This window comes from Rutidosis leptorrhynchoides, chromosome 1, assembly GCF_046630445.1.
Source record: "Rutidosis leptorrhynchoides isolate AG116_Rl617_1_P2 chromosome 1, CSIRO_AGI_Rlap_v1, whole genome shotgun sequence".
Taxonomy (NCBI): domain Eukaryota; kingdom Viridiplantae; phylum Streptophyta; class Magnoliopsida; order Asterales; family Asteraceae; genus Rutidosis; species Rutidosis leptorrhynchoides.
In genome coordinates, this window is record NC_092333.1 from 415365378 (window position 1) to 415437466 (window position 72089).

At 34.4% G+C, this 72089-nt stretch overlaps 1 protein-coding gene across 5 annotated transcripts; it reads right to left on the reverse strand.

Annotated features, from left to right (window-relative positions):
* Window positions 1-17377: 17377 nt before the first annotated feature.
* LOC139871936 (uncharacterized) lies at window positions 17378-21554 on the reverse strand. Of its 5 annotated transcripts, none has more exons than XR_011766811.1 (11): window positions 21471-21549; window positions 20693-20771; window positions 20460-20601; window positions 20117-20387; window positions 19969-20041; window positions 19192-19884; window positions 18635-18716; window positions 18464-18563; window positions 18160-18317; window positions 17782-18062; window positions 17378-17695 (listed from the first exon to the last, which is right to left on the reverse strand). XR_011766811.1 is itself a non-coding variant. In XM_071859706.1 (6 exons), the coding sequence occupies exons 3-6, from the start codon at window positions 20475-20477 to the stop codon at window positions 19716-19718; spliced, it is 531 nt and encodes a 176-aa protein (XP_071715807.1). In that variant the 5' UTR covers window positions 20478-20601; window positions 20693-20771; window positions 21471-21549; the 3' UTR covers window positions 18727-19715. The 5 variants fall into 5 exon arrangements, 1 of the variants encoding a protein (XP_071715807.1); XR_011766812.1 differs by having other exon boundaries at window positions 17379-17695; window positions 17782-18048; window positions 20715-20771; window positions 21471-21554; XR_011766809.1 differs by having other exon boundaries at window positions 17379-17695; window positions 17782-18048.
* Between the last annotated feature and the right edge of the window lie 50535 nt (window positions 21555-72089).

A 72089-nucleotide genomic window follows, 5' to 3' on the forward strand; every position in this document is an offset into this window, starting at 1 on the left:
AAACTTAGATCCAACAAAGTGATGAAGATTTAAAGCTAGAAAGCTTGAATCTTTTATGTTCTTGAAGATTTCCAATCAAGGTTTGAATCTACAAGATATAACATGATCAAAAAGCTAAAAAGCTTGATCTCATGATGATGATGATGATGTCGTGACTAAGAAGAAAAAGAAGAAGAAAGAAATTCAAGAACTTACAATTCTTAAGCTTTTAGTGTGAGAAAGACTAGAGAGAAAATTAGAGAGAAAGTGTGTGTGAAATGAGAAATGAAATGAAGTGTGAAATAAGGATGTGTAGTGACCCGAACTTTTCCATGATTATATATTATATGAGATTAATATTTACATGAATAAATGTTTCCAACATGTTAAGCAATCAAACTTGTTAAGACTTGATTATTTGGAACGGTTTTTGTGTTAACGTTTGACCACCCAGTTTGTCCGATGATTCACGAACGTTATAACTTGTATATGACATGATATTATATATATGAACATATATATATATATATATATATATATATATATATATATATATATATATATATATATATATATATATATATATATATATATATATATATATATATATATATGTTTAACATGATGAAATGATAATTAATGTATCTCATTATATATATTAACAATGAACCTTATACATAAAACAAGACTACTAACTTAAGAAATTCAAAACAATATCTATACGTAACAATTATCGTTGTAATAACGTCTTAATATTTATATATCATATTAAGATATATTAGTACATCATGTTATCATTATAACGTAATAATTTAACATCTCATTAAATATAATAACAATGGGATTAATTACAATTAACGAAATCGTTAACTTAAAGGTTTCGAAACAACACTTACATGTAACAACTAACGATGACTTAACGACTCAGTTAAAATGCATATACATATAGTGTATTAAGATGTATTAGTATACTTTTGAAAGACTTCATGACACATATCAAAGTACTTCTACTTAACAAAAATGCTTACAATTACATTCTCATTCATTTTCATCAACAATTATACTCGTATGCACCCGTATTCGTACTCGTACAATACACAGCTCCTAGATGTACATACTATTGGTATATACACTTCAATGATCAGCTCTTAGCCGCCCTTAATGAATCATCAAATATGTGGGAACCATTCTTTGTAATCTAGTATGAATTATTTAGCAAGATTGCAAAAATATTATTAATCATTCATGACTTATTTACAAGAAAACAAACTTACATATCCTTTATATCTAATCCATATATCACGACCTAAAACACATACAAACACCTTCATTCTTCAATTTACTTCATCTAATTGAACTCTCTCAAGTTCTATCTTCAAGTTCTAAGTGTTCTTCATAAATTTATAAGTTCTAGTTTCATAAAATCAAGAATTCTTTCAAGTTTGCAAGTATACTTCCAAGCTTTCTAATCCATTCCAAGTAATCATCTAAGATCAAGAAACCTTTGTTACTTACAGTAGGTTATCATTCTAATTCAAGGTAATACTCATATTCAAACTTTGATTCAATTTCTATAACTATAACTATCTTAATTCGAGTAGAAAATCTTACTTGAACTTGTTTTTATGTCATGATTCTACTTCAAGAACTTCCAAGCCATCCAAGATCCTTTGAAGCTCTAGATCATTTCTTGTTATTTCCAGTAGGTTTACCTACTATACTTGAGGTAGTAATGATGTTCATAACATCATTCGATTCATATATATATATATATATATATATATATATATATATATATATATATATATATATATATATATATATATATATATATATATATATATATATATATATATATATATATATATATATAACTATTTTATTCGAAGATTTAAACTTATAATCACTAGAACAAAGTTTAGTTAATTCTAAACTTGTTCGCAAACAAAGTTAATCCTTCTAACTTAACTTTAAAATCAACTAAACACATGTTCTATATCTATATGATATGTTAACTTAATTATTTAAATCCTGGAAACACGAAGAACACCGTAAAATCGGACATACGCCGTCGTAGTGAAACCGGGGGCAGTTTTGGGTTAGATAATTAAAAACTATGATAAACTTTGATTCAAAAGTTGTTCTTCTGGGAAAATGATTTTTCTTATGAACATGAAACTATATCCAAAAATCATGGTTAAACTCAAAGAGTAAGTATGTTTTTTCAAAATGGTCATCAAGACGTCGTTCTTTCGACTGAAATGACTACCTCTTACAAAAATGACTTGTAACTTATATTTCCAACTATAAACCTATATTTTTTCTATTTAGTTTCATAAAGTACAGTTCAATATGAAACCATAGTAAGTTGATTCACTCAAAACGGATTTAAAACGAAGAAGTTATGGGTAAAACAAAATTGGAAAATTTTACTTGTTGTAGCTACGTAAATTTTATAACAAATCCATACTAACCATAATTTAACTAACTTATATTGTATTATACATGTCTTGATAGACCATAGACACGTATATAATATTTTGACATATCATATCGATGTCATCTATATATATAATTTGGAACAACCATAGACACTCTATATGCGGTAATGATCGAGTTAGCTATACAGGGTTGAGGTTGATTCCAAAATAATATATATACTTTGAGTTGTGATCGAGTCTGAGACTTGTATGCACTGGGTCATGGATTTATTCAAGAAATTATATTGATTTATTTCTGTACTACTAACTGTGGACAATTAATTGTGAACTACTAACGTTGGACTGATAACTTAACAACTTAAATCGTTAAAAAACGTAAATAAAATATGTTGTAAATATATTTGGTTAAAGCTAAAAATAGGCTACAAACTTACACAAATGTACCGATGTCACCCACAAACTCATTTCCGTCCTACTGTCGCCTACAAACTTTCAAAAAGTGTACCGATGTAAACAAAAACTTTCAAAAAGTGTACTAATGTAAACAAAAATGACTTGCTACTGGCTAAACTGGTTAAAATCAACACGTGTCGTTCGTGGATTGGATCTTAATTCTTAAAAAAAAAGTATTAGGTCAATATTAGTATGTAACAAGTTAAAACTATAAAATGTTGATATTAGCACATTTTTTGAAAGTTTGTAGGCGACATTAGGATGAAAATGAGTTTGTGGGCGACATCGGTACATTTGTGTAAGTTTGTAGCCTATGTTTGGCTTTAACCCAATATATTTTGATCATACTTTGATATATATGTATATATTTGTTATAGGTTCATGAATTGACCAGTGGCCAAGTGTTATTTTCCTACGAAGGAAAAATTTGTGAAAGTGAGTTATAGTCCCACTTTTAAAATCTAATATTTTTGGGATGAGAATACATGCAGTTTTATAAATGATTTACAAAATAGACACAAGTACGCGAAACTACATTCTATGGTTGGATTATCGAAATCGAATATCGCCCTTCAAGTCTGGTAGCCTAAGAATTAGGGAAATGACCCCTAATTGACGCGAATCCTAAAGATATATCTATTGGGCCTAACAACTCCCATTCATGTCTATGGATGGGTTTAGTACTTCGAGATTATTATTATACAGACGACGATGTCTGTGGGGATATTCTATGCATTAAGGTTAATGTCGGTTACCAGGTGTTCAATCCATTTGAATGATTTTATGCAGATGGCTATATGCATGCATGATGTTTATGAGAAATGGAAATATGAAATCTTGTGGTCTATTATTATGATTTGATAAATATATAGGCTAAACCTATAATTCACCAATATTTTTGTTGACGTTTAAAGCATGTTTATTCTCAGGTCATTATTAAGAGCTTCCGCTGTTGCATGCTAATTTAAGAACAAGAATTGGAGTCAGCATGCTTGTAATATATTGTTTACAAACTGCATTCGGAGATTTAAATCGATGTGTAATATTATTGTAAACCATTATGTAATGGTCGTGTGTAAAACGTTATCTTTTAGATTATCATTACTTGATAATCTACGTTATGGTTTTAAACCTTTATCGATAAAATAAAGGTTATGGTTTGTTTTAAAAACGAATGCAGTCTTTGATAAACGTCTCATATAGAGGTCAAAACCTCGCAACGAAATCAATTAATATGAAACGTTTATAATCGATATGAACGGGATATTTCAGTTGGTATCCGAGCGTTGGTCTTAGAGAACCAGAAATTTGCATTAGTATGTCTAACTGAGTTTGTTAGGATGCATTAGTGAGTCTGGACTTCGACCGTGTTTACTTTAAAAACGATTGCTTAACACTTTTTGTTGGAAACTATATATTTTTACATGTAAATATTATGTGCTATATTAATCTCTTAACGTGTTTGATATTGTGTGATGGATGTCTACGTCTAGTACAAATCCCATCGACTCACCTAATAATAATGAAGAGTCGAACGTATTTTGGAAAGATTCACAAATTCCCGTAGAGGAACCGGAAGAAGAAGAACCGGAAGAAGAGGAACCGGAAGAAGAAGAGGTTCCGGAAGAAGAAGAGGTTCCGGAGGAAGAAATATTAATAACTATAGAAAAACGGTTAAATAAAAGAAAATCCTCAACCAATGGACCAAAGTTAAAAATGGTCAATGGTGTTTCCGCCGAGGAAGAAAAATATTGGGAAAATTACCAATTTTCTGATGAATCGGATCCCGACGAGAATTCGATGATGTTATAGAAATTACCCCGACCCAATTTAAGAAAGAAAAAGAAAATAATAAGGGAAAAGGTATCAAAATAGAGAAACCTGATTCCAACCCCGATGAACTTTATGTTAACATCAAGTACCCTGATGGAGTGTATCGTAAACACCCGTATTTCTTAAATTTTAACTATAACCCGGGAACACCGAAGCCACCAGGTTTTTCTAAACCATTTGTGAAAACGATGACTCGTATTAGAGGAGCACCATGTATCCCTAGGAAATTAGCAAAACGAAACGAGTCCGAAGAGGAAGAAACAAGTGAGTCGGAATAAAGAGTTGTAATCATATTGTGTAATATATGTATTGTAGTGTGCTTGTACTTTTATGATATATGTAAATATTGCTTGTATTGTTTGTTAATTATCTTTTACGAATCTAATCCTCGTCTATTTTACAGTATAAAACACAAAATGGATGTTAAGAATAGACAACCGAGTATTTTAGAAGACCTACCAGGGGATATGATTGATGAAATCTTGTCCAGAGTCGGTCAGAATTCATCGGCACAATTATTTATGGCGAAATTAGTGTGTCGAACATTTGAAAAACGTTCAAGGCATGCCTTAGTTTATAAAAGGCTTTCCTTTGAGAGATGGGGTATATCACATTTGGAAGACCTTAAGTTACGCCGTGTTTTCTTTAAGGCATTAAGTGCGGGGAACCCAAATGCAATTTTACGCTAAGGGTTGAGAGCCTATTTTGACTTCACATATCCCAACATAGGACTTTGTTCTTTAGAAAGAGCTTCCAACTTGCAACTTAAAGAAGCATGTTATGCTTACGGGTTAGTGATGTTCGCTTCTCACCAAATTGAGAAAAAGAACATCGGATTGCAACTGTTAAACAAAACATTCCCACAAGTGACGGATTCAGTAGTTGGAGTGAGAGACAAGGTTTTTAAATTGTTACGGGGTTGTTGGGCATTACGTAACCCTCGTTCTTTTGACGATGTTACAACATGATGTCTTGCCAACGACTACAACGGTTATTTTCCACAAGACCAAGAATGGGAAATAATACTAGTAAAACCCAAATGCATGACTTGTTTCTGGACCTACGAATTACGCGTCTTTATTACCTTTGTTGAACGACTTGCGTTTAACTAGAATTGACTTCACAACTGCCTTGTATCAAAGTTATTGTGTGCTATATTTCATGATATATGTAAAATAACTGTATTGTAAGTTTGTAAAATATTGTATAAAAGTTTGAACGCGAAATATTATTGTAATCAGTTTTTCATATAGAATTGTAGTAGTTGAATTGTATATTAGCTACTAAGTATGAACTTAACGGGTAGGTACTACCCGAATGAAAAATTATAAAACGCTAATATGAAGAAAATGCTTTTATAAATAAGTTCATATTATGCTACGAAATACTATTGACTACTCTTAATATTCTATATGATTAACTTAATTCTTTTGGCTATTTTTGAAGGAAATGGCACCGACTACTCGTCAGAACTTGAATTTGAGCGAGGAAGATTTCCGTGCATTCCTTGCTGCAAATATAGCCGCAGTACAAGCTGCGATTCAAAATAACAATAACTCTGAATCCAGCAATGGAACAAATTTCACAAGAAATCTTGTAGGATGCTCCTACAAGGAATTCACTATCTGTAAACCTCTGGAATTCGATGGAACCGAAGGACCAATCGGATTAAAACGTGGACCGAGAAGGTCGAATCGGTGTTTGCCATAAGTAAATGTACTGAACAAGACAAGGTAAAGTACGCTACGCATACCTTCACTGGTACTGCGTTAACATGGTGGAACACTTATCTTGAGCAGGTGGGACAAGATGCTGCTTAAGCATTACCGTGGTCAGCATTCAAACACCTGATGACTGAACAGTACCGTCCCAGAAACTAGGTCAATAAGCTCAAGGTAGAGCTTAGAGGATTACGAGTGCAAGGATTCGACATTACCACGTACGAACGACGATTCACAGAGTTGTGCCTATTATGTCCAAGAGTGTTCGAAGACGAAGAGGAGAAGATCGACGCATTTGTAAAAGGGTTACCAGAAAGGATTCAAGAAGATGTGAGTTCACACGAGCCCGCCTCCATACAAAAGGCAAGTCGAATGGCTCACAAACTCATAAATCAGATTGAGGGAAGAATTAAAGAGCAGGCGACCGAAGAAGCCAAAACGAAACAAATCAAGAGAAAGTGGGAAGAAAACGGTGACAAGGGTCACCAATACAACAATAACAACAACAACAATAATCGCAATCACAAACGTAACAACAACCACAACAACCGCAACCTTAACCGCAACAACAATAGCAGTCCCAATCACAACTACAACAACTACAACCACCGTTCCAACAATAATAACAACCGCAACAACAACAATCCCAACAATAACAACCAGAGGCAGAAACCATACCAGAGGTATGATGGATACCATCCGACTGGGCTCTGTACGACATCGTGTACTAAATGTAATAGAAAGGGCCATGGTGCGACGAAGTGTGAAGTTTATGGATCAGCGGCTAGAGGAACAAATAATGCCCACATTACTTGTTTCGGATGCGGGAAGAAGGGCCACTACAGAACTACATGCCCAAATCAGGAAACTAATAATGGGCAAAACCGAGGAAGAGTCTTCAACATTAATGCGGTTGAAGCGCAGGAAGACCCGGAGCTTGTTACGGGTACGTTTCTTATTGACGATAAACCTGCTTATGTTTTATTTGATTCGGGGGCGGATAGAAGCTATATGAGTAGAGATTTTTGTGCTAAATTAAGCTGACTCATTAACACCATTGGATAATAAGTTTTTACTCGAATTAGCAAACGGTAAATTAATTACAGCTGATAAAATATGTCGGAATCGAGAAATTAAACTGGTTAGCGAAACATTTAAGATCGATTTGATACCAGTAGAGTTAGGGAGTTTTGATGTGATAATTGGCATGGACTGGTTGAAAGAGGTGAAAGCAAAGATCGTTTGTTACAAAAATGCGATTCGCATTATGTGCGAAAAGAGAAAACCCTTAATGGTGTACGGAGAGAAGAGCAACGCGAAGTTAAATCTTATTAGTAATTTGAAGGCGCAAAAGCTAATAAGAAAAGGTTGCTATGCCATTCTAGTACACATCGAAGAAGTCAAACCCGAAGAAAAGAACATCAATGATGTTCCCGTTGCAAAAGAATTTTCTGATGTATTTCCGAAAGAATTATCAGGACTACCTCCACACCAATCTGTTGAATTTCAAATAGATCTTGTACCAGGAGCTGCACCAATAGCTCGTGCTCCTTACAGACTCGCACCTAGCGAAATGAAGGAATTACAAAGTCAATTACAAGAACTTTTAAAGCGTGGTTTCATTCGACCAAGTACATCACCATGGGGAGCTCCGGTGTTGTTTGTCAAAAAGAAGGATGGTACATTCAAGTTATGTATCGACTACCTATGAAATGTCCCGTTCATATTGATTATAAACGTTTCATATTAATTGATTTAGTTGCGAGGTTTTGACCTCTATATGAGAAGTTTTTCAAAGACTGCATTCGTTTTTAAAACAAACCATAACCTTTATTTTATCGATAAAGGTTTAAAAACCATAACGTAGATTATCAAGTAATCATAATCTAAAAGATAATGTTTTACACACGAACATTACATATTGGTTTACAATAATATTATACATCGATTTAAATCTCCGAATGCAGTTTTTAAACAATATATTACAAGCATGCTGACTCATATTCTTGTCCTTAAATTAGCATGCAACAGTGGAAGCTCTTAACAATCACCTGAGAATAAAAATGCTTAAAAAGTCAACAAAAATGTTGGTGAGTTATAGGTTTAACCTATATATTTATCAAATTATATTAATAGACCACACGATTTCATATTTTCATTTCTCATAAACAACATGCATGCATAATAGCAATCTACATAAAAATCATTCATATGGTGAACACCTGGTAACCGACATTAACAAGATGTATATAGAATATCCCCCTCATTCCGGGACATCCTTCGGACATGATAATTTCGAAGTACTAAAGCATCCGCTACAACGGATGGGGTTTGTTGGGCCCAATAGATCTTTCTTTAGGATTCGCGTCAATTAGTAGACTGGTTTACTAATTCTTAGGCTACCAAGCAAAAAGGGGCATATTAGGCTTCGATCATTCAACCATAGAAAGTAGTTTCACGTACTTGTGTCTATTTTGTAAAACATTTATAAAACTGCATGTATTCTCATCCCAAAAATATTATATTTTAAAAGTGGGACTATAACTCACTTTCACAGATTTTTCCTTCGTCGGGAAATAAGACTTGGCCACGGGTCGATTCACGAACTTATAACAAATATGTACATATATATCAAAGTATGATCGAAATATATGCATAACATTTTTTATTACGTTTTAATGATTTAAGTTTATTAAGTTAGCTGTCCAACGTTAGTAGCCTACAACTAGTTGTCCACAGTTAGCAGTACAGAAATAAATTAATATAAATTATCTTGGATCAATTCACGACCCAGTGTATACAAGCCTCAGGCTAGATCACAACTCAAAGTATATATATTTTTGGAATCAACCTCAACCCTGTATAGCGAACTCGAGCATTACAGCATATAGAGTGTCTATGGTTGTTCCAAATAATATATATAGATGGGTCGATATGATATGTCAAAACATTGTATTCGTGTCTATGGTATCTCAAGATTACATAATATATGTTAGAGTACATGTATAATACAATATAAGTTAGCTAGGATATGATTAGTATAGATTTGTTACAATTTTCACGTAGCTAAAACTAGTAAAAATATCCAATTTTGTTTTACCCATAAATTCTTCGTTTTAAATCCGTTTTGAGTGATTCAAATTGCTATGGTTTCATAATGAACTGAAATTTATGAAATTAAACAGAAAAATTATAAGTTTATAGTCAGAAATATAGGTTACAAGTCAATTTTGTAAGAGGTAGTCATTTCAGTTGAAAGAACGACGTCTTGATGACCATTTTGAAAAACATACTTCCACTTTGAGTTTAACCATGTTTTTTGGATATAGTTTCATGTTCATAAGAAAAATCATTTTCCCAAAAGAACAACTTTTAAATCAAAGGTTATAATAGTTTTTAATTATCTAACCCAAAACAGCCACCGGTTTCACTACGACGACATATGTCCGGTTTTACGGTGTTCTTCGTGTTTCCAAGTTTTAAATCATTAAGTTAGTATATCATATAGATATAGAACATGTATTTAGTTGAATTTAAAAGTCAAGTTAGAAGGATTAACTTTGTTTGCAAACAAGTTTAGAATTAACTAAACTATGTTCTAGTGATTACAAGTTTAGATCTTCGAATAAGATAGTTATATATATATGAATCGAATGATGTTATGAATATCATTACTACCTCAAATTTAGTAGGTAATCCTACTGGAAGTGACAAGAAATGATCTAGCTTCAAAGGATCTTGAATGGCTTGAAAGTTCTTGAAGTAGAATCATGACACGAAAATAAGTTCAAGTAAGATTTTCTACTCGAATTAAGATAGTTATAGTTATAGAAATTGAATCAAAGTTTGAATATGAGTGTTACCTTGAATTAGAATGATAACCTACTGTAAGTAACAAAGGTTCCTTGATCTTAGATGATTACTTGGAATGGATTAGAAAGCTTGGAAGTATACTTCCAAACTTGAAAGTATTCTTCATTTTATGAAACTAGAACTTAAAGAATTTATGAAGAACACTTAGAACTTGAAGATAGAACTTGAGAGAGATTAATTAGATGAAGAAAATTGAAGAATGAAAGTGTTTGTAGGTATTTTTGGTCATGAATCATGGATGGGATTTAAAGGAAATTCTAGTTTGTATTTTAGTTTAATAATTCATGATATGAAACATGTAACTTGTTTTCTAGTTAGATATTTGGTATTAGATGACAAAGCTTTGAGTCCCACATGTTATTAATCATTTAGGCTGCTAAAGAGCAGATTTTTATGTATATATAACAATAGTATATACATCTAGGAGCTGTGTATTGTACGAGTACGAATACGGGTGCATATGAGTAGAATTGTTGATGAAAATGAATGAGAATGTAAATGTAAGCATTTTTATTAAGTATAAGTACTTTGGTATGAGTCATGAAGTTTTTTAAAATTGTACTAATACATCTTAATGTACTACATGTATATACATTTTAACTGAGTCATTAAGTCATCGTTAGTCGTTACATGTAAGTGTTGTTTTGAAACCTTTAAGTTAACGATCTCATTTAATGTTGTTAACCCAATGTTTATTATATATAATGAGATGTTAAATTATTACATTATAGTGATATTATGATGTATGAATATATCTTAATGTGATATATATACATTAAAATGTCGTTACAACGATAATTGTAACATATATGTCTCATTTCGAAATTCTTAAGTTAGTAGTCTTGTTTTACATATGTAGTTCATTGTTAACATACTTAATGATATATATAATTATCATTTTATCATGTTAAATATAGTGTAACAATATCTTAATATGATACAAATGTATTTAATTAGACGTTGTTATAACGATAATCGTTATACATATCGTTTCGAGTTTCTTAACTTAGTAGTCTCATTATTATGTATATAACTCATTGTTAATATACGTAATGAGATATTTACTTATCATAATATCATGTTAACTATATATATATATATATATATATATATATATATATATATATATATATATATATATATATATATATATATATATATATATATATATATCCATATACATATATATCATCATATAGCTTTTACAAGTTTTAACGTTCGTGAATCGCCGGTCAACTTGGGTGGTCGATTGTCTACATAAAATTCATTTCAATTAATCAAGTCTTAACAAGTTTGATTGCTTAACATGTTAGAAACATTTATTCATGTAAATATTAATCTCATATAATATATAATCATGGAAAAGTTCGGGTCACTACAACCGAGAGTTAAACAAACTTACCATCAAGAACCGTTATCCACTACCGAGAATTGATGACTTATTTGATCAACTACAAGGTTCGTCTATTTATTCGAAGATTGATTTATGTTTCAGGTATCATCAAATGCGGGTGAAGGAGGATGATATTCCAAAGACTGCTTTTAGAACTCGTTACGGTCATTATGAGTTTATGGTTATGCCGTTTGGATTGACTAACGCACTAGCTGTGTTCATGGACCTCATGAACCGAGTGTGTGGACCATATCTTGAAAAGTTTATTATTGTTTTCATTGATGACATACTTATTTACTCAAAGAATGATCAAGAGCACGAAGAACATTCGAGAAAAGTGCTAGAATTGTTGAGGAATGAAAAATTGTACGCTAAATTTTCAAAGTGTGCATTTTAGTTGAAAGAAGTTCAATTCCTCGGTCTTATAGTGAGCAAAGAAGGTATTCAAGTTGATCCGGCAAAGATTGAAACCGATGAGAAGTGGGAAACACCGAAAACTCCTACGCAGATACGCCAATTTTTAGGATTGGCTGGTTACTACAGAAGATTCATCCAAGATTTTCCAAAATAGCAAAACCCTTGACTGCATTAACGCATAAAGGGAAGAAATTTGAATGGAAGGATGAACAAGAGAAAGCGTTTCAGTTGTTGAAGAAAAAGTTAACTACAGCACCTATATTGTCATTGCTTGAAGGGAATGATGATTTTGTGATATATTGTGACGCCTCAAAGCAAGGCCTCGGTTGTGTATTGATGCAACGAATGAAGGTGATTGCCTATGCGTCCAGACAATTGAAGAATCACGAGTAAAATTATACGACTCATGATTTGGAATTGGGTGTTGTTGTTTTTGCATTAAAGACTTGGAGGCACTACTTATATGGGGTCAAAAAATATTATATATACCGACCACAAGAGTCTCCAACATATATTTGATCAGAAACAACTGAACATGAGGCAGCGTAGGTGGATTGAGTTGTTGAATGATTACGATTTTGAGATTCGTTACCACCCGGGGAAGGTGAATGTGGTAGCCGACGCTTTAAGTAGAAAGGACAGAGAACCTATGCGGGTAAAAGCTATGAATATAATTATTCGTACTAACCTTACTACTAAAATAAAGGAGGCGCAACAGGGAGTTTTAAAAGAGGGAAATTTGAAGAATGAAATACCCAAAGGATCGGAGAAACATCTTAATGTTCGGGAAGACGGAACCCGATATAGGGCTGAAAGAATTTGGGTACCAAAGTTTGGAGATATGAGAGAAATGGTACTTAGGGAAGTACATAAAACCAGATATTCAATACATCCCATAGCGGGAAAGATGTACAAAGATCTCAAGAAATATTTTTGGTGGCTGGGTATGAAAGCCGATATTGCTAAATACGTAGGAGAATGTTTGACGTGTTCTAAGGTAAAAGCTGAACATCAGAAACCATCAGGTCTACTTCAACAACCTAAAATCTCGGAGTGGAAATGGGAAAACATTACCATGGATTTTATTACTAAATTGCCAAGGTCTGCAAGTGGTTATGATACTATTTGGGTAATAGTCGATCGTCTCACCAAATCAGCACACTTTCTACCAATGCGAGAAGATGATAAAATGGAAAAGTTAGCAAGACTATACTTGAAGGAAGTCGTCTCCAGACACGGAATACCAATCTCTATTATCTCTGATAGGGACGGTAGATTTGTTTCAAGGTTTTGGCAAACGTTACAACAAGCATTGGGAACTCGTCTAGATATGAGTACTGCCTATCATCCACAAACCGAAGGGCAGAGTGAAAAGACGATACAGACTCTTGAAGACATGCTACGAGCATGTGTTATTGATTTTGGAAATAGTTGGGATCGACATCTACCGTTTGCATAATTTTCCTACAACAACAGTTACCACTCGAGTATTGAGATGGCACCGTTTGAGGCACTTTATGGCAGAAAGTGCATGTCTCCGATTTGTTGGAATGAGGTGGGGGATAGACAAATTACGGGTCCGGAGATAATCCAAGAAATGACCGAGAAAATTATTCAAATTCAACAACGGTTGAAAACCGCCCAGAGTCGACAAAAGAGCTACGCAGACAGTAAAAGAAAAGATATAGAATTTGATATTGGAAAGATGGTCATGCTTAAGGTTTCACCTTGTAAAGGCGTTGTTCGATTTGGTAAACAGAGGAAACTAAATCCAAGGTACATTGGACCATTTAAAATTATAGATCATGTCGGACCAGTAGCTTACCGACTTGAATTACCTCAATAACTCGCCTGCGTACATGATACTTTTCACGTATCGAATCTGAAGAAATGCTTAGCCAAAGAAGATCTCACTATTCCTTTAGACGAAATCCAAATCAATGAAAAACTTCAATTCATTGAAGAACCCGTCGAAATAATGGATCGTGAGGTTAAAAGATTTTAGCAAAATAAAATACCAATCATTAGGGTTCGATGAAATGCTCGTAGAGGACCCAAGTTCACCTGGGAACATGAAGATCAGATGAAGAAGAAATACCCACACTTATTTTCACATGATACGTCAACACCTCCAACTGCTTAAAATTTCGGGGCGAAATTTATTTAACGGGTAGGTACTGTAGTGACCCAAACTTTTTAATTATTATATATTATATGAGATTAATATTTACATGAATAAATGTTTCCAATATGTTAAGCAATCAAACTTGTTAAGAATTGATTATTTGAAACGGTTTTTGTGTTAACGTTTGACCACCCAGTTTGTCTGATGATTCACGAACGTTATAACTTGTATATGACATGATATTATATATATGAATATATATATATATTTAACATGATGAAATGATAATTAAAGTATCTCATTATGTATATTAACAATGAACCTTATACATAAAACAAGACTACTAACTTAAGAAATTCAAAACGATATCTATACGTAACGATTATCGTTGTAATAACGTCTTAATATTTATATATCATATTAAGATATATTAGTACATCATGTTATCATTATAATGTAATAATTTAACATCTCATTAAATATAATAACAATGGGATTAATTACATTTAAAGAAATCGTTAACTTAAAGATTTCGAAACAACACTTACATGTAACAACTAACGATGACTTAACGACTCAGTTAAAATGCATATACATATAGTGTATTAAGATGTATTAGTATACTTTGGAAAGACTTCATGACACATATCAAAGTACTTCTACTTAACAAAAATGCTTACAATTACATTCTCATTCATTTTCATCAACAATTCCACTCGTATGCACCCGTATTCGTACTCGTACAATACACAGCTCCTAGATATACATACTATTAGTATATACACTTCAATGATCAGCTCTTAGAAGCCCTTAATGATTCATCAAACATGTGGGAACCATTCTTTGTAATCTAGTATGAATTATTTAGCAAGATTACAAAAATATTATTAATCATTCATAACTTATTTACAAGAAAACAAACTTACATATCCTTTATATCTAATACATATATCATGACCTAAAACACATACAAACACCTTCATTCTTCAATTTTCTTCATCTAATTGAACTCTCTCAAGTTCTATCTTCAAGTTCTATGTGTTCTTCCTAAATTCTATAAGTTCTAGTTTCATAAAATCAAGAATACTTTGAAGTTTGCAAGTATACTTCCAAGCTTTCTAATCCATTCCAAGTAATCATCTAAGATCAAGAAACCTTTGTTACTTATAGTAGGTTATCATTCTAATTCAAGGTAATACTCATATTCAAACTTTGATTCAATTTCTATAACTATAACTATCTTAATTCGAGTAGAAAATCTTACTTGAACTTGTTTTTGTGTCATGATTCTACTTCAAGAACTTCCAAGCCATCCAAGATCCTTTGAAGCTCTAGATTATTTCTTGTTATTTTCAGTAGGTACGTAAATTTTATAACAAATCCATACTAACCATAACTTAACTAACTTATATTGTATTATACATGTCTTGATAGACCAGAGACACGTATACAATGTTTTGACATATCATATCAACGTCATCTATATATATTATTTGGAATAATCATAGACACTCTATATGCGGTAATGATCGAGTTAGCTATACAGGGTTGAGGTTGATTCTAAAATAATATATATACTTTGAGTTGTGATCGAGTCTGAGATTGTATGCACTGGGTCGTGAATTGATTCGAGAAATTATATTGATTTATTTCTGTACTACTAACTATGGACAATTAATTGTGAACTACTAACATTGGACTGCTAACTTAACAGCTTAAATCGTTAAATAACGTAAATAAAATATGTTGTGAATATATTTCGATCATACTTTGATATATATGTATATATTTGTTATAGGTTCGTGAATTGACCAGTGGCCAAGTGTTATTTTCCGACGAAGGAAAAATTTGTGAAAGTGAGTTATAGTCCCACTTTTAAAATCTAATATTTTTGGGATGAGAATACATGCAGTTTTATAAATGTTTTACAAAATAGACACAAGTACGCGAAACTACATTCTATGGTTGGATTATCGAAATCGAATATCGCCCTTCAAGTCTGGTAACCTAAGAATTAGGGAAATGGCCCCTAATTGACGCGAATCCTAAAGATAGACCTATTGGGCCTAACAACCCCCATTCATGTCTATGGATGGCTTTAGTACTTCGAGATTATTATTATACAGACGACGATGTCTGTGGGGATATTCTATGCATTATGGTTAATGCCGGTTACCAGTTGTTCAATCCATATGAATGATTTTTATGCAGATGGATATATGCATGCATGATGTTTATGAGAAATGGAAATATGAAATCTTGTGGTCTATTATTACGATTTGATAAATATATAGGCTAAACCTATAACTCACCAACATTTTTGTTGACGTTTAAAGCATGTTTATTATCAGGTGATTATTAAGAGTTTCCGCTGTTGCATGCTAATTTAAGGACAAGAATTGGAGTCAGCATGCTTGTAATATATTGTTTAAAAACTGCATTCGGAGATTTAAATCGATGTGTAATATTATTGTAAACCATTATGTAATGTTCGTGTGTAAAACGTTATCTTTTAGATTATCATTACTTGATAATCTACGTTATAGTTTTAAACCTTTATCGATAAAATAAAGGTTATGGTTTGTTTTAAAAACGAAAGCAGTCTTTGATAAACGTCTCATATAGAGGTCAAAACCTCGCAACGAAATTAATTAATATGAAACGTTTATAATCGATATGAACGGGACATTTTAGGATGAGATTTGAATTTATAGTGGTGGTGGTGTGCATGGTGGCCGACGGTTTGGGAGACATGGGGGGGGGGACCATTTTGCTTTTGCATGGTGGTGGTACAAAGGTGGTGCTTGTATGTTGGGATCCCATGCAATAAAGTGTAGGAAATGGTACACAAATATGCTAGTATGTTGGCTTATCTTAATGGGTTTTGTCCTACATATTAATGGGTCATAAGTCCATTAAAGTTGGGCTAACTTAAAAGTCCATTAGCTAAAGTAGGGTGGGCCTTAGTCCATTAAGGTAAAAAGTCCATTAAGACTAACTAGTGTGCATTAGTAAAACATTAAGCGTAATTAAGCAACCAATAAGCCAAGTAATTGTCATTAGAAAATAACAATTAGTTTTAAGTAGTCATAATACTCCAATTATGACAAAAGTTTAACGTGTACAAAGTTCGTAGCTCGTTTTAAACGACAAGTAACGGTCGTAAAAGCATTCGAGGATCAAGTTAAGTGATTAAGCACTTAATAACACGTTGTAAGGTATTAACGAAAGTAATTAACATGAATAATGATCCCAGAATATAATATAGCTCAGTACGCACAAATACGCAGTTTCGTGAAAATAAAAAGCAAAAATATAAGTCGAAAAAGGTTGGATCGTTACATGTCCTCTGTTTGTTGATGAATTACTATCTGAACAACTACCGATGTCATTGTTTCTGAATCATTAACATCATTAATTTCATCTGCTGGTATATTTGTGAGTAACATTTGAGGTGTTTCTGTGAAGAAACAATATATGTTAGTCTTATATGTTGTTTAGTTGATTTTTTTGTTTTATTTTTTATTTTTTAATGTATGTGTTTACCTGATGACGGTGTCGTGTTCGTGACATCTGCTTGCTGACTAACTGTTTCAATGATCGCTTCACCGAAAAACTCGTAGCTTGATGATGTGGACTTTGGATTGAACCGGATATTGAACACATGTTTTTTTTTCTCGATTTCTTTTAGCGAAGGCGGTATCGCTTTTCGATTTTTGTGGCCCATCTCTAGAATCAACTACTTACAGGTGTGACCAACTAACGAATCTCTTTTTTTCCGCATGAAGGTGATGCCTGCTGTTGTGTTGCCGTCTGTCACGATAACTCTGAATGAATAATTGACAGGATTTTTTTTTAATTTGTAATCTATTACATTATATTGTTATAAACAATGAAATGTTTATATATGGCATTTAGAGTTACCAGTAAAGAGGCTCATCCAGTCCTCCGTCCTTTACCCACAACATTGGCTGGTCAACTTCGTTAGCAACTTTGGCTTTGCATTCTGGACATGCTATGTAAAACCACGACTTCGTTTTGTCTACTCTCTCAACGGTGCATTCACATCTAAAAACATGGTACTAAGAAACAAAAAATATCAAAAGATCTATAAGTAAAGGACAATAATATAAAAAATAACAAAAGATAAACATAACATATACAGTGATTATGATAGAGTTTTATATGTCTATAAGATTCTAAAATGATATTTTTATGAGTTGCATACCTTGTGGTTTTGAGGGTTTACAGTTGCTAACTTAGACAAAGTTTGTGTGCTGTTGTTTTCAAGAATTAAAGGTGGTGCCTCCGCTGGTGGTTGTTTGTAGCTGCATTCAAATCATAATTGTAGTAATTTATCGATAGTAATGTAGAGTTGTATGAAAGTGGTAGTACTAACTCATCGATATATTCGTGATACTCGCTGATGTCTGGATTGAAGTAGTAATCGGTTGCATCAATTCCTTTCAGCTGCAGTTGTTCTGAAAAATTTGAAACCTTTTTTTATTAGTATTTTTCTTTTTAAGTTTAAATATTCAAAGTGTAAATTCTTTTTTTTGCTTCTTATTTCATTTCTTACTTGAGAAATAGTTTGCCCAACAGGAGCTGACAACTAGGGGTGTTCATAATATCCGAATCCGAATCCGCCATCCGAATAATCCGAAAATCCGATCCAAAAATATCCAAAAAATCGGATATCCGAATTTTCGAATATCCGAAAATCGGATATCCGAATTTTCGGATTCGGGTTTCGGATAGCACTTTTCAAAATTTTCGGATATTTGGATATCCGGTATCCGAAAATATATATAACAATAATAAAATGATATATATGAAATATATAATTATAATGAGGCCTTGGGCCATTGGCCCGTGAATTTAAAAGAGAATAAGGCCAGATGTGTAATTATATCGGTTTACAAACCTAAATCTGACTTCACGAATTCAGAAACTCACATTATATTTCGACTTCATAATGCGACGGTGGTACCTGACCTGCTGCGTAATTGGTATCCAAATCTTGTCTCAGTCGCTGTTGGGTATAAATTAGATTAAGAATTAATTTCCTTAAGTTTCAATACATGTTGTTGATATCGTAATTGGTACCTGCTCCTCCTATTTAGTTGTTGGTCCCTGGTATTGTTTATTATTTTCTTTCAATTCTATTCCTACTGTATCAATTCATTCAATTCTTGTAATATATGGTGTGTATCTTGCATATAATTTATATGACGAATAAAAGTTGTTGTTTTACTTAAAAAATTACTTTAGTTTTATTACGTGGTTTTCAGTATTTGTTTTTAATCATGTTCTTTTTTCATTGAAAACAGTGGTGCAATATCTTCATGAACAATTGATGATCTGTAAGAGCATGGATGTATTTTTATATGAATAATTGTAGATCTCAAATTAAAATTTTGGAAGTTCGGATATTCGGTTAATCCGATATCCGAATCCGAAATTTCGGATGGCCAAAACCACTATCCGAATTTTCGGACATCCGAAATTCGGATATCTGAATTTTCGGATATCCGGTTTTGAACACCCCTACTGACAACAATTATGACTGGTTTTTCACTGTCGTTGTAGCTGGAAACATCAAAGTTCTTTCCTTGCTCGTTCCACAGTAGTAACAAAATGATTTGATTCCTGACATTTACTTATTAATTCAGTTAGTAGTATTGTATGTTTTAAATGTGTGCTATATATTTTTGTATTGTTTCTATTTTTTACCTTTGGTCTGCTATGTTAATAACTCGCCTTCCTCCTCGAAAATCCCCAACATGATGTATGCGGCCAATATAATCTTCAAGACATAAATATTTGTTAATAAATTATTAGTATCAAATTTTATAGAATGTGTACTGATAGATGAAGGTACCTGTGAGGATGGGAGTTCTACGTGTTGCTCTGTGCTGTACAACTTCATAGTTGACAAAGTTAAAGTGATGGTTTGGGAATCCTTCTAGTGGTATTAGTTCAAATTTGGTAAATGAACCTAGTTCTATAGTCATCGCAGTAGGTAATGTTCGTTGCCAATTTTCGGTTTTTTTACAGGTAAAACCATAAATTTTGTATGTGGCATTAAGTTGTAGAGTTCTACTGAGAGTGCGATACTCGTAGTAGTCTACGTATCCTTGTATGACGTTTCCCTATAATATAATAATGATGTGTGTCATTCATTTATTTAATTTTTTTATGTTGTATTGTTCACATTACATTACCTGTTTATCTAGGAGCATGCATAGTTGGTTCGGTGTACGACTGCGATAATCTGTAGCAATCCAAGTTCTCTAAACCCTTACTTCCAATGTTTGCTTTGTTGCCCCTGGGGTTAAGTTTTTGATTGTTGTGACAGCTGTTATGCTGCATAAGTTATGTTTGGTAGTTAATATGAATTGTTAGTTTGCATAGTTCATAGCTTTTATGTAACTGGTAAGTAGTTGCATGTACTAACCTTAAAGAAGAGCTCGTTTCACCTTCATGATCCATTTCTGTCAAAGGCGGTTGTGACATTACGTTCGTGGTATAATTGACTGCAACATACCAATGTAGACCGATATAAAAAAATCAAACAACAAAACTTTTGTAATATTAATGTAAGTAAAGTGATTAATGAAAAGTAATCTAATAAGTACTTAAAGCAGCCTAATAAAAACTCTTGTTATTGTTCTGGTGCAATCTCATAAAGTTTAACAATAACTACAATGGCTAACAAAGGTAAATTCGAATTTCAGTCGAAATATACGTCTAATGGCACATAAATGTATTAATTATCGAAGTTGTGTAAGTATTTACTATATGGAAAGGAAGTAATAAAAAAATTAGAGATATAAAGCTAATTTGCCGATGAAGTTTCTACTGGTCAAAGGTATATCATATTGTATAAATTAAGTACAGTCAAGCAATAAAAGAAATGGTCAATGTGTTAGTTGTCCTCTATGGTAACATGCATGTTTAGATCGAACATAAAATTAACAACATTTATTACCCTAAGTAGATCATATACTATAAATTATTTACAATAAAGCAAGAGAAAGTTGGAGAATGTGCTAGTTCTCTTTTACAGTAACAGGCATGTTCAGATTGGAGATGATAGTTTGAGCAAGATGAACAACATTTGTTAATTTGTTGTTTTTGGTTATATAAAAGATATTGGAACCATAGTAAACCCTTGTGTGTTATAGAGATGGATTAATAGTTATAGAGAATAGAGATTAAGGATTATGAGTTACCTGTTGAAGATATTCTTTCTTCTTTGTAGTTCTTGTTGTCAGAATGAAGCATAATAGATGTGGTTGTTGGAATGAGATTTATGTGTTTATTAGAGACTTAAAGGAAGACATATGGTCATGACGTAGTTTGACGCGTGTACTTCCATTAACGTTTTGTTTGTTTTGGGCTAGTTTTATATCTAATATGGCCAAAATAGACGGTTTTATTTGTGCGGTGTCGTTAGGTCGCAACACGTCAGAAGGAGGTAATGGTTTTAAATTTATTTGTGCGGTGTCGTTAGCCACTAGAAGGAGGTAATGGTTTTAAATTTATATTTAGCGGGGCCTAAATCGTACTACTCCTTATTATGAGTAAGGGAAGTATGACCTAGGGTCGTATTTTTAAGATATCAGTAGAATCGAACCTATAGTTAAAGCTTAAGATACTTATAAGGTGAAGGAGTAGTGATTTGTTACCTAATTTTGGGTTTTCTAGTTTATAAGAATAAGTAAAGTAATTGCAATAAAATTTGTAATTCAGATGAGGTTAAAACAAGCGCATACTATGATTTCTCCAGTTACTTTACCGAGATTATGGAATGCTGGCTCATGAATAGGTAGTGACCTTATATTCATTAGACTAGTCCTTGACGCCCCTGTCATAAGACATGTCACTGGGTAATGCGATAGGCTTGAAGATTCTGAATAGACAGCAACGTCCCTTACCCCCGACGCCCGTGCAGTCTGACTACAAGCATACACGTTCAGACGGCATCTAATTGAGCGACTCGGTTGGGTGACATATTAACATTCCACAAAGGTCAAAACTTTCTTAAGCATAATAGAATACAGAGTTTTCCGTATCCAAGAGACGTGATGTGTTTCGATGCTTTCGTTAATGATTGGGTTTAAAAGATAGTTAGGCCCTTAAAAAGAGTTTAACCATAAAGAACACCATGGCCAAGTCGGTTTTGACTTCCATGAACACGTTCGGTTATCCTAACGGTTCAATATTTTATATGTTTAAACAAACAGTTCCTTAATTAACCAAGAATTCCTCAAGCGGGGTGCAATGCTTGAGACCGCATTATGGTGAAGTGTACTAATCAGCATTGACCGGGTTTCATGGCCTTACTTAGCAGAGGTGCATCTTACAACAACTGTTGTGCTTCAGTGTGCAAGTACGAAGTTTATATGCTTGGTAACTACACCAGCATGGTCCAGGACCGACAATGTACTAGGGGTCTAGTTAGATGTTTCACTACAAAAGAGTCCTCAGTTTGAATCCAAGGCTTGGTAGACTTACTACAACCGGTGTGCCTCAGTCGAACTTACGTTGTATCCGATAGACTTCTCTTCCCAAGGGGTGACACAAATAGTGTACTCTGAATTAGGGTTTGCGACTTCCCAATAACAGAGCCAATAACTATGTTCTATTAGTTGGAAAAGTGATTGAGTTTAAAGCATAATCGGAAAACATCTCAACAACATACACAAGCCATAATATTATTTCGGCATTATAACTGACTACATCATAGCATACACGAAAGATAACTACTCGCTAATCATGGCAACAACATCACAAAGCATAATAATTGAAGACATTATAATAAGATAAAGGATAGAAGTACCAGTAGACTAAACGAGTTCTGAATACAAAAGTGACAACTTCAAACTCCAGATCGCTCCTAATACAATCTTCGGCGTTCTTCTCCGGTTACTAGATTTCCCGTACGGAGTCGAAGACCTTGAAAGTATGACTAATATTATAGAAAGAGAGAGAAAGAAGTGAATTAAAGTGTGTGTAAAAATGGATGACAAAGACCCTTTAAATAGGAGTAAAATTTGCCTGCAAACGGCTAGTAGGCCGTTTGGCAGCCCGTTTGCAGGGGCCGTTTGACCAGGCCACCCGTTTCTTGTTCCAGTGTGCCTTGGCCGTGTGGCAAACCATTTTTCATTGTGGCAAGCCGTTTGGCATACCGTTTGGCAGGCCGTTTGGCAGGACGTTTGGCTTGCCCTGGTTTGCTGAATTCACTGGATCGTAACTTGATTTCTTGTCTTTCACCGTTTTCGCTCTAGAATCTTCGTTTTAGCTCCGATTCTCTTGATTCTTTTTGCACCGTCTTCGTAATTACTTGATCTTCAATTTTAATCGACGAATCGGGTACTTTGCAGATAAAGCTCGAAACTTTATTGTTTTTAGGCCTTAATACCGGGGTGAAAACGTGACTTTTTAGCCGATATCAAATATCTCACACTTAGACTTTGCTTGTCTTCAAGCAAACTTCTCATTTTTACCTTAAGAAATCTTTTTGGAGTTTCTTTTCTAATAGCCTAAGCGGTTTGCTTTTATTATAAGAGCGAAAGGTAAGGTAAGTTATCTATGTTAGGGTTGAAGTTATCTCTACAAGCATGCAAGGAGGTTACATGACTTAGGCTAGCTTTCACGGGTCACTCAAATCACACAAGTGTTTAGGGTTCCCTATAGATCTAAGAAATGAATTCACTCACATCCAGTCATGCTGCACCCATCGTCATAGGCTTGATAAAGACTCAAATCCTTGCTACTAATGTGAGAGCAATATTAACCATAGTGTAACATCCTCAATCGGGCCTAGTTGTAAGATTACTATTTTACCCTTAAGTTAGTGTTGTGTTATTATATGTTTTTATTTTTAATTAATATTTATTATTATTTGATGATGTGGTTTGGACCAGTTTGTGATAAGGATCACAAAACAGGTTTGTTTATTTATTTTGGACTTCATTTGGGTCGCCAAATGATGTACGAAAGTTTTTAGATAACTGATGAATACCCGTATGTGATGGGGTATTGTGTTTGGCCTTAATATATAAGCTAGAATCAGCTCATTTCTACCATTTTCTTGAAACTTCCACTCAACAACCGTACCTACACTCTTACACCCATCAAACCCTAATTGGTAGATCTTGTTCTTGAGCTCAAATTAATCATATCTTCTTGTTCTATATGAATTACTGATTCTATCAAGGTAAGAATCATAACATTTCATGCTCTAATCTTTGAGAAAATTGGGTTTTTGTGTGACTTAGTTGAAAGTGTGAATTTGGGTCAAAAATCTTTTAATTGATGTTGTTTTGATGTCAAAATTGTGGGTTATAGTCTAAACTATGTTGTTGTCGAGTTGTGGGTAATTTGGATGTCAAAAACAAGCTCTAGAACAAGAATTGGTGATTTATGCTTGAAACCCGTCAGTTTTCTACTGCTGCTGCTCGATGAACACAACCGCACGGTTGCAGGTTGCAATCGCACGGTTGCGTGGTGCAACCATACGGATGCAAGTGTAACCGTATGGATGCAGCGGTGTTGTGCAACTGGGCCAGAAACTTGCAACTGCACGGTTACATATTGTAACCATACGGATGGAGGCTGCAACCGTACGGATGCATGTGCAACCGTACGGATGTAGATTAGTAATGCATTATAGTGAAATTTAGTTGTTTCCTAGCCGTTATGCTCTCCGTTTATTTATTGATGATCAGGGTGTAAATTTTAAAAGTGCATAAGTGTTAAGAAGAAATTTTTAGCGGACGCTTTTTGATACAAAAATTTCTGTATTGGGTTATTAGGGGTTAACGGACAGAAACTGACTTGTGTAGATGTTTTTCTCAGGAGAAAAGGAGAAAGAGAAGGTTCAGTGATTAGATAGCAGAATCCCTTCTCGTTTGCTGGTAATCAGTGAGTGGGACTAACTGGAGAATATAATATAGAGTAGCATGTTATATTATGATTGCCATGCTTGTTAGATATACTTATTGATGTGGTTAGTTATTACGATGTGATGACTGCATGTTAGTTGATGCTTGTCTGCTGGAGCCCAGTGCGTCCCTATTGTGTGGTGGCCTCGGTAGGAGAGATCAACCTGCGGGTTGGGTTCCTCATGTGGTGGTCTAGACAATCGTGGTGTATATATATATGAATGACGCGTCCATCGCATGTGGATTATATATATACATACGGTGGTGGAGGAACTTCTGGTAAGCCCCAGTCCGATCAGCTGGTGGTTAATGGTTTGGCCGAGCCACCAGAGTCTCTGTAGACGACACTTGGGTGATGTTTGTGTGTTAGACTATGCGACTTGATTAGTATAACACTTATGTATGCTATAGCCTGTAGTTAGTCGTACTCACTTAGCTTCGTGCTAATTCCCCTCCATCTTCTCCCCGCAGGTTGATAGCTTTTGCAGATAGTGCTTTTCGGGAGAAGACGGGCATTGTGATGTTATGTTTGACAGGGTTAACTCTGATGTGGTTATTTATGATATGAACCGTGTTCTTTTGTAAACCGAATGTAATTACGTCTTTTCCAGTTAAATATGTATTTTGTAATGACACGTGACACTGGTTGTGTTAACAATAGTTAATGTTTATTTTTTAATTAATATATAAATGCTTCCACATGTGTAAAAAAAAAAAATTTGGCAGTGTCACAAGTTGGTATCAGAGCTTAGTTTGGCAGCATGTGCATTGTGTTTTAAATGTCATGTTCCCAAACTTAGTAGAGTCATGTCAAACATAACATGCTGGGAATGAGTTAAGTGAGTACTAGGACAGGTTATGTGTTAGTTGTTAATACTAATCGAGTTTATACTAAGCATTGGTGTGAGTGTTGTGGTAGTGCAGTAATGGCAGATAATGAAGCAAACGCTACTGGCCCCACTGCCCCCGGAACTGGAACCTTCCGAGCTCCCGATGATGTAGTGACCCGAACTTTTCCATGTTTATATATATTAATTGAGATTGATATTTACATGATTAAATGTTTCCAACATGTTAAGCAATCAAACTTGTTAAGACATGATTAATTGAAATATGTTTCATATAGACAATTGACCACCCAAGTTGACCAGGTGATTCACGAACGTTAAAACTTGTAAAAACTATATGATGACATATATATGGATATATATATAGTTAACATGATACTATGATAAGTAAATATATCATTAAGTATATTAACAATGAACTACATATGTAAAAACAAGACTACTAACTTAATGATTTTTAAACGAGACATATATGTAACGATTATCGTTGTAAAGACATTTAATGTATATATATCATATTAAGAGATATTCATACATGATAATATCATGATAATATAATAATTTAAAATCTCATTTGATATTATAAACATTGGGTTAACAACATTTAACAAGATCGTTAACCTAAAGGTTTCAAAACAACACTTACATGTAACGACTAACGATGACTTAACGACTCAGTTAAAATGTATATACATGTAGTGTTTTAATATGTATTTATACACTTTTGAAAGACTTCAATACACTTATCAAAATACTTCTACTTAACAAAAAATCTTACAATTACATCCTCGTTCAGTTTCATCAACAATTCTACTCGTATGCACCCGTATTCGTACTCGTACAATACACAGCTTTTAGATGTATGTACTATTGGTATATACACTCCAATGATCAGCTCTTAGCAGCCCATGTGAGTCACCTAACACATGTGGGAACCATCATTTGGCAACTAGCATGAAATATCTCATAAAATTACAAAAATATGAGTAATCATTCATGACTTATTTACATGAAAACAAAATTACATATCCTTTATATCTAATCCATACACCAACGACCAAAAACACCTACAAACACTTTCATTCTTCAATTTTCTTCATCTAATTGATCTCTCTCAAGTTCTATCTTCAAGTTCTAAGTGTTCTTCATAAATTCCAAAAGTTCTAGTTTCATAAAATCAAGAATACTTTCAAGTTTGCTAGCTCACTTCCAATCTTGTAAGGTGATCATTCAACCTCAAGAAATCTTTGTTTCTTACAGTAGGTTATCATTCTAATACAAGGTAATAATCATATTCAAACTTTGGTTCAATTTCTATAACTATAACAATCTTATTTCAAGTGATGATCTTACTTGAACTTGTTTTCGTGTCATGATTCTGCTTCAAGAACTTCGAGCCATCCAAGGATCCATTGAAGCTAGATCCATTTTTCACTTTTCCAGTAGGTTTATCCAAGGAAATTAAGGTAGTAATGATGTTCATAACATCATTCGATTCATACATATAAAGCTATCTTATTCGAAGGTTTAAACTTGTAATCACTAGAACATAGTTTAGTTAATTCTAAACTTGTTCGCAAACAAAAGTTAATCCTTCTAAATTGACTTTTAAAATCAACTAAACACATGTTCTATATCTATATGATATGCTAACTTAATGATTTAAAACCTGGAAACACGAAAAACACCGTAAAACCGGATTTACGCCGTCGTAGTAACACCGCGGGCTGTTTTGGGTTAGTTAATTAAAAACTATGATAAACTTTGATTTAAAAGTTGTTATTCTGAGAAAATGATTTTTATTATGAACATGAAACTATATCCAAAAATTATGGTTAAACTCAAAGTGGAAGTATGTTTTCTAAAATGGTCATCTAGACGTCGTTCTTTCGACTGAAATGACTACCTTTACAAAAACGACTTGTAACTTATTTTTCCGACTATAAACCTATACTTTTTCTGTTTGGATTCATAAAATAGAGTTCAATATGAAACCATAGCAATTTGATTCACTCAAAACGGATTTAAAATGAAGAAGTTATGGGTAAAACAAGATTGGATAATTTTTCTCATTTTAGCTACGTGAAAATTGGTAACAAATCTATTCCAACCATAACTTAATCAACTTGTATTGTATATTATGTAATCTTGAGATACCATAGACACGTATACAATGTTTCGACCTATCATGTCGACACATCTATATATATTTCGGAACAACCATAGACACTCTATATGTGAATGTTGGAGTTAGCTATACAGGGTTGAGGTTGATTCCAAAATATATATATTTTGAGTTGTGATCAATACTGAGATACGTATACACTGGGTCGTGGATTGATTCAAGATAATACTTATCGATTTATTTCTGTACATCTAACTGTGGACAACTAGTTGTAGGTTACTAACGAGGACAGCTGACTTAATAAACTTAAAACATCAAAATATATTAAAAGTGTTGTAAATATATTTTGAACATACTTTGATATATATGTATATATTGTTATAGGTTCGTGAATCAACCAGTGGCCAAGTCTTACTTCCCGACGAAGTAAAAATCTGTGAAAGTGAGTTATAGTCCCACTTTTAAAATCTAATATTTTTGGGATGAGAATACATGCAGGTTTTATAAATGATTTACAAAATAGACACAAGTACGTGAAACTACATTCTATGGTTGAATTATCGAAATCGAATATGCCCCTTTTTATTAAGTCTGGTAATCTAAGAATTAGGGAACAGACACCCTAATTGACGCGAATCCTAAAGATAGATCTATTGGGCCTAACAAACCCCATCCAAAGTACCGGATGCTTTAGTACTTCGAAATTTATATCATATCCGAAGGGTGTCCCGGAATGATGGGGATATTCTTATATATCAATCTTGTTATTGTCGGTTACCAGGTGTTCACCATATGAATGATTTTTATCTCTATGTATGGGATGTGTATTGAAATATGAAATCTTGTGGTCTATTGTTACGATTTGATATATGTAGGTTAAACCTATAACTCACCAACATTTTTGTTGACGTTTAAAGCATGTTTATTCTCAGGTGAATACTAAGAGCTTCCGCTATTGCATACTAAAATAAGGACAAGATTTGGAGTCCATGTTTGTATGATATTGTGTAAAAACTGCATTCAAGAAACTGATTTCGATGTAACATATTTGTATTGTAAACCATTATGTAATGGTCGTGTGTAAACAGGATATTTTAGATTATCATTATTTGATAATCTACGTAAAGCTTTTTAAACCTTTATTTATGAAATAAAGGTTATGGTTTGTTTTAAAAATGAATGCAGTCTTTGAAAAACGTCTCATATAGAGGTCAAAACCTCGCAACGAAATCAATTAATATGGAACGTTTTTAATCAATAAGAACGGGACATTTCAGTTGGTATCCGAGCGTTGGTCTTAGAGAACCAGAATTTTGCATTAGTGTGTCTTATCGAGTTTGTTAGGATGCATTAGTGAGTCTGGACTTTGACCGTGTTTAGTTGAAAAATGATTGCTTAACAAATTTTGTTGGAAACTATATATTTTTAACATGTGAATATTATGTGATATATTAATCTCTTAACGCGTTTGATATTATGTGATAGATGTCTACCTCTAGAACAAGTCCCATTGACTCACCTAATAATAATGAAGAGTCAAATGTAAATTGGAATGATTCGTGGACTGATTCACAAGTTCCCGAAGAGGAACCGGAAGAAGAGTCGGAACCGGAAGAAGAATCGGAACCGGAAGAAGAATCGGAACCGGAAGAAGAAATAGAACCGGTGGGGGAAATAATAAAACGGTTAAGTAAAAGAGAATCCTCAACCAACCGACCAAGGTTAATTATGGTCAATGGTGTTTCCGCCAAGGAAGCAAAATATTGGGAGGATTACCAATTCTCCGATGAATCGGATTCCGACGAGAATTCCGATGATGTTATAGAAATTACCCCAACTGAATTTAAAAAGGCAAAAGAAAATAATAAGGGAAAGGGCATAAAAATAGAGAAATCTAATTCCAACCCCGATGAACTTTATATGTATCGTCAACCCCCGAAGTCCTTAAGTTGTAACAATGACCCGGGAACCTCTAAACCACCAGGTTTTTCTAAACCAATGTGGACAACGACGGCTCGTATTAGGGGAACATCATATATCCCTAGAAACTTGGCAAAACGATCCAAAACCGAAGAAGAATAAACAAGCGAGTCGGAATAAGATAGTTGTATTCGTGTGGTGTAATATATGTAATATAATGTGCTTATGCTTTATGATATATGTAAAAATTGCTTGTATTAATAAGTATTTTTTTTTATGAATCTAACTCTTGTCTATTTTACAGTTTAAAAACACAAAATGGATAGGCAACCCAATATTTTAAGAGACCTACCCGGAGACATGATTGATGAAATCTTGTCTAGAGTCGGTCAGAATTCCTCGGCACAACTATTTAAGGCGAGATCAGTTTGTAAGACATTCGAAGAACGTTCCAAGAATATCTTGGTTTATAAGAGACTTTCGTTTGAAAGATGGGGGATATCACATTGGGAAACCCATAAGTTACGATGTGTTTACTTTGACGCATATATTGCGGGGAACCCAAATGCTATTTTACGCAACGGGTTAAGAAATTATTTTGACTCAATATATCCGAATATTGAACTTCGTGATTTAGAAAAAGCGGCTAACGTGCAACATAAAGAAGCATGTTATGCTTACGGATTAGTAATGTTCGCTTCTCACCAAAGTGAGAACAAGAACATCGGGCTACAACTATTAAACAAAACGTTTCCACAAGTGACGGAGTCGGTAATTGGGGTAAGAAATGAGGTTTTTAGATTGTTACGGGACTGTTGGACATTACGTAACCCTCGTCCCTTTGACGACGTTACAACACGCTGTCTTATCAACGGCCATAACGGTTATGTTCCACAAGACCAAGGATGGGAAGTAATCCTAGTAAAACCAGAATGCATGACTTGTTTCTGGACGTATGAATTACGTGTCTTTATTGCCTTTGCTGAACGACTTGTGTACTAGCTAGAATTATCTTCACAACTATCTTGTATCAAAGTTATTGTGTGCTATATTTCATGCTTTATGTAAAATAAGCGGTATTGTAAGTTTGTAAAATATTGTATAAAAGTTTGAACGCGAAATATTATTATAATCAGTTTTTCATATAGAATTGTAGTAGTTGAATTGTATATTAGCTACTAAGTATGAACTTAACGGGTAGGTACTACCCGAAATTAAACTTATAAAATGCTAATATGAAGAAAAAGCTTTTATAAATGAGTTCATATTATGCTACGAAATACTATTAACTACTCTTAATATTCTGTATGATTAACTTGTTCCATTTGACTATTTTGAAGGAAATGGCACCGACTACTCGACACACCGTGAATATGAATGAAGAGGAATTCCGTACTTTTCTAGCTTCAAACATAGCCGCAGTACAGGCTGCGCTACATACCAACAATAACCTTGGATCTAGCAGTACAGGAAATCGTGTAGGATGCACCTACAAAGAATTCACTGCCTGCAAACCTTTGGAATTTGATGGAACCGAAGGACCGATCGGATTGAAACGGTGGACCGAGAAGGTCGAATCGGTGTTTGCCATAAGTAAGTGTACTGAAGAGGACAAAGTGAAGTACGCTACGCATACCTTCACAGGTTCTGCGTTAACATGGTGGAATACCTATCTAGAGCAAGTGGGACAAGATGATGCGTACGCACTACCGTGGTCAGCATTCAAGCACTTGATGAACGAGAAGTACCGTCCCAGAACCGAGGTCAATAAGCTCAAGACAGAACTTAGAGGGTTACGAACCCAAGGATTTGATATTACCACGTACGAAAGACGATTCACAGAATTGTGCCTATTGTGTCCGGGAGCATTCGAAGATGAGGAAGAGAAGATCGACGCGTTTGTGAAAGGATTACCGGAAAGAATCCAAGAAGATATAAGTTCACACGAGCCCGCCTCTATACAACAGGCATGTAGAATGGCTCACAAACTAGTGAACCAGATTGAAGAAAGAATTAAAGAACAGACTGCTGAAGAGGCCAATGTGAAGCAAGTCAAAAGAAAGTGGGAGGAAAACAGTGATAAGAATCACCAATACAACAACAACAGGAATTACAACAATAATCGCAACAATTATCCCAACAATCGCAACATCAATCGCAACTACAACAAACGGCACAACAACAACAACAACAACAACAACAGCAACTACAACAATCATCCCAACAACAATAATAACCGCAACAACAACAACAACAATCAGAAGCAGCTATGCCAAAGGTGTGAAAAGTATCACTCGGGGTTCTGCACCAAATTTTGCAACAAGTGTAAAAGAAATGGTCATAGCGCGACGAAGTGTGAGGTCTACGGACCAGGGGTTAATAGAACGAAAGGAACAAATGGTGTCGGAACGAGTAATGGCGGAGCAAGTAGTGTCGGAGCAAGTTATGCCAATGTAGTTTGTTATAAATGTGGAAAACCGGGCCACATTATTAGAAATTGCCCGAACCAGGAGAACACGAATGGACAAGGCCGTGGAAGAGTTTTCAATATTAATGCGGCAGAGGCACAGGAAGACCCGGAGCTTGTTACGGGTACGTTTCTTATTGACAATAAATCTGCTTACGTTTTATTTGATTCGGGTGCGGATAGAAGCTATATGAGTAGAGATTTTTGTGCTAAATTAAGTTGTCCATTGACGCCTTTGGATAGTAAATTTTTACTCGAATTAGCAAATGGTAAATTAATTTCAGCAGATAATATATGTCGGAATCGAGAAATTAAACTGGTTAGCGAAACATTTAAGATTGATTTGATACCAGTAGAGTTAGGGAGTTTTGATGTGATAATCGGTATGGACTGGTTGAAAGAAGTGAAAGCAGAGATCGTTTGTTACAAAAATACAATTTGCATTATACGAGAAAAAGGAAAACCCTTAATGGTGTACGGAGAAAAGGGCAACACGAAGCTACATCTTATTAGTAATTTGAAGGCACAAAAACTAATAAGAAAAGGTTGCTATGCTGTTCTAGCACACGTCGAGAAAGTACAAACTGAAGAAAAGAGCATCAATGATGTTTCCATTGCAAAAGAATTTCCCGATGTATTTCCGAAAGAATTACCGGGATTACCCCCACATCGATCCGTTGAATTTCAAATAGATCTTGTACCAGGAGCTGCACCAATAGCTCGTGCTCCTTACAGACTCGCACCTAGCGAGATGAAAGAACTGCAAAACCAATTACAAGAACTTTTAGAGCGTGGTTTCATTCGACCAAGTACATCACCGTGGGGAGCTCCTGTTTTGTTTGTCAAGAAGAAAGATGGTACATTCAGGTTGTGTATCGACAACCGAGAGTTGAACAAACTTACCATCAAGAACTGCTACCCACTACCGAGAATCGACGACTTATTTGATCAACTACAAGGCTCGTCTGTTTATTCAAAGATTGACTTACGTTCCGGGTATCATCAAATGCGGGTGAAAGAAGATGATATTCCAAAGTCTGCTTTCAGAACACGTTACGGTCATTACGAGTTTATGGTCATGCCGTTTGGTTTAACTAATGCACCAGCTGTGTTCATGGACCTTATGAACCGAGTGTGTGGACCATACCTTGACAAGTTTGTCATTGTTTTCATTGATGACATACTTATTTACTCAAAGAATGACCAAGAACACGGTGAACATTTGAAAAAGGTGTTAGAAGTATTGAGGAAGGAAGAATTGTACGCTAAATTTTCAAAGTGTGCATTTTGGTTGGAAGAAGTTCAATTCCTCGGTCACATAGTGAACAAAGAAGGTATTAAGGTGGATCCGGGAAAGATAGAAACTGTTGAAAAGTAGGAAACCCCGAAAACTCCGAAACACATACGCCAGTTTTTAGGACTAGCTGGTTACTACAGAAGGTTCATCCAAGACTTTTCCAGAATAGCAAAACCCTTGACTGCATTAACGCATAAAGGGAAGAAATTTGAATGGAATGATGAACAAGAGAAAGCGTTTCAGTTATTGAAGAAAAAGCTAACTACGGCACCTATATTGTCATTGCCTGAAGGGAATGATGATTTTGTGATTTATTGTGACGCATCAAAGCAAGGTCTCGGTTGTGTATTAATGCAACGAACGAAGGTGATTGCTTATGCGTCTAGACAATTGAAGATTCACGAACAAAATTATACGACGCATGATTTGGAATTAGGCGCGGTTGTTTTTGCATTAAAGACTTGGAGGCACTACTTATATGGGGTCAAAAGTATTATATATACCGACCACAAAAGTCTTCAACACATATTTAATCAGAAACAACTGAATATGAGGCAGCGTAGGTGGATTGAATTATTGAATGATTACGACTTTGAGATTCGTTACCACCCGGGGAAGGCAAATGTGGTAGCCGATGCCTTGAGCAGGAAGGACAGAGAACCCATTGGAGTAAAATCTATGAATATAATGATTCATAATAACCTTACTACTCAAATAAAGGAGGTGCAACAAGGAGTTTTAAAAGAGGAAAATTTAAAGGATGAAATACCCAAAGGATCGGAGAAGCATCTTAATATTCGGGAAGACGGAACCCGGTATAGGGCTGAAAGGATTTGGGTACCAAAATTTGGAGATATGAGAGAAATGGTACTTAGAGAAGCTCATAAAACCAGATACTCAATACATCCTGGAATGGGGAAGATGTACAAGGATCTCAAGAAACATTTTTGGTGGCCGGGTATGAAAGCCGATGTTGCTAAATACGTGGGAGAATGTTTGACGTGTTCTAAGGTCAAAGCTGAGCATCAGAAACCATCAGGTCTACTTCAACAACCCGAAATCCCGGAATGGAAATGGGAAAACATTACCATGGATTTCATCACTAAATTGCCAAGGACTGCAAGTGGTTTTGATACTATTTGGGTAATAGTTGATCGTCTCACCAAATCAGCACACTTCCTGCCAATAAGAGAAGATGACAAGATGGAGAAGTTAGCACGACTGTATTTGAAGGAAGTCGTCTCCAGACATGGAATACCAATCTCTATTATCTCTGATAGGGATGGCAGATTTATTTCAAGATTCTGGCAGACATTACAGCAAGCATTAGGAACTCGTCTAGACATGAGTACTGCCTATCATCCACAAACTGATGGGCAGAGCGAAAGGACGATACAAACGCTTGAAGACATGCTACGAGCATGTGTTATTGATTTCGGAAACAGTTGGGATCGACATCTACCATTAGCAGAATTTTCCTACAACAACAACTACCATTCAAGCATTGAGATGGCGCCGTTTGAAGCACTTTATGGTAGAAAGTGCAGGTCTCCGATTTGTTGGAGTGAAGTGGGGGATAGACAGATTACGGGTCCGGAGATTATACAAGAAACTACCGAGAAGATCATCCAAATTCAACAACGGTTGAAAACCGCCCAAAGTCGACAAAAGAGCTACGCTGACATTAAAAGAAAAGATATAGAATTTGAAATTGGAGAGATGGTCATGCTTAAAGTTGCACCTTGGAAAGGCGTTGTTCGATTTGGTAAACGAGGGAAATTAAATCCAAGGTATATTGGACCATTCAAGATTATTGATCGTGTCGGACCAGTAGCTTACCGACTTGAGTTACCTCAACAACTCGCGGCTGTACATAACACTTTCCACGTCTCGAATTTGAAGAAATGTTTTGCTAAAGAAGATCTCACTATTCCGTTAGATGAAATCCAAATCAACGAAAAACTTCAATTCATCGAAGAACCCGTCGAAATAATGGATCGTGAGGTTAAAAGACTTAAGCAAAACAAGATACCAATTGTTAAGGTTCAATGGAATGCTCGTAGAGGACCCGAGTTCACCTGGGAGCGTGAAGATCAGATGAAGAAGAAATACCCGCATCTATTTCCAGAAGATTCGTCAACACATTCAACAGCTTAAAATTTCGGGACGAAATTTATTTAACGGGTAGGTACTGTAGTGACCCGAACTTTTCCATGTTTATATATATTAATTGAGATTGATATTTACATGATTAAATGTTTCCAACATGTTAAGCAATCAAACTTGTTAAGACATGATTAATTGAAATATGTTTCATATAGACAATTGACCACCCAAGTTGACCAGGTGATTCACGAACGTTAAAACTTGTAAAAACTATATGATGACATATATATGGATATATATATAGTTAACATGATACTATGATAAGTAAATATATCATTAAGTATATTAACAATGAACTACATATGTAAAAACAAGACTACTAACTTAATGATTTTTAAACGAGACATATATGTAACGATTATCGTTGTAAAGACATTTAATGTATATATATCATATTAAGAGATATTCATACATGATAATATCATGATAATATAATAATTTAAAATCTCATTTGATATTATAAACATTGGGTTAACAACATTTAACAAGATCGTTAACCTAAAGGTTTCAAAACAACACTTACATGTAACGACTAACGATGACTTAACGACTCAGTTAAAATGTATATACATGTAGTGTTTTAATATGTATTTATACACTTTTGAAAGACTTCAATACACTTATCAAAATACTTCTACTTAACAAAAATGCTTACAATTACATCCTCGTTCAGTTTCATCAACAATTCTACTCGTATGCACCCGTATTCGTACTCGTACAATACACAGCTTTTAGATGTATGTACTATTGGTATATACACTCCAATGATCAGCTCTTAGCAGCCCATGTGAGTCACCTAACACATGTGGGAACCATCATTTGGCAACTAGCATGAAATATCTCATAAAATTACAAAAATATGAGTAATCATTCATGACTTATTTACATGAAAACAAAATTACATATCCTTTATATCTAATCCATACACCAACGACCAAAAACACCTACAAACACTTTCATTCTTCAATTTTCTTCATCTAATTGATCTCTCTCAAGTTCTATCTTCAAGTTCTAAGTGTTCTTCATAAATTCCAAAAGTTCTAGTTTCATAAAATCAAGAATACTTTCAAGTTTGCTAGCTCACTTCCAATCTTGTAAGGTGATCATCCAACCTCAACAAATCTTTGTTTCTTACAGTAGGTTATCATTCTAATACAAGGTAATAATCATATTCAAACTTTGGTTCAATTTCTATAACTATAACAATCTTATTTCAAGTGATGATCTTACTTGAACTTGTTTTCGTGTCATGATTCTGCTTCAAGAACTTCGAGCCATCCAAGGATCCATTGAAGCTAGATCCATTTTTCTCTTTTCCAGTAGGTTTATCCAAGGAAATTAAGGTAGTAATGATGTTCATAACATCATTCGATTCATACATATAAAGCTATCTTATTCGAAGGTTTAAACTTGTAATCACTAGAACATAGTTTAGTTAATTCTAAACTTGTTCGCAAACAAAAGTTAATCCTTCTAACTTGACTTTTAAAATCAACTAAACACATGTTCTATATCTATATGATATGCTAACTTAATGATTTAAAACCTGGAAACACGAAAAACACCGTAAAACCGGATTTACGCCGTCGTAGTAACACCGCGGGCTGTTTTGGGTTAGTTAATTAAAAACTATGATAAACTTTGATTTAAAAGTTGTTATTCTGAGAAAATGATTTTTATTATGAACATGAAACTATATCCAAAAATTATGGTTAAACTCAAAGTGGAAGTATGTTTTCTAAAATGGTCATCTAGACGTCGTTCTTTCGACTGAAATGACTACCTTTACAAAAACGACTTGTAACTTATTTTTCCGACTATAAACCTATACTTTTTCTGTTTAGATTCATAAAATAGAGTTCAATATGAAACCATAGCAATTTGATTCACTCAAAACGGATTTAAAATGAAGAAGTTATGGGTAAAACAAGATTGGATAATTTTTCTCATTTTAGCTACGTGAAAATTGGTAACAAATCTATTCCAACCATAACTTAATCAACTTGTATTGTATATTATGTAATCTTGAGATACCATAGACACGTATACAATGTTTCAACCTATCATGTCGACACATCTATATATATTTCGGAACAACCATAGACACTCTATATGTGAATGTTGGAGTTAGCTATACAGGGTTGAGGTTGATTCCAAAATATATATAGTTTGAGTTGTGATCAATACTGAGATACGTATACACTGGGTCGTGGATTGATTCAAGATAATACTTATCGATTTATTTCTGTACATCTAACTGTGGACAACTAGTTGTAGGTTACTAACGAGGACAGCTGACTTAATAAACTTAAAACATCAAAATATATTAAAAGTGTTGTAAATATATTTTGAACATACTTTGATATATATGTATATATTGTTATAGGTTCGTGATTCAACCAGTGGCCAAGTCTTACTTCTCGACGAAGTAAAAATCTGTGAAAGTGAGTTATAGTCCCACTTTTAAAATCTAATATTTTTGGGATGAGAATACATGCAGGTTTTATAAATGATTTACAAAATAGACACAAGTACGTGAAACTACATTCTATGGTTGAATTATCGAAATCGAATATGCCCCTTTTTATTAAGTCTGGTAATCTAAGAATTAGGGAACAGACACCCTAATTGACGCGAATCCTAAAGATAGATCTATTGGGCCTAACAAACCCCATCCAAAGTACCGGATGCTTTAGTACTTCGAAATTTATATCATATCCGAAGGGTGTCCCGGAATGATGGGGATATTCTTATATATGCATCTTGTTATTGTCGGTTACCAGGTGTTCACCATATGAATGATTTTTATCTCTATGTATGGGATGTGTATTGAAATATGAAATCTTGTGGTCTATTGTTACGATTTGATATATGTAGGTTAAACCTATAACTCACCAACATTTTTGTTGACGTTTAAAGCATGTTTATTCTCAGGTGAATACTAAGAGCTTCCGCTGTTGCATACTAAAATAAGGACAAGATTTGGAGTCCATGTTTGTATGATATTGTGTAAAAACTGCATTCAAGAAACTGATTTCGATGTAACATATTTGTATTGTAAACCATTATGTAATGGTCGTGTGTAAACAGGATATTTTAGATTATCATTATTTGATAATCTACGTAAAGCTTTTTAAACCTTTATTTATGAAATAAAGGTTATGGTTTGTTTTAAAAATGAATGCAGTCTTTGAAAAACGTCTCATATAGAGGTCAAAACCTCGCAACGAAATCAATTAATATGGAACGTTTTTAATCAATAAGAACGGGACATTTCAGATGAAGATGGACATGTGTCGTCGGAAGAGGAAACCTCACAGGAAGTTATAAACCTTCAAAGTCGATTACTAGAAGCTTAGGAGAAAATTAAGGAATCGGAACAAGAACGGGCGCAATGGAACCCTAATACCACTGCGTTAAATACAACCTTTCCTCCTAACTTTTATACTCAAGCCGGTGGCAGTTCTCAGTCACAGTTTCCTCAAACCACCTATCAAAACCTCGCAATGCCATTCCCGTTTAACCAGGAATTTCCAAATCAAATGATATACCCTTTTCAAATTCCTGAGACGAGAAAGAAGTGTACCTATAAATAGTTTCTAGACTGCAAACCTCCTGAGTACAGCAGTTACACAAACCCTACAGTGACCCTTAATTGGTTAAGAGAAGTAGAGCGAGCATTGGAAGCATGTTTCTGTGAGCCTGAATCTATGGTACTGTTTGCAAGTAGACTTCTCAAGGGTAAAGCAATGGAATGGTGGGATTCTATTACTGCATATTTACCCAAGGAACAGATCAGCCAGATTACCTGGGAACAATTTGCTGCTAAGGTTCGTGAGAAGTATTGTTCTGAGTATGAGATGGAAAGATTGAAAACTGAGTTTCTGAGTATGAAGATGACAGAAAGTATGACGATTGATGAATTTTTCAGAGATTTCACATCGAAGTTAAGGTTTGTTCAACAATGGGTACCGACTGAAAAGGATAAAATTCAGCATTTCATGCGGGTGATTTAGCCGGAGTACAAAACCGTTGCGAGATTTGCAACAACCTTGGCACAGGCTCATGAGATGGCTAAAGTTGCAGAAGGTGATATAATGGTAGCGAAAAGAGAAAGTTCAAAAGGTGGATCTTTTGGGGGAAAATCAGAAAGTCAAACTGGTGGTCAATCTACTCAACAGTCATGTAAGCAATCGGGTTTTCGCGCTAAGAAGTCAGGTGGCTTTAAACAGAAAAGTAAGTCTGGTATGAGTGGATTGGGTTCTAGTCAGTCTGGTTGGTGTAATGTTTGTAAGTCGACTCATGCTGGTCCATGTTCTCCAATGACCCGAAGATGTTTGAGATGTGGAGTATAAGGTCATGAAACAACAACTTGTTCCTTTAAGTCCGATGTATGTTGGACTTGTCATCAGGTAGGTCATAGATCAGTGAATTATCCATCTGCGTTGAGAGCCGGTTCTGGGGCAGGGTCTGGGGCGAGGTCAGCAACTTCTGGGGGATCTTCTGCTTCTACCGTCGGGCAGAAGAGAAAGAATCCTCCAGCAACAGAGGCAAGGGCATTTCAGATGACGGTAGACGCTGCAACCACTACCGATGATGTCATTACCGGTATGTTCTTGGTTAATTCCTTGCCAGCTCGTGTGTTATTTGATTCAGGAGCAAATTCTTCCTTTATGTCCTTAGGCTTCTGTGATAAGTTGAAGTTGCCTGTTAGGTTGTTAGATGCGCCTTTAGGAATAGAAGTAGCTGATGGTAAGATGGTTCCATGCACATCATCTGTGTCTGGAATTACCATCGAAATCGACAGCCATTCCTTCCCTTTAACCTGTTTGTTGATGCCTATACCTAGCTTTGATGTAGTCATAGGCATGAATTGGTTAAGAGCTAATAGGGCTAATATTAAGTGTGATAAGAAGATGATTTCTTTTCATTTGGCTGATGGATCCCGAGTGATAGCTAGGGGAGAGCGCAGTAGATTTAACTTCCCTATGGTTTCACTAATGAAAACTCATAAAATCGATATCGAAAGGGTGTGATTCATTCTTAGCTTACGTGATCGATGTTAAGAAAGAAAAGAAGCAGGTGACCGATATTCCCGTTGTGTCAGAATTTCCCGAAGTGATTCCAGATGATTTACCAGGGTTACCTCCAGTACATGAAGTAGAGTATAAAATTGATTTGGTTCCAGGTGCTACGCCAGTTGCAAAAGCTCTTTACAGATTAGCTCCGTCAGAAATATGAGAAATGATGTCTCAGATTCAGGAACTGTTAGATAAGGGGTTTATCCGACCAAGTTCTTCACCGTGGGGTGCTCCTGTGTTGTTTGTGAAAAAGAAAGATGGGTCGCTTAGAATGTGTATAGATTACCGCGACTTGAATAAGAGAACAATCAAGAATAAGTATTCGTTACCAAGAATAGATGACTTATTTGATCAGTTACAGGGTGCTTCCTACTTTTCAAAGATTGATTTACGTTCAGGGTATCATCAGGTACGTGTTGCAGAGATCGACATACCGAAAACAGCATTTAGAACAAGATATGGTCATTATGAGTTTTTAGTTATGCCATTCGGGTTAACGAACGCGCTAGCAGTGTTTATAGATTTAATGAACAGGGTGTGTCGTCAATATCTGGACAAGTTTGTGATTGTCTTCATAGATGATATCTTGATATATTCAAAAACCGAGGAAGATCATGCTACGCATCCGAGGTTGGTGTTAGAGCTTCTGAAACAGGAACAGTTGTATACCAAGTTCTTCAAGTGTGAATTTTGGTTACGGGAAGTACAGTTTCTGGGTCATGTGATTTGTGAACAGGGTATCATAGTAGATCAGTCTAAGATAGAAGCTGTGATGAATTGGAACTCGCCAAAAACACCGACAGAAATTAAGAGTTTTATGGGTTTAGCAGGTTATTACCGTAGATTTATTAAAGAATTTTCTAAAATAGCAGGTCCGTTGAATAATTTAACAAGAAAAGATGTAGCCTTTCGATGGACGGATGAACAAGAAAAAGCTTTTCAGACACTCAAACAGTTGTTATGTCAAGCATCGGTTTTAGCTTTACCAGAGGGAACAGAAGATTTTTTGGTTTACTGTGATGCGTCACGTATAGGTCTGGGTTGTGTTTTGATGCAAGGAAATAAAGTTATAGCGTATGCTTCACGACAGTTGAAAAATCATGAACGAAACTACCCTACTCATGATTTACAGTTAACTGCAGTTGTGTTTGCTTTGAAGCTTTGGAGACACTATTTATATGGTACACATTGTGAAATCTATACAGATCATAAGAGTCTTCAGTACATCTTTTCGCAGAAAGAATTAAATATGCATTAACGTCGATGTCAAGAATTGATTAAAGATTACGATTGTGAGATTAAATACCACCCGGGAAAAGCAAATGTGGTCGCAGATGCTCTGAGTCGAAAGAAATCCGTTGAAAATGTTAGGATTATGAGAATTGAGATAGTTTCAGACTTGATTGATCGATTGAAAATAGTTCAGTTAGCAGCATTGAATGATGAAAACCTAAAGACTGAGCAAATGACTAAAAGAAAATTTGACCTATGCAATGATTCTAGAGGATTAAAGACCTATAAAGATCGAGTTTGGGTGCCTATGCTTGGAGAATTGAGGGATTTAATCCTTACAGAAGCGCATAAATCTAGATTGACAGTGCATCCAGGTAGTACTAAGATGTATAGAGATTTGAAAACATTGTATTGGTGGCCAACAATGAAGGCAGATGTTGCAGGTTTCATTGAGAAATGTCATATTTGTGCGCAAGTTAAGGCAGAACATCATAAACCAAATGGATCTCTATGACAGTTAGAAATTCCTCAATGGAAATTGGATCATATAACGATGGATTTTGTAACCAAGTTACCCCGAACCCAGAAAGGACACGACATGATCTGGGTGATAGTGGATCGTTTAACCAAGAGTGCTCACTTCTTAGCTACTCGTGAAATAGCTTCGTTGAGTGATTTGGTAGAGTTGTACTTAAAAGAGATAGTTAGTCGACATGGTGTACCATTATCGATAGTTTCCGACAGAGATACTAGGTTCGTATCAAACTTCTGGAACAGTTTACAACAAAATTTGGGTACGCGTGTGAATCTAATTACAACTTATCACCCACAGATAGACGGTCAAAGTGAACGTACAATCCAGACATTAGAAGACATGTTGAGAGCGTGTGTCTTAGAATATGGACGTTCTTGGGATTCGCATCTTCCATTAATAGAGTTTGCTTATAACAATTCGTATCATTCAAGTATCGGAATGCCGCCATATGAAATGTTGTATGGTCGCAAGTGCAGAACTCCGACGTGTTGGTTAGAAGCAGGTGAGAAACAATTTGCAGGTCCCGAAATGGTTCAGATAATCGCAGAAAAGGTCGAAATTGCACGTGAAAAGTTAAAAGCAGCTAGAGATCGACAAAAGATGTATGCTGATCCGTGTAGACGTCCGGTGACATTTAATGTAGGGGATCGAGTGTATCTGAAAGTTTTGCCGTGGAAAGGGGTGATCAGGTTTGGTAAGCTTGGTAAACTAGCTCCGAGATATATTGGGCCATTTCCGATCAATGAAATTTTGAGTGATCAAACCGTTGTTTTAGATCTTCCATCTGAGTTAGCAGGAATTCACAACACTTTCAATGTGTGTTATTTAAGGAAGTGTAAAGTAGAGGATGAAAGTCAGATTCTTCCATTAAAATATTTGAAAGTTGACTTGACTAAGAAATTAGTGGAAGATTCGGTTAGAATAGTGGACAAGAAGATCACAAAGCTAAGAAAGAAATAGATTCCAATGGTGTTAGTGGAATGGCAACACAGTTTAGGTTCTAACTTGACGTGGGAAACCGAGGAGTTAATGAGGGCGTGCTATCCCCAGTTATAAGAGCGAAAGGTAAGGTAAGGTAAGTTATCTATGTTAGGGTTAAAGCTATCTCTACAAGCATGTGAGGAGGTTACATGACTTAGGCTAGCTTTCACGGGTTACTCAAATCACACAAGTGTTTAGGGTTCCCTATAGATCTAAGAAATAAATTCACTCACATCCATTCATGCTGCACCCATCGTCATAGGCTTGATAAAGACTCAAATCCTTACTACTAATGTGAGAGCGATATTAACCATAGTGTAACATCCTCAATCGGGCCTAGTTGTAAGATTACTATTTTACCCTTAAGTTAGTGTTGTGTTATTTTATGTTTTATTTTTAATTAATATTTATTATTATTTGATGATGTGGTTAGGACCAGTTTGTGACAAGGGTCACAAAACAGGTTTGTTTATTTATTTTGGACTTCATTTGGGTTGCCAAATGATGTACGAAAGTTTTTAGATAACTGATGAATACCCGTGTGTGATGGGGTATTGTGTTTGGCCTTAATATATAAGCTAGAATCAGCTCATTTCTACCATTTTCTTGAAACTTCCACTCAACAACCGTACCTACACTCTTACACCCATCAAACCCTAATTGCTATATCTTGTTCTTGAGCTCAAATTAATCATATCTTCTTGTTCTCTATGAATTACTGATTCTATCAAGGTAAGAATCATAACATTTCATGCTCTAATCTTTGAGGAAATTGGGTTTTTGTGTGAGTTAGTTGAAAGTGTGAATTTGGGTCAAAAATAAATTGATGTTGTTTTGATGTCAAAATTGTGGGTTTATAGTCTAAACTATGCTGTTGTCGAGTTGTGAGTAATTTGGATGTCAAAAACGAGCTCTAGAACAAGAATTGGTGATTTATGCTTGAAACTCGTCAGTTTTCTGCTGCTGCTGCTGCTCGATGAACACAAACGCACGGTTGCAGGTTGCAATCGTACGGTTGCGTGGTGCAACCGTACAGATGCAAGTGTAACCGTACGGATGCAGCGGTGTTGTGCAACCGGGCCAGAAACTTGCAATCGCACGGTTACATATTGTAACCGTACGGATGCATGTGCAACCGTACGGATGTAGATCAGTAATGCATTATAGTGAAATTTAGTTGTTTCCTAGCCGTTATGCTACCCGTTTATTTATTGATATGATCAGGATGTAAATTTTTAAAGTGCATAAGTGTTAAGAAGAAATTTTTAGCGGACGCTTTTTGATACAAAAATTTCTGTATTGGGTTATTAGGGGTTAACGGACAGAAACTGACTTGTGTATATGTTTTTCTCAGGAGAAAAGGAGAAAGAGAAGGTTCAGTGATTAGATAGCTGAATACCTTCTCGTTTGCTGGTAATCGGTGAGTGGGACTAACTGGAGAATATAGTATAGTGTAGCATGTTATATTATGATTGCCATGCTTGTTAGATATACTTATTGATGTGGTTAGTTATTACGATGTGATGACTGAATGTTGGTTGATGCTTGTCTGCTGGAGCCTAGTGCGTCCCTATTGTGTAGTGGCCTCGGTAGGAGAGATCAACCTGCGGGTTGGGTTCCTCATGTAGTGGCCTAGACAATCGTGGTGTATATATATGTGAATGACGCGTCCGTCGCGTGTGGATTATATATATACATACGGTGGTGGAGGAACTTCTGGTAAGCCCCAGTCCGATCAGCTGGTGGTTAATGGTTTGGCCGAGCTGCCAGAGTCTCTGTAGACGGCACTTGGGTGATGTTTTTGTGTTAGACTATGTGACTTGATTAGTATAACACTTCTGTATGCAATAACCTGTAGTTAGTCGTACTCACTTAGCTTCGTGCTAATTCCCCTCCATCTCCTCCCCGCAGGTTGATAGCTTTTGCAGATAGTGCTTTTTGGGAGAAGACGGGCATTGTGATGTTATGTTTGATAGGGTTAACTCTGATGTGGTTATTTATGATATGAACCGTGTTCTTTTTGTAAACCGAATGTAATTACATCTTTTCCAGTTAAATATGTATTTTGTAATGACACGTGACACTGGTTGTGTTAACAATAGTTAATGTTTATTTTGTAATTAATATATAAATGCTTCCGCCATGTGTGAAAAAAAAAAAAATTGGCAGTGTCACACATAGCTTCTAGGTCATTTGTCAATGATGGAAAGGAATTTTGGAGTGGTGGTGAAGTTGTTTTGAGGGGTGAGAAATAGTCTTTTTAAAGACCTTTATTCGGAAAATTTAAGATAGATAGGAGTGCTGATATATATATATATATATATATATATATATATATATATATATATATATATATATATATATATATATATATATATATATATATATATATATATATATATATATTAGAAGCACTTTTGAACTTTTCTCCTTTGGATTGACAAGCATTTTGTGGTCGTGTTCTTCTTCGGCGTTTCTCTTTATAAATTCTTCTCCTTTTTTTCAGAACTTTTTGAAAAAAAATTATTTTTTTTACAGATTTTATCTCGGGAAACTTTTTGCCGGTAAACTTTTTTCGAGACCTTTTCCATGATACTTGAGAGGTTTATAACATCGGGTCTTCGGAAGGAATAACATTTTCTGGATTTTTCGAGTGATAGTAAAGATGATGTGGATGAGTAGAAGCAGTGGAGGTGCAAAAGGTTTATTTTGACAAATGGCTAGCTCTTCTAATTATAACCGAATCACATTTCGCTGCTTTGGAAATGCAGATCAAAAGCAAGACCTGATTTTGAGCACAGACATCGGCACTCTCAACAGAAAATAGCGAAGCATTAAAGATGAATGCTGGTCATATTTGGGTGCCTCACCATAATCAATTTAGGTCGATAATGCCTAGTCATGTAATGCCCTATTAGAGATTTGGTTCATCCCAACAAGATTTCCACCCTACTTAAGCCTTAATTTTATTTACAAACGTTTCAGGTTTTCAAAAATACTTTTTCGGAAAGGCTTTCTTTTGTTAATTTTTTTTTTGAAAATTTGGCTTAAGAACTTGGAATCTTCGTAATGGGTTATTTTAATATAGCATAAAAAGGTTATACCAACATCCTATACTTAGATGAACATTATCCTCAATGTTCCTAGTGTATCCCACACTTAGGAGTTTTAGTTAAAGATTTGGGAGTATTTTTCTAGTGTTTATTTGGATTGGAATCCCACACTTAGTGATAAGCTAGGATGTGGCATAATTTAAAATTTTAGCTAGTAACGGAAAGAAAGGAGTACCCCCAGCAGATGTGGTTTCTTGTGAAGAAGTTGGCTGGCTTGTAGTCTTGGAAATTACATCCTTTATTGATCGGCTTATTTGTCATCCTTTATTCTTCTACTCTACTTTATTGCACGGGTTGCCTCCCGAGAAGCGCTTTTGTTTAAGGTTGTTGACTCGACCGTAGTGATGCTTAAAAAGCAGACATTCCCCTCTGGTAGTTGTGATCTTGGTCTTCTCGGGGGAATTTGAGTCTCGGTGGATAAATCCTGAGAAAGTGTCGAACTAAAAGTGGCAGAAGATCCGGTACTTCTCTTGAAGATCTTCTGAAAGATAGGTAGTGTGCAATTTCGGCTCGTGATAAATCTTGAAGTCCGATGAGAATATGATCCACGGCTCTGCTGGTTAACCCATGAATGTCAATCATTGAGGCAGTGCTGGTGGTGATTATTTCTTTGATAGGATGCTCATTTCGGAGGTCTTCAAATAGTGTCAGAAATTGTATCTTCAATATCTCAAAATCTTCAGAATGGTGATCTCCACAGTAGAAGTCTGTATTTTGCACAGATTGGTCAACAGGCGAAGCTGAAAAGAAGTGAAAAGCAGTCCTGACCCAAGCATTAATGTCACCGTCTTTGAGTATATCTCCCGACATCTAGCTTTAAATATGAAACTTGGATCTGTGGATTCATGAAAGATACGTGCTATCTGCTTCGTAACGTAGGTGGCGATGTTGACTCGGTCTGGTTTAAGATGAGAAAACGGATTGTTGCATCTTACTTCTTCTGTGACTGCGTCTGGTAACTCTTTGATAATCAGATCAGCATGGTGATCAATTGTTACATAAATCACTAGCCTGTCTGGTGTGCTTTCGAAATTATCTGTTTCCAAGAGACCGAGGAAGCTGTAAATATCTTCGATCATTTGCAAATCAGAGTGATAAGTTGGGCATCCGGTAGAGAGGTCCATATGCTTCCGGATGAGAGTCAGTAGTGCTCGTTGGTTTGCTGAGAACGAAAGTGCAGATCCGGCTAAGGCGTTGTAAACCTTAGAGTAAATGATCTTCTAATCTCGATAAAATCTTGTCTCAAGAATAGTGCGAACCACTGAATTGTGCTCTCGTTGCCTTTCTTTGCGGTAGATATGATCGTGAAGAGTATTGATAAAGTCTTGAATGTGTTCTTCTAGTATTTCAACATTATTGTCTTCTCTCTGTAGATAGAGGCTGTATTCTTCTCGGATAGCCATGATTCTTTCCGTTAAGCGTAGCATAAAATCAATTGTTAATTTACGGATGGCTTCGAGAATATCTTCAAATTCATCAGTGTTATTGATGAACGTTATCATGTCGGCGTGCGTAGATATGACCGAAATCCATACGAAGAAGAGTACGGCTCCTCCTGATCTGGTTCGGATGGAGAATATGAGTTATCCAGAATGTCTTCATGTTGCTCTTCCTCGTCATCATCGGTATAATAGTCTTCTGAGGATTTGTCTGATGAATGGGCTTCTTCAGTATTCTGGTTCTCCACTTTGACACTTGCAGGGTTAATTTCTATATCTTTAACCTCTACCTTATCAGTTTTCTTCTTGAAACAAATGATTAAACTGTGATCTTCCGTCTCAAGCCACATTAATTCTTCGTGACGTTCCAGGCTTAGAGAGGGTATTATCGCACTTTCTTTTACGTCTCCCATTTCCCCTTCCTCCTCAGATTCTTCCTCTTCCTCTATTTCTTCGTTGGGATCCTCTTCTTCCATTTCTGGGTCGTCTGCAGACTGTGATTTGACACCCATCTCGATATCATCGGCTGGTGGTGGAGACTCATCATCGGAAGTGATGCCTCTGGTGGAAATAGCAAACATCTCTGCCTGTCCAGAGAGATCGGTAGGTTGGTCAATTTTTGTAACAACCCAACTTTTTCCGTTACTATCGTTACTTGTTCGTTAAATATTTAACGGTGTTTACTTAGAACTTTATGTGGTTAATGGATTTAAATGCATACTTGATCCTATTGGATTACGTGAATTAATATGTTATATTAATTTAGGAACTTGTTTTGGATAACTAAATAACTAGAAAACAACACGATTAACTTAATCGCCTAGAAAGCTTTTCAGTTTACGGAACTCAGAAAAATGATAAAATGATTATTTATAATAATTATTGACTTTAAGAAAAACTTATTTAATTTATTGTTTAATTAATAAATTAAACCCGGTGATTTCGTTTCAATGACTAGTTAACATTCCGGAGACCCAGTACGGTTAACGGCACTCGAAACGGACCACGCGTGTACATACTTTTAGATAAAACGAGCCCAGGAACACTCTAGATAGGCCATTCGGCCGAATCCATGCCCCACTCTCTTTTTGTTTATCTTGTTGGGTCATGTGTTTATTTTAAGTCCATGTTTTGATTAGATGAGGCCCTAATTATATTTCCCTTAAACCTAAATAACAAGATCACTTATTCCATCTTTTTCCCTCTCCCTCTTACTCGACATTCCAGCCCCACACACACCAAAAAAGTCGACTACTTCATCCCTACAATTCACCATCAATTTTGGATTTTTGCTTAACCCTACAACACGAAAGTGATAGCTTTCATCGTTCTCTACGCGTACATACTTGCAATTTGTGATTCTAAGGTATAATTGAAAACCCTAATCTTTATTATATCAGTTTTTACTCAATTTTATAGTGTAATCATGTCTAGTGCTCAATTAAATGCGATTAGAGTTGTCGTTTGTCGTTAAATCGCTCGATTGTTGTCGTTTGCATGTATCACGAATTTGTATGCCATTTATCTGATCAAATTGGTTTATGTACTGATCTTTTATGTTATCTGGATGGATAGGTGTCGAAAAATTAATAAGTTTGGACTTTGATTTCGCTTGATTTCGTTATCGTATGCTCAAGTTATGATTAATCGAAGTTTCGTTAGGGTTTTACATGATATACGAATTTTTTGAGTTATGTACTTTGTGATTTAGCTATTGAAATGTTTACCATTGTATTTCTTGTGAAAAATCATGCATGTTGGACTTAAGATTTGCGTCAAAAGCTTTTGTAATGCTCTCGGTGTGTCAAAACAAAGATTTGTTATATAAAGAGAGCTGAAACTGTTTTTGAATGCAAAAGAAATTATCTTGTGTGAACTAAAAATTGATTGAGGCCATGACCTTCCAGAATATTATTTTTTATATGTTCCTTGGTGTATTTCATGTGTATGCTAACTTCTGAAAATGTGAATTTCCATGAGTTATAAGCTTGACCAAATGATATATCTGTTTGTTGACTAAAACTGAATGGTCTGTAGTATATGGCTAATCTGTACAAATTGGCTAAATGAATGTATTTTATTATTTTATCACTAAAATTTTGGAGTATTTTGAGTCGTCTCCAATTGACCGTTCGTCAAAATCTATTTTCAAATATTCTAAAACTGACACGCATGTTGAAACTGATTTGGTAAACTGTAACTAGACCCTTTCTGAAACCCGACCTATAGATATCGTATGAGGCCCTGGCCAGAAATTTTGGAATCGATTATGAGTCTAATTGTGATCTGGAGTTTTCCATGTTTACATGAATCATGTGCTAAGAGTTGTACTCATTGTTTTCTATGATGCGCGTATTTTAAGGACATGCGATAAACTACGAATGTGCAAATTGTTGAACTATGAGCTGTAACATGTTACTTGACTTAGGAATGACATGTTGACCATGATTGCATGACCTACTGAGATGTTTTACTTTAGTACCACTTTGACCGAGCTGACTTTTGGGTCGACTTTGGTTGACTTGCTTGGACTAGTTGACTTTTACTTGTTTATTGAGTCAGTCAGAGCACTAGGACTTTGCGTACACTATGGGTTGACATAATGTGACCTATATGTATACTTAAGATGACCTATTTGACTAGGTTGCATTGTTCTTTCATGATTGTTCGACTACCGTACGATTTTTACTAAGAGATTTTCAGTGCTTTTGCTAAGGTGAGTCTACAGTCCCTTTTTCATCAACATTTTGGGATGAGATACATGCTGCTTTTGAAACTGTTTCTTAAACTGTTTTTACAAATATTTTACATATTAGGCACGAGTAACTAAGCCATATACATATGAGTTCAGATCAAAAATTCCTTAGCTTGATTATATTAATTACTTTACGTAAGCTAGACTTATAGGGACGGTACCGTTAGGTTTGACAAACCTCACCTCAACCTACGAGGTGCTTATTCTGTTGTAACTTGTACACCTGATCAGTGTATGCTTAGAAAGGGTAAAAGGAAGACGTGTAGCGGTTTAGCTATCCACGGGTTAAAGTCTTATAATCAAGTGCTCATGATAAATGTATACTTTTACGAAGCTTTTCAGAAATCTCGTGGCCTAACTTACGATGAATGTTACTTAAACTTGATGTTTACAAACTAGAAACTAGACATGGTAATGTCTACCAGCAGTTGAAACAAAAAGAACTTTTTGATGTCCTACTCAGTTGAAACTTGACATCTTACAAACAGTTTAATACTTAGCATTTGCTGTATGCAAACTTTTGAGATCAAAACCTTAGTGGTTTAAACTGATAAATGTTTACTGATTTCTGAATACTGATTTTCGGATACCGATTACTGATAAACGTTTTTTAGAAATGAACTTCAACAAATGATTTATGGAAACTGTTTTATGAAACCTACGAGAACTATTTACTTAAACCTATATGTTCACTCAACTTTTTGTTGACCAGTTTTGCATGTTTATCTCAGGTATTAGTTGCTTCCGCTGTAGAATATTGTTGTTACGTAGAAGTCAAGCCGAGCACTGGGACTAGAGTTAACATTCCTTTAATGGATTTTGACGGGGTGTTATAATTTTGAAGGTAACGCTCTCCCCATGTGATAAACAATATAACTTGGATCACCAGCTTCCAATTTCTTTTCTTTCTTGAACCTGTACTAACCGCCTGAAACTGCTAGCTTCTTTACACGTCTTGAACCTTCATCAATCAACTTCCATGGCCAAATCTCACAATCTTGATCATAACATCGCACTATCTGGCCAGCTTTTAATTCCTCGAGCTTGTTAATTCTTCAGGAATGCGCTGTAGTAAGTAGGCAACTATACATTTAGAAATGATACGTAATAGAAGCTGTTGTTAATGCAAAAAATGATTTTAAAAGTTTACATGAATAAGTTAATAATAAGCAATACTAAAGCAATAAGTAAAAACTTGTAAATGTACTCAAATATTTGCCCTAGGGAATGAAAAGTTGACGTGGATGTATGGATCCTCGTGTACAACATGGCAGTACTGAGGCTTGTTGTACGGCAGCTTCGGAGGAGGAATTGGATCTAAATCGATCGGTTTAGCCTTAGTTCTAGGTGATTGATACATGAATGAGGTATACATTTTTGTTATGAACCTGATAGAACTCCCAAAAAAAGGGTTAAAAAACAATAGTAAAGATAAGTGATAATAGTTGTTATTTTCTTTTAGGGTAAAACATGTGTGTAGATCAAGTAATTAAAGCTTTGACAGTTTTGGCTTTATGTATTGCATCATACTGCCTTGGTATTCAAGTATATCATGCTAAAAAAAGAAAATACGACACCACTGGCTGCCCCGTTACGACATGCTTGCAACACAGAGGTCACTGCGCATAAGCCACACCGGACACACGGGACGGTATTGTTGATACACAGAGGTTCACAACATGTACAAAATATTTTAAAAACAAATATAGCAATGATGCCTTAGAAAAACATTAATGAAAAAACTCAGCCACCCCACATGAACTATGGCTGTAACATATAAGTCACATACGCGACATAACCATCGGCAACCAATAGTCATCATGCCAGTTTAGGGTCAATCTATTTTTGACAGACTATGCATCAAACATATGTGTTCAGCCACAGATGGCTAAAGAAGCATCGCCTAATTTACAATATTTTTACCATCACCGCCTATTTAACTGATGAACACCAAAATTTTTAAGGTATAAAAACAATGTAACTTTAACCTAAATAACCCAAAAACATATTTTAGTATTTGAATATATTATATTAATAATCAACAGAAAAGAAACCACAAATACATTAGAGGATACAAACTTTGTCAATTAACAAAGACCAATTTTAAGCCAAATAAGAAACCCTAATAAAAATATACTAATTTCTTTTGTTTGTAGTAGATAATTAAAAAAAATAAAACATGCATTTATCATGCATTTAAAGAAATAAGAATAAAAGATTTCGATTTTTAAGAAAATGATAAATAGAAATTTAAAAACTAAGATAGCACTTTGTTTCATCATATTTTAACCATAAAACCCAAAATATCGCTGTAATATGAACAGATAACGCATAAAGCATCAAAGCGTAGACATCACCGCCGTCAGCCGCTACTGACCGTCGAAAAATAACTCTGACGGTGGTTTTAGCAATACCATTAGCGGTTTTGAGAACAATTTTATTTCGACGGTATACTGATGTTTGTATCTAACGAAGAACAAAAGGTAAACAAACAAAAAGAGTGCAATTTATAATCAAAGAGCTCAAATTTACAGAAAATGAACATACTTGGCGATTGAAGAAGAAGAGGGAGAGAAACTGGACCGTCACGCCAACTGTTGCGTATCAAATGAGCTCTGCAAAGGTTAGTGGGCTATATGCAGCATGATATTAAATTATCAAACTACCCTTATGTAGCAATTTTTGGGCCTAAATTAACTTGTTAGTAGTTTTAGTTGTTGTTGTAAGTTTAATGTATTTGTAAATGGTTATGTCTTTAAGTGAATAGATATTTGGGCTTAAATTAACTTGTTATTAGTTTTAGTTGTTATTGTTAGTTTGTTGTATTTATAAATGGTTTTATCTTTTAGTGAATAAATACCATGAATGGTTACACCAATTTATCTAAAGCTACACCATTTTATAAACAATTTACACCATTTCATTAGTGTTTATGTTTATTAGACAAAGAGATAAAAGAGTTGGTAAAATAAAACAGTCTAAGTAATGAAGAAGATAATTGCAATGGCCTAAGATAACAATAATCGGAATGACGAAGGAGAAACTAAAAATAACAATAAAATCATTTTAGTTATAACCGAAATGATTTTTCCAAACACTTAGAGAGCTCCAAAAATGATTTGCAAAATTTTTTTGTCGAAAACAGTTGATCGCATGATGAACAACCAAATCTAGACAATATTTCAACAATTATTTTTTCTAGAAGACGTTCGATAACGTACATTTGAGCAACATCCATTTTATGTATTTTTTGCGAGTTTGAAGTTTTTTGTAATATCTTTTGTAGTTGGTGTATATTTGGGATTTTTTTCAATCTTTAATTATAAACTTGATTAAGTAAGATGAATGTTCATATTTTTTCACTAAAATGTTTTCATAATTGGTTACACATTCTGCTGAATACGTACCAAGAATGGTTACATAATTTCATGAAGAATTGACACCATCCCATGAAGGTGTTCATAATTGGTTACACCTTTTGGTTAATAGGTACTGTAAGTAACTAGAAGGGGGGGTGAATAGTTACTTGATACGTTTTTAACACTTTTTCGATTGATCACCAAATTCGATTTAACTTTGATCAACCAACTCAACTCAAACTTGATGTGTGTAGTGTATATGTTCAAAATGATAAATGAAGTAATGTAAAGAACATAGACACGAGAATTTATAGTGGTTCGGGTGGATGTTAACTAATCCACCTTAATCCACTCCCCGATTACACTAATCGGGATTTGTTGCTTCACTAAGCACTTTTCTTCAAACCCGGTGGAGATCCGATTTACAAGTCTTCAACTTCTTTGGTAGACAACAAACCTAATCTTTCTATCCCTTTGAAAGATCAACTCCAACCTAGATCGACTTGTCTTCACCTTGGACAAGTATTAATCTCCAAACAAGATTAATCAACTTCCTAAGTCCCTTTAAGGAAGTAGATCACTAAGCTAGCCTATGCTTCTACTAATTGAAGTTACAAGACTTATACACTTTTCAATGATGATCCTAAAACAATACTAGGACATACATTACATTAAGTAAACTCACAAGATAAATGATTTTGATTATTAAGTTTACAACAACCCAATTCTATATCTATAAGATCATAGAATCTTCTCTTGCTTGATCACATATGAGTAGTAATTGATGCACTTGTGATCACTGGAATTAAGCCTTTGAAATATGCAAGAGGGTCAGCTTCAAATGCTCTTAAATGTTTGTCTTTTATAGTGGGATTCAAAAAGTAGCTGTTGACACACGGTTGCCATCACAGTCGACCGTGGTGCGACCGTACGTGCTCCAGTCCAAAATTGGTATCCGTTGTATAGCCGTTTGACTCAAATTTAAACACCACATTTTGGCACATTTACTCCTTCTAGTACCTGCAAAAGAAACCAAACATTCTATACAAGTACTATATGCATTAAGTGTGTGAGATTTGGTCTTAATGAATGAAAGTGACTAATCATTCCAAAAGTGGCAAACCCAACATTCTTGGAGAAGTGTCTTGATTGATATTTAGGGAAATCTCAGTTTGGTCAAGACTTAGTTAGTCACATTAATGCCTTTAGTTCAATTCTAAATACTAGTCACTATGTCATTAACTTCCTAGTTTCAATTAAACACAAGTCATGTTCTTTTTGAGTTTGGTTAAAGATTAATTGAATAATGTATCTATAAGATAATCATGAAGTATGTAGAGACATCAAAGTTAAGTCATAAGCAATCACTCTTAGTTACTTAGACTAGACCAAATAGACAATTGACTATACTTTCATTGTGAACCATTTTACACTTAATCTATTGGAGTAGGTTAGTTACTTGAATCCTAACTAGTGAGCACATAGCAAACATATTAATCAAGTTGACAAGTTTATGAGTATTAATCATATTGGCAAGTAGCAAGTAATACTCACATAGCAAGATAGTTATTCTAGAATCAATCATATAGATACTTGCACAACTTATAATTCAAGCTTTAACAAGTTTAAGTGCAATATAACATAATGCTTGATTAATGTGTAAGCAAACATTAATGTCCACATGCACAAGGGAAGAGCAATCTCTAGTTGGGACTTGGTGACCATCCTAAATGTATCTAAGTGTGTTTTAGGATTACAAGTCATTACTAGTTAACCTTGAGAGCATTGTTCCTCATTTAGTCTTAATTAATCACTAAGTCATTTCTAATAGCAATTATTGTTCTAGTGATATTGGCTTAAGTGTGTTGGTACTTGATGATCATACTAAGAATATCTTGATAAGAATTAAGATCACAAGTTGTTGATTAACACTTATGTGTTATGCGTAATCTTGGTTAATTTGTCATTAAAATGTTATTAGGTGTAATTAATCACAATTAGTGTTTTTATAACCAAAACTCAATTGAGTATGGAGAAGGCATCTATTCTAAGAATGTTGAGAAAAGTTTCATGAATTATAGATGTCGGGAACTATTCAAACTTTATTTGGTCGAAAATGGTAACAGAGAAAACTACGGTCGCACTGCGGTTGACCGTGGTGGCGACCGTGCAACTTGTTTTCACAAAACTGCGTTGCAATTCAGTTTGAGGTTTCACAGTTGACTATGCGATTGGCCGTACCTCGACCGTGTGTTTAGCTAAACTTTTAATTTCATTCTTTAACCTATGTTTGACTTGGTCATTTGTAAGATAAAGTATAGATTAGTGACCTTGTGTGTTTTATGTTAAGATGTCAGTTATTACTTATTCATATATATGTGTCATCATCAAAACATATTCTTTGGTTAATCGTACTTAAGTTTATCGTTTAGTGCATTAACCCACATTTAACCAACAGGTACCATGAATGGTTACACCATTTCATGAAGAATTTACACCATTTCATGAAGGTTACTATCTATGAACACCATTTATGAACACCTTGAATAAATGGTGAGCTTTGTTTTGCAAATGAGAGTTACCGAATGGATTAAAGTATGTGGTAATTATCAATGTTTATCTTTGATTCCTAAAAGCTTTGATTACTAAATTATAGGTATAAGAAGTTTTTAACGATTTATAGCATCATACCCATAACCGATATGATTGTTGATGTAATTAGTTGAAAATGCTTAATTCAACAGTCACTTTCAAGATGTTTTGTAACAGAATATTATTGAAGAAAATGGTCATAGGTATATAATTGAATGCATACGAACGTTATGGTTAATATATAGAGGAGACACAATGTGCTTATGTAAACGAAAAATGAGTAAAGCAGTTGATAAATTTTCTTTAAATAAAGTTATAAATACTTAAGCGTAACATACATTGACTAACGTTTGATCAAGCTCTGAAAGACAAAAGTATTCAAAAAGAAATATTTGAACATCTTACAACTAATGATTTTGAGAATCTAATAATATTAACAGTGGTGTAAAAGAAGCATAATGTAACGCCAATAACTGAATAAATCACATTTGAAGCGCTAAACAAGAAACTACTTGAAACATTGTCCCAGTACAATCATATGTAATTGTACATTCATCTCCGGGCTTCAGTGTCTTCAATATTTTCAAATGGACCCTTAAGCCACTGAATATAAAAAATAGAGTTGTAAGTTAGCTACTTTCTAATAGAATTAAACAATGGATAAAAAAATCGTTACAATTTAAATTAAGCATGGTCAAAAGTGATCAATTTCATGTTGTTGTTGTTGTTGTCAAGCTTACAAAAAAGGAAAAAAAATCTTTCTGTTGACATTTTAGTTCGGCAGTGACAAATCTTTCTGGTAAGGATACCGTGTCGTTAACCAATATAGAGGCATTTTATGTGACAAATCAATAATGTAGTGTTAGTGAATAGATAATATTACTTTATTCGTACCCTTATGTTAAAAAGTGGAAAAAAAAGTTACCAGAAATGGACAGCTAGGGTATCGCAGAACCATTACGAAGGAAGGACGTCTGATGTTATTTTCCATTACTCTAGTCTGCTTAAATATACAATAAACATATACTTAAAGTGTGTACAAATATACATATATCATGCACCGTCAACATGTATACGCATAAAAAAAAATATATAGCGCAATCAAGTAGGCGTAAAATGTAACATAAAAAGCAGGCTCAGAAGCATGTCTAAACTACAAAAAAGTGTCTTGTAAAAAAAATAGCTGCAAACTTTCAGGCAACTCATCACAGGATGGGCTGCAACATGCAAGTCAATGAGCCACAAACAATGGTCGGCAGCCGAAAGTTGCCACGCCAATATAAGTATCACATACTCTTAACACAAAACATTATTCATCACAGCCTTTATATTCAATAACGTTTACTAAAGAATAAAGATATAGGACAAATGGATTAAAGTCAGATAAAACGCACACGTAAGAAGACCTGCGAAAGTAAAAACAAAAAAACAAAACAAAAAAAATTCCTGTGAGAGATGATCAAAAAATGTTTTTGTGCCATTCAACATTTTGGAGGTAATACGTTCATGTAAATTATACCAAAAAATGTAATATAAAAACATAGTCGCAAAGTTTCAACAGCAACATCATGTTGACGCCTAAAACGCCCGGTAGACGCAATTCACCACACCAATATAAGTATCCCATATTTTTAACACACAGCATTTCAGCCAACCGTATCATAACTATATCACGTTATGACCAGCAACCAAACTGATAATGTAATAAAAAAAATTGTGTCACAACCGGCTGAACCGCCACGACATGACTGTAACACAAAAGTCGTCATGCCAAACCACGTCAAAAAGACATTAATGAAAAACCACAGCCATTCAACCCGTACCATGGCTGTATCATGTAAGTTGCACGCAACATAATGATCAGCAAAGGGTTAATTTATTTTGCACGGATGACTCATCAAGCATCATAGACCTATACATAGCCCTCCGGCTGCCACAACACGCGATGGTGATATTCCTGAATCGGACGGTTTATTTATGCGGTGTCGTGAGGTCGCAAAACGTCAATTCATGATATCAATAGAGGAAGTTGATTGTTTAATTATATATGTTGGGACTAAATCTATTATTCCTTCCTATCGGTTACCAAGGGAAAATATGACCTAGGGTCGTTCCTTGAGTGGTCGAATTTGAAACGGAGCTTATTAAGATAATTTAGTAATTAAGATTGGGTTTTAACACAATTTAGTATCCAAGACTAGTGGCCAGGTACACTTTGTGTGGAGAGGCAGGATCCTTTTGGTCCCAATAAATTGGTGACTGTTCGGAAAATCCAACAACCAAGTCCAACCAGTTTATTCTAGACACCACTTTATCCGGAATATCAAATTATGTAAAGGCAATAGTTGGGTTGATTTGATTTATAATTGTATTTAAAATATTAAAGCAATATAATTAAAATAAGCTAGCTAGCATGCAACAGCTAAGGACAGAGAAGACGTGGTTCACCATGATTTAAGATAACGTAGTGTCGGGATGATTACGAGACACTCATTGGATAGATATACCTTGGTGTAAACACTAGATTCCCTACTAATTGATTTCTCGATTAGCATGTCACGAGGAACTAGGCTATCATGATTATGATCGGATGGACTATGCTCAACTCCCGATGCTTTATCTGGTTTAAGGATATAAGCGGCCCATCTTGGATGCAATGCATACCTTGGGCGCACGAATAGAGTAGCATAGTCATATAGATATAATATCCAAACTTTCTTAACACCTTAGTGTATCACCCAAGTGAGTGGTTATGATTGTGTTTCGAATTCCTTTCTGTCAATGGTTTGGTAAAATCTACGGGTTTGTAGACAAATTAGAACCTCTGATATTTCTCAGTCATCCTTAAAGATTTATAAGCTTAGTTTGTATTGTAGTGCATAAATTCCCATTTCTGATTTAAACCAGCCCTTACTTAAATCTACCCAATAAATCCCTTAGTTATCCACCATGTACTAGACTTCTAGTGCTTCCATAGCTTCTAACCTTGACCATGCTCAAGTGGTCCTATAGTACATCAACACTATACTCTACTGTCGCAACAGTATTTCCTCGAGTCTTATACTCTTGACTAATGTCTTGATCTGGTCCTACAATAATTCCCCATGTACTTTATAGTATTTCCAATGGGTTCATACCTTGACCAATGTATAAACACAGATAATTAATTACCTTATAATTGTTAAAAGATTTTAATCACGTTTATTAGTGGAAGGACGATAATAATGAAGTTTAATATTATAGACAGAAAGTGAGTACGAAACGATAATCATCCCTAACTAACGTTATTAAATTATGGCAAACAATCAAGCAATTACTCACACATCATGGAAAAAAGCATTTCTAATATTAATAAATCACAAACATCGAACAAGAATGTAAGTAACTAGAGGGGTGAATAGTTACTTTATACGTTTTTAACACTTTTTCGATTGATCACCAAATTTGATTAACTATGATCAACCAACTCAACTCAAACTTGATGTGTGTGGTACTGTAACGACCCTACTTTTTCCGTTATCTTTTACCGTTAATTATTTAACGATCGTTAATTGTTATTCGTGCCACGTCATTTCTATGACCTATAATATTATTTTTGTAATAATATATTAATTATTATGTGTTATGTGAATATTTATATTCATATTTTAAGTTATACGTTTCTACGTGTCGCAGATTTCTATCCGGCGAATCATTTCGGTTTTTAAACCAACGGTCAGACTTTTGGAATTTTTAAATCTAAATTATTTTAAATATGATATTTTGATGTCATATGAATATATATGGTTTTTATATATTTTATTTGTCGCGTACGCGTTATCTCTCCGAATATTTAATCGCGTAGCGGTGTTTTCGCGTTTCGGGCTTCGTTCGGGTATTCGGGCCACAAGCAAATACTCTTAGCATCAATTTGACCCACAATTGGAGCCCACCCTACCTATTTCAGCCAAAAATTTCAAAGGGGAGGGGGTTAGGTTGTCAAATTTTCAAACTTGGGATTAAATTGATCAAAATCACCAAAATGCTTCTCATTTTTAACCTAGCTTCATTTTTTTCTTTTCTCTCTTTCTCCTCCCTTTTTGAACGTCCCCAACAGCCATATATCATCATCATCTTCTTTCAATCAAGTGCTTGGATCATCAAATCAATTGCATAAACGCTTTCCTCTCGATCTCCTCTACACGTTCATACCATTTGATTCTTGATTCGGGTATAAACCCTAACCCTAGCTTTTCAAATTTTTCATTTATTTTACTGATTTTATATGTTATATTAGTAATATGATGATTATATGTTATCGTATTGTTGATTGTATGCGTAGAAGTGCTCGTTAATTCATGTTTTCGGTTTGATTGTTTTGGGACAGCGGTTTGATTGTTGTTTTCTGTATATATAACTGATATAAAAGTGAAATTAAAGTATTTAGATGATTTCCTCTCATCAAGACATTAATTTTAGACTCCGGATTTATGTCATTCCGATTTTCGGAGCTCTAGATATGATTAAAATGGTGTTTTATTGAAATTAAATTGTGAAAACGAATTGGTACAGGTATGGTCTGACTTTGTGATCATCTTTGGAGTATTTAGGGTGTACTAGTGTGTTAGAATTGATGATGGGATGAAATTTCATGTTCGGGTCATCGAAATCCGAGCCACGGATCACCCGGTATGACTAAAACATGTTTTTGAACGGATTAAAGCTACAAGTTGATTTATGGCTGTAAGTTACGACTTGTTTGCTGCTTTTGGGGTGTTCTTGAGCACACTAATGTGTCGAGTGGGTTGGTTAGGCGAAGATATATATAAGACTCGCCGAAAACCGATTCCCGGGGCTCAAGTTATGACCCGATTAACTTTTAATTAAAACTTATGGTTATTAATTATGACTTATGATATAAATAATGAATTTAATTATTAATAAATTAGTTATGTTATAAAAAGTAATTATTTTAATTTATGACTTATGATATACATGTTTATTATATCATTTATTAATTAATTATGATTTTATCAAATTTTTAATTAAACTTATGATTAATAATACCTTTATTATTAATGAAAAATACTTATGATAAGTATTAAACTTACATTATGAGATTATTATTAAAAGACTTATAATAAGGATTAATTAATTATTTAATTATTATAAGACTTAGTTATTATTTAATTATAATTTAATTATTAAATACTTATGATTTAATAATTATAATTAGAAACTTATGACATGATTAATAATTCATTATTAATTAATAATACTTATGATATGATTAATAATTCATTATTAATTAATAATACTTATGACATGATTTAAAATTTATTATTAATTAATAATACTTATATTATGACTAATATTTAATTAATTAATTAAATACTTATGTTATATTAATTATATCATTTAAACTTATGTTAACTTTAATAATTCATTTTAATTTAATTAAACTTATGTTAAGACATAATTATACATATTTAACTTTAATTAACATTATAACTTATATTATTATTACAACTTACACTTTTAAAATTAATGTTGACTATGTTTGACCAAGGTTGACTTTTGAGTTGACTTTCGGTTGACTTTGACTTTTAGTTGACTTTTGTTGACTTTCTAATTAAGGAAACTTTCCTAACTTAAAAACTTTCTAAAAATAGAAACTTTCTAAATATGGAAACTTTCTAAATTTGGAAACTTTCCGAAAATAGAAACTTTCCTAAAATAGAAACTTTCCTAAAATAGAAACTTTCCAAAAATGGAAACCTGTTAAAAATAGAAAGTGTGTGTCCGTACACTGTTCCGATCAAACTGATGCATGTTGAGTATTGTTCTATGTCTACTTGCAACATGTACAATAGCTATCATACTAAGACTTTACCTAAGTTAGTTATTTATATCGACCTGCTTTATTTATAGGTCGGCGTTGTGATCATTCCTGATCACTTTACATCATTTGCTGTTCGCTTATTTATGTGGTTACTTCGTTTACTATTAAGGTGAGTTATAGTCCCCTTTTTCTATTTAAATCTTTTGGGATGAGAATACATGCAATTTATTTTATATTTTGGACTCAAGTGGAGGTTGTTTTAAATTATTCATTGTGAGTTGAACAAAAATATTCCCTAGTCTGGTAACTGTAATCACTGGTTTCTACTGGTGAACGCGAATCCTACGGATAGATCTATCAGGTTTGACAACCCCATTTCGAGCTAGTCGCGCTAGCAATTTATAATCAAAATGTTTAGTACTTCGTATTTAGTTGAAGATACACTTGTTCGGTGTATATTATTTATTGTGTTTGGAAAAGGTAAATAAATGGTTAAGTGGTTACCAGGTGGCTCACGGAAAATGGAATATTGTTTTTATATATTTTCTAGCATATAATTTTGTGGTCCAAAAAGGAGTTTTTATGTTTTCAAACATAAATTTTTATGGTTTACATTAAATATTGTTTGCAATGTTAAACCTATAATTTACTCAACATTTTTGTTGACAGTTACTCGCATGTTTTATTCTCAGGTTCATGATTGATTGCTTCCTCTGTGCTTAGAGAGTCTACATATTTATGATGGCAGCTTTTGTTAAACATTAACTTGCATTCTATTTTGAAACATTTAATAGTGGATGTAGTTGACTTTGTTTTAGTCAACTTTTGGTTTAAGTAATAATGTGTGGTTTTTCTAAACTTACATATCTTGGTAGGTTTCCTTTATGGGAAATCATTTTTAAATAAAGAATGCAAGGTTATTTATCAAATTCATATAGAGTTATGATCAAGCTGTGGTACCAAGATAACGATGGTCGTCAATTGTACTTTGATGGGTCGTTAAAGTTGGTATCAGAGCCTTGGTTGTAGGGAATTAGGCTGCATTGATGTCGTTACCCGAGTCAATAGGGTGCATTAGTGAGTCTAGTCTACAGTCCGGCCTATAATATATTATTATATGTGATTATTTGTATCGTATTGGTATGTATATTATTATCATACATACATCTCTGTTAGGTTCTGAATCCGGGAGGAACTCCCATTCTGACTTAAAAATATTCTCCGACTCATGCGAGTTTATCTTTACAAGAACACCTCAGATAGTGAAACCGAGAGATGTCATTCTTGACTTCTGAAATTCTCGACATTCCTATGTCATCTATTATGGTTATGTATATAACGTTTGAGATATATTATGTGAGATGTCATTCTTGACTTCTAAATGCTCGGCATTTCAATGTCAGCTATTATGTTTAAGTATATAACATTCTTGTTATATTACGTGCCTTGTGCCGTTGTGCCTATGTGCTTTGGTTTTTGAACCGAAAAATGTCATTCTTGACTTTTAGAGATTCTGGGTACTTCGAAGACATTTTTATGTCATCGTTACTCCTATTCATTACTTTTGATGTTTTTGTCTCTTGTGCTATCTTTAGCACATTGTTTAAGAAATCGTTTTAGAGAAATTGTGTGGAAATTTGAGGTTGATCGCGTGTCCTGACCTCATGTAGTGATATTGGAATGGAACTATGAATTAGTGAAATATAATGGCGTCAGGCCAACGTGATTATATTACGTTAATTCATAAAGAAGTCCCAATATTGTGATATAAGGGATAGAAAGCGAGTCAAAGAAAATTTTTACACTAATCATTCAAAAATTTCGATGTATTATATGGGTAGGGAAAATATTCATTATCTTATTTGTTGATATACGAGAAGCTCGTTTTAACCAGATTATATATCTCATGCTCTATCCTTCATAACTCGCTTGTTAGCAACAGCTTCGCTCGGGAACAGATTTGGCCCAAGGACTTATGTCCTGATAATAGTCAAAACAACATTTAGCTCATTGGTTTTCATGAACTCTAAACATTTGTTGGTCAAATGTCGCAAGATGAGTCAAGTCCTTTACTCGATCTTATACGATCTTACTTCAACTTGTAACCTCTAAAATACATATACTCTGTTTATCATCGGGAGTTTTACACATTCGTTTAATTGGGCGGTTCTCACGGGATTTATGAGTGAATAGAAGTAATGAAATATTTTTTTTTTCATGTATACAATTTACAAAATCATATATGTATGTATGGATTCAAATGAATAAATTTACCCTTACCTATTGTGGCTAGTATATACTAAATCATACCTTCAAAATTATTTTAAAACCACTCATTTATTGAACTGTTTGATTAAGTCAATTTGTTTTATATAAAATGGTACACGTTGTACATACTTCTAAATTTACTAAGAACTTCGTTCCGTTTATGTTGTCACATCAAATGTTTAAAGGTTTTCCAAAACTCCTTTGATTGATTTTATCAAATTTTCGCATTACTCTACAGAGTGTTTGGATCACAGTTCTTCTCATCCTCCGTTTAAGGATGACACTTACCATTAGGTCCATTGATAGAAACTCTTACACCACTTTGGATGCCAGTTTTATAAAATTTGTTGGAAAGTCTTTGCGCTCATAAAATTTTCCCTCTTATGGTTGGACATGGCCGAAACGAGGACCGATAAATCAATTTCCTGGGGTACACTTGGTGGTCACCCTATTATAGAAAAGGTGCTAGGTGGGTTTCTACCCCAACTGTTGTTATAGTGGGTATCATGGATATATATTACACTAGACCATTTGAAGAGTTTCTACTCTCAATATTCGCTGTCAACCGCAACACCCTCGTAAACATCAATTTTAGGATTCAATACTTTGAGGTGCACGAAATTATTTTTGGAGATTCATCTCACCTGGAGTCGGCCATTCTTTATAACCCATGATTCGCGTTCTTTTCATCCGCACATAAATTTAAGAATAAGGATGAATCCTAGATTGACTCGCTCATTGTGCGAGGAAGTTCACTCTTGTTAAAAGATCACACCTTTCGTACGTCTTCCTTTCAGAAATATAATGAAAATTTACTTTGAAGTCCATGATCCTCGTTATCTCCTTTGAGAGAATTGACTTAAATATCCATGCCACTGATGTGAATACTCCATATATTTCTTCCTGCATTGTTGCAACTATATTTCATTCATCCCAGTTCGTCCCCGTAGGGAGCTCCTGTTTTGATTGTTAAGAAGAAAGATGGTTCGATCCGATTGTGTATTGATCATCGTGAGTTGAACAAAGTTACAGTTAAAAACCGTTACCCTCTTCCTAGAATTGATGATCTGTTTGATTAGCTTCAAGGTTCGTCTGTTTATTCTAAGATCGATCTTCATTCCGGTTATCATCAACTGCGTGTTAAAGATTCTGTTTTTCCAAAAACTGCTTTTCGCACCAGTTATGGTCACCACGAATTTCTTGTTATGCCGTTCGGATTGACAAATGCACCTGCTGTGTTCATGGACCTTATGAACCGTGTGTGTAGACCCTATCTGGACAAATTCGTTATTGTATTCATTGACAACATCCTAATTTATTCTAAGAGTGATGAAGAGCACGAAGAGCATTTGAAGTTAGTGCTTGATTTATTGAGGAAAGAAGAGTTGTACGCTAAGTTATCTAAGTGTGCTTTCTGGTTAAGAGAAGTTCAGTTCCTTGGACATGTTGTTAGTAAACAAGGAATACAGGTGGATCCTGCTAAGATCAAGGCGATTGAAAAGTGGAAAAATTCTGAAAACTCCTACTCAAGTTCGTCATTTTTAGGGTTAGCTTGTTACTATAGAAGGTTCATTCAAGATTTCTCTCGTATAGCGAAACCTCTGACTGCTTTAACGCATAAGGGGAAGAATTACGAGTGGAAGAGTGAATAAGATTCTGCTTTCCAAACTCCGAAGAAGTTAACTTCTGCACCGATATTATCACTACCGGAGGGTAACGATGATTTTGTTATTTATTGTGATGCTTCGTGCCAAGACTTTGGTTGTGTTTTGATGCATCGAAAGAAAGTCATAGCTTACGCGTCACGTCAGTTGAAGATTCATGAACAGAATTATACAACCCATGATTTTGAATTGGGAGTTGTTGTGTTCGCACTCAAGAAGTGGAGACATTACTTATATGGGGTCAAATGTACAGTGTACACTGATCACAAAAGTCTTCAACATATCTTTGATCAAAGATAGTGGAATATGAGGTAGCGAAGATGGGTGGAATTGTTGAACGATTATGATTGTGAACTCCTTTAGCCACTCCAAAAAAAAGGCCAATGTCGTGGCTGATGCTTTGATTCGAAAAGAGAGAGTTGAACCTCGTAGGTTTAGAGCCTTAAATATGACCATTCGAACAAACCTCGCAAGGCAGATTCTTGAGGCACAACAAGAAGCCTTGAAGGAGGAGAATTTTGTAACGGGAAGGTCCGAGGCTTGAGTAAATAGTTAGAGGTACGAACCGACGGTACTCGGTATTTTATGGGATGCCTTTGCGTTCCGAAGTTTGATGATCTGCGACAACTTGTTTTAGATGAGGCTCATAAGTCTAGGTACTTTATTCATTCCTGGTTCAGGAAAGATGTATCATGATCTTAAGGAGTTGTATTGGTGGCCTCATTTGAAGTCTGATGTGGCTACGTATGTGGCTAAGTGTTTGACCTGTGCTAAGGTTAAAGCTGAACATCAAAACCGTCAGGACTTTTGGTGCAACCTGAAATTCCCAAGTGGAAGTAGGAAGGTATTACGATGGACTTTATTACGAAGTTACCGAGAGTTGTGGGTGGTTATGATACCATTTGGGTGATTGTTGACCGACTCACTAAGTCAACTCATTTCTTTCCAATTAAGGAAACAGATTCAATGAAGAAGCTTACTCGTTTGTATTTGAAGGAGATTGTTTCGAGACATGGTGTTCCCATATCGATTATTTCGGACCGAGACAGTTGATTTACATCGAGGTTTTGGCAGTCCTTACAAGATGCTTTGGGAACTAAATTGGATATGAGCACCGCTTATCATCCACAGTCGGATGGTCACAATGAAAGGACCATCCAAACGTTGGAAGGCATGTTGAGGGCATGCGTAATTGATTTTGGTAATGGTTAGGATAGATACTTGCCGTTGGCCAAATTTTCTTATAACAACAAGTTATCATGCAAGTATTAAAGCCGCACCATTTGAAGCTCTGTATGGTAGAAAGTGTAGGTCTCCTGTCTGTTGGAATGAGGTTGGGGATGCTTAACTCACAGGTCCAGAAATTATTCATGAGACTACCGAGAAGATCGTACAGATTAAGGGAATGTTGAGAACCGCCAGAAGTCGGCAAAAGAGTTATGCCAATAAGAGAAGGAACGTTATTGAATTTCAGGTCGGTAATCGTGTTATGTTGAAAGTATCACCTTGGAAAGGTGTGATACATTTCGGTAAGAGGGGAAAGTTGAATCCTCGATTTGTTGGACCTTTTGAAATTATTGAGAGAGTTGGACCCGTGGCTTATCGTTTGTAATTGCCACAAGAACTCAGTGTTGTTCATGACGTTTTTTCATGTATCGAATTTAAAGAAGTGTTTGGTCGAGGCCGATAAGACTATTCCTCTGGAGGAGCTTCATGTTGATAAGCAACTACATTTTATTGAGAAACCTGTCGAAATTATGGATCGAGAGGTTAAGACTCTCAAGCAGAAAAGAATTCCTATTGTTCGAGTCAGATGGAATGCCAGACACGGTCCCGAGTTCACTTGGGAGCGTGAAGATCAGATGAGGCAGAAGTACCCGCATTTGTTCTCAGATGCCGAGTCAACCCCTGCACCTGCTTAAAATTCGGGACGAAATTTCCGTAACGGGAAGGTACTGTAACGACCCTACTTTTTCCGTTATCTTTTACCGTTAATTATTTAACGACAGTTAATTGTTATTCATGCCACGTCATTTTTATGACCTATAATATTATTTAATAATATATTAATTATTATGTGTTATGTGAATATTTATATTCATATTTTAAGTTATACGTTTCTACGTGTCGCGGATTTCTATCCGGCGAATCATTTCGGTTTTCAAACCAACGGTCAGACTTTTGGGATTTTTAAATCTAAATTATTTTAAATATGATATTTTGATGTCATATGAATATATATGGTGTTTATATATTTTATTTGTCGCGTACGCGTTATCTCTCCGAATATTTAATCGCGTGGCGGTGTTTTCGCGTTTCGGGCTTCGTTCGGGTATTCGGGCCACAAGCAAATACTCTTAGCATCAATTTGGCCCACAAGTGGAGACCACCCTACCTATTTCAGCCAAAAATTTCAAAGGGGAGGGGGTTAGGTTGTCAAATTTTCAAACTTGGGATTAAATTGATCAAAATCACCAAAATGCTTCTCATTTTTAACCTAGCTTCATTTTTTTTTCTTTTCTCTCCTTCTCCTCCCTTTTTGAACATCCCCATCAGCCATATATCATCATCATCTTCTTTCAATCAAGTGTTTGGATCATCAAATCAATTGCATAAACGCGTTCCTCTCGATCTCCTCTACACGTTCATACCATTTGATTCTTGATTAGGGTATAAACCCTAACCCTAGCTTTTCAAATTTTTAATTTATTTTACTGATTTTATATGTTATATTAGTAGTATGATGATTATATGTTATCATATTGTTGATTGTATGCGTAGAAGTGCTCGTTAATTCATGTTTTCGGTTTGATTATTTTGGGACAGCGGTTTGATTGTTGTTTTCTGTATATATAACTGATATAAAAGTGAAATTAAAGTATTTATATGAGTTCCTCTCATCAAGACATTAATTTTAGACTCCGGATTCATGTCATTCCGATTCCCGGAGCTCTAGATATGATTAAAATGGTGTTTTATTGAAATTAAATTGTGAAAACGAATTGGTACAGGTATGGTCTGACTTTGTGATCATCTTTGGAGTCTTTAGGGTGTAATAGTATGTTAGGATTGATGATGGGATGAAATTTCATGTTCGGGTCATCGAAATCCGAGCCACGGATCACCCGGTATGACTAAAACATGTTTTTGAACGGATTAAAGCTACAAGTTGATTTATGGCTGTAAGTCACGACTTGTTTGCTGTTTTTGGGGTGTTTTTGAGCACACTAATGTGTCGGGTGGGTTGGTTAGGCGAAGATATATATAAGACTCGCCGAAAACCGATTCCCGGGGCTCAAGTTATGATCCGATTAACTTTTAATTAAAACTTATGGTTATTAATTATGACTTATGATATAAATAATGAATTTCATTATTAATAAATTAGTTATGTTATAAAAAGTAATTATTTTAATTTATGACTTATGATATACATGTTTATTATATCATTTATTAATTAATTATGATTTTATCAAATTTTTAATTAAACTTATGATTAATAATACCTTTATTATTAATGAAAAATACTTATGATAAGTATTAAACTTATATTATGAGATTATTATTAAAAAACTTATAATAAGGATTAATTAATTATTTAATTATTATAAGACTTAGTTATTATTTAATTATAATTTAATTATTAAATACTTATGATTTAATAATTATAATTAGAAACATATGACATGATTAATAATTCATTATTAATTAATAATACTTATGATATGATTAATAATTCATTATTAATTAATAATACTTATGACATGATTTAAAATTTATTATTAATTAATAATATTTATATTATGACTAATATTTAATTAATTAATTAAATACTTATGTTATATTAATTATATCATTTAAACTTATGTTAACTTTAATAATTCATTTTAATTTAATTAAACTTATGTTAAGACATAATTATACATATTTAACTTTAATTAACATTATAACTTATATTATTATTACAACTTACACTTTTAAAATTAATGTTGACTATGTTTGACCAAGGTTGACTTTTGAGTTGACTTTCGATTGACTTTGACTTTTAGTTGACTTTTGTTGACTTTCTAATTAAGAAAACTTTCCTAACTTAAAAACTTTCTAAAAATAGAAACTTTCTAAATATGGAAACTTTCTAAATTTGGAAACTTTCCAAAAATAACTTTCCTAAAATAGAAACTTTCCTAAAATAGAAACTTTCCAAAAATGGAAACCTGCTAAAAATAGAAACTTTCTAAAAATAGAAAGTGTGTGTCCGTACGCTGTTCCGATCAAAACGATGCCTGTTGAGTATTGTTCTATGTCTACTTACAACATGTACAATAGCTATCATACTAAGACTTGACCTAAGTTAGTTATTTATATCGAACTGCTTAATTTATAGGTCAGCGTTGTGATCATTCCTGATCACTTTACTTCATTTGTTGTTCGCTTATTTGTGTGGTTACTTCGTTTGCTATTAAGGTGAGTTATAGTCCCCTTTTTCTATTTAAATCTTTTGGGATGAGAATACATGCAATTTATTTTATATTTTGGACTCAAGTGGAGGTTGGTTTAAATTATTCATTGTGAGTTGAACAAAAATATTCCCTGGTCTGGTAACTGTAATCACTGGTTTCTACTGGTGAACGCGAATCCTACGGATAGATCTATCGGGTTTGACAACCGCATTTCGAGCTAGTCGCACTAGCAATTTATAATCGAAATGTTTAGTACTTCGTATTTAGTTGAAGATACACTTGTTCGGTGTATATTATTTATTGTGTTTGGAAAGGGTAAATAAATGGTTAAGTGGTTACCAGGTGGCTCACGAAAAATAGAATAATGTTTTTATATGTTTTCTAGCATATAATTTTGTGGTCCAAAAAGGAGTTTTTATGTTTTCAAACATAAATTTTTATGGTTTACATTAAATATTGTTTGCAATATTAAACCTATAATTCACTCAACATTTTTGTTGACAGTTACTCGCATGTTTTATTCTTAGGTTCATGATTAATTGTTTTCGATGTGCTTAGAGAACCTGCATATTTATGATGGCAGCTTTTGTTAAATATTAACTTGCATTCTATTTTGAAACATTTAATAGTGGATGTAGTTGACTTTGTTTTGGTCAACTTTTGGGTTAAGTAATAATGTGTAGTTTTTCTAAACTTATATATCTTGGTAGGTTTCCTTTATGGGAAATCATTTTTAAATAAAGAATGCAAGGTTATTTATCAAATTCATATAGAGTTA

Excerpts from the sequence above, each read along its gene's own strand:
- LOC139871936 (XM_071859706.1), bottom strand. Across the intron at positions 20,042-20,116 it reads TAGAACTCCCATCCTCACAG|ATTATATTGGCCGCATACAT; the intron begins GTACCTTCATCT and ends TATGTCTTGAAG. Across the intron at positions 19,885-19,968 it reads ATTAACATAGCAGACCAAAG|GAATCAAATCATTTTGTTAC; the intron begins GTAAAAAATAGA and ends AGTAAATGTCAG.